Raw genomic sequence first — 72,089 nt, 5'->3', positions numbered from 1 at the left:
AGGCTCACGACCCGGCACTTGGGGGCTACATTATTCAAATTGAGATTACATGCAAGTCTCATGTCGCTGCAAGCATGCACCATGACACTTGGGGGCTAATGCAAAGTAATTTTCTGCTCATATTATTGAAGACCCGACTCATCACATTATAATGAGTCGGCCCTTGGGGGCTACCAATTGCTCCTGTCAACAATTGAAGGTACAAAGCTTTTTATTCATTATATTGAAGAGTCCACTGCTCAGTTGGTAGAGCACAAGGCTCTTAACCTTGTGGACGTAGATTCAAGTCCCATGATGAGGGTTACATCATATGGTGTTATTTTTATTGAAGTATATATCAAGTCCCAGCTCAATATTATCTTACTGAGCCGGCCCTTGGGGGCTACACATCATTGCTCAAATCTACATGATTATACCTACAAAGTCCCTGTTCATTATTGCATAATGACCCGGCACTTGGGGGCTACACTGGTTGAAGTTTTTATGAGTATAAGACAATTGCAAAGTCCTAGGTTGCTGCAAGCATGACAACCCGGCACTTGGGGGCTACATAATATGGAGTATTCAGTTTTTACTAAGTGACTGGGATGAACAACATGGATTTCTTCTTAAGTGGCAGTATTATATTATTATCGAAGAACTATTTTCAAATTCTCTGTTTTCAGCAAACTGGATTAACCCGGCGTCACCAATCATTATGACCCGACATCATCAATAATCATGAACCGGTGTTGGCAACAATCATGACCCGGAATTATCAGTTTTTATAACCAGACAATAGTGGTAATCATAAACCGGCAAGTTTTACATCTTCAAGCCGGTTGGATATCAGTTGAATATTTTAGAGACTAATATTTTTGTCAAGTCAAAGCATTGAAGGCCGATTCAAATGGATTCTTTATTTACGAATATCTTCTGCAAGCAAATTGATTATGAAGATGGTTATTAACTTGGAAGGAAGAAATGACAAGGATTTAAGGATGATCAAGTGCCGGTCTACAAGAATATTTAAACCGGAGCACAACCCAACAAATTTTTCTTGTTGCAGATCAGTTTAACATGGATGAATCCAAATTAAACTGGGGGCTAATGTCGGGGATATACCCCGCGGTATAAACCGCTGGATGTATGACCCGGCTAGAGTTTGGCGATTCACTGGCAACCCACTTGGACATGGCGGTTTATGGTTCATTGGTAATCCGGCAGGCGGGTCAGAGGAGCGACAAAACCCGGTGGCCCAACGGGCGGTTTATGGAAGGCCGGATCATGCTATGGTGGGCCGGTTTAAGAGAAAAGGCGTGAGGAATATTTACTTTACAAGGAAGACCCGGACTTGTACCCGGTTTGTATTAGAGGTAGATTAGTCCCTATCCTAATAGGACTCCACATGTAACCCGCCCCTTCAACATATATAAGGAGGGGCAGGGCTCCCCAAAGAGGGACAAGTTAGATAGAACAAGCTACAAACAAGAAACAGTTTCTAGGGCTAGACACAAAGAGCCGGTTTACAGCGTCTCGCTCGTGATGATAATGAGACCTAGCCTCAAACAGCATGTAGGGTTTTTACCGGATGATGTTTCCCGGGGCCCGAAGCTGTCTAAATCCTCCTCTTATGTGTGGATCCGCCCTGCGTCTCTCGTCCCACTCAACCCCTCTCAAGCTACCACATAGATGCGTTGGCCTCGCGACTAAGTCCTGACACTAAGGACATCTGCCGTGACAAATCCACGACACCTACCTTTGATCCGCCATCATTTGCGGCTACCATGAAGCCTAGCGAAGTATCTGGGCATTGGTGCTTGATTGTTCTGAATTTGAGGTTCCGTCGTTTCGAGTGTCTTGATTCACTCCGTGATGAAACCTGGGATGATGCAGTTAGATTCTTAAGGAATATGACAGATAATATAAATAAGCTTTGGAGGGAGTCGAGTGTTGATAGGGCCAAACCGTTCTTTCCAGTGCATATTTATGGTTTCTCTTGCGAGTTTGTGCGGGTGCCGCAGCAGGAAAGCATGTGAGTATCCGTTTTAATGATTTTTGTTGGTTTTTTTTGTTGGTGGGAGGATGTTGTTGCTGTATTTTCGTATTTGTGCTATACAATTTTGTTTTTTCCTTTGTTTACAGGCATGATTGTGGATTCTTTATGCTACAAAACTGCAAGACCTATCATTGCCGGGAGGATGGTGTAATTGAAATGGTCGATTACAGCCATGAAGACATTCTTGACATTAGGAAGACTTTGCTGTATACCTGCGCAACTAGCGATGTGTTTGATGTTGACTTCCGGGGTTTGTTTGGCATCGAACCATGTATGTGTGCATGGCCTTTTGTAATTTTTTGCAGCTTGTACTTCTCTATTAGTACTGTCATGAATTATGTATTTGAACTCACCCTTTGTGCGGTCTTCTTCTTTTTTTGTTTTTGTTTTTGCAGGCAAGTGGCTGGATCTTAGTGAGCACGACTACAGGTTCTTTGGCAGCCAGTTCTCAGAGCTCCAGCGCGTAGCTATTGATCTTAGCCAGGGGCGTTCTCCCGAAAAGACAAGATCTGGTGTTATGAAGGGGCGGTTGGGAGCTCTGAGAGGTTCTACGGCTGCTTGTGTAGAGAGCCCTACTACACCACGGAATCCCATTATGGAATTGATACACAGCGATGATGATGTGTTTGACAAGATTGCTGGCGTGGGAAGAGTCACGAGGAGCGCTGCTACCAAAGGTTTATCTCCCCTTGCTGGAATAGTGGCTCGTAGAGCTGGTGGTGCTAGGAAAGATCCTGCTTTGGATTCTGGCAATGTTGTAAGCGCGAAGCGTGCACCCAGAGCTCCTATAAAGTTTTGCTCCCCTGTGCAGCAGCTTCACCCTCATAAATTCCCTCATCTGGACAAGGCTCGCAGGTTGTATAATTTGTTTCTTAGTGATGAATGGCGTGAGAAGTATGCCGAGTGAGTATCTCTCATTATTTTTCCTTTTCTTTTTCTTTTGTTGTTTGTAGCTGCTAGATAAATATGACCTGAACTGTTCCTTTTTATACAACTTGAACGGCTGTGAATGCCTTATCTTGCTTCTCCTTCTTTTTGTTCTTGTGTGTGCTGCAGGAATACATTCTCAATGATACCTCAACCTGATGAAAGCGTAACTAGCTTCACTGGGAATCGCATCTGGGAAAACTTTTCACCTGGGCAAATGATGGAGGGTGATGTAATGGACTTCCTCATTGATGATTGGAAGCAAGATCCCGAGAGAAATGCTGATTTCGCATCTGGGAAAAGGGTAGTGCTGAGTCCATATTTCATCAAGGTAATCAATCAGATCGGTTTCTTTCTGTTAAACAAGACTGCCTATTGTTTTTACGAGTTTTAATAATACTTTGCTTGCTGATCCTTTTCCGCTGTTTATTTTTGTTTTCGCTTTTTTGTAGGTTGTGCTTGACTGTACGTTTTACGGTGATGAAAATAAAGTGTTTCATGTGGAGAGTGCAGCGAGAGATTTCAAGAGCTATGTTAAAGATAAGGAAGACTTGCTCAGTGCCGACCTTGTGAGATCTACTAGTTGATTTTTGGTTTTATTTGTTTGTTATGATGCTGGATTTTATTTTGAATATTTAACATGTCTTTTTAGGTCATTTGTTTTTAGATCATGAGGCCTCTATTCAAGCCTATGATTTTAGGAAAGGATAAGAAAGTGAACCACTATTCCTTATATGTCATGAATCGGTACCGAAATAGCGTTGACATCCTTGACTCTTTACCTTATCCGAAGAACCACCGTCCTTCAAAGAACACCTATCATAAAGATTGCGAGAAGATTGTGAGTGACATTTATGATCTGTACTGGATTAATTTTTCTGCATCTTTGTTTCTGCTTTTTATGAGACCTAAAACTATGTGGTTTCTTTTGTTTTTTACAGATTTCTAGATTGGTCAAAGTAATAAAGGTTGTGTATGGTGATGCTCAGTACAATGCGAGCAAGCAGCCCAATTGGGAGCTATTTGCAAAGAAACCAACGTTTGTCAAGGTTCCACTTCAAGGGGAAAATGAATGTGGCCATTATACTCTGAAGTATGCGGGATGCTATGATGGTGAAAAGATCGTTGAGAACATTCGAGATAATGACGTGGGTTCTAGTTGAGCTTTTTCACTTTCTGTTTTTGGTTTATTGTGTATCCTTTTTTATGTGTCATGATTTTTGATAATTTGTTTAATTGTTTTGCGGCCACGCATTTTTGATTGGAACGCTGAGGATCTGTATAGAGTTGTGTTCAACCGGAATAGCCAGCTTGTGGTGATGGAGCTTCCCAAGGAGGTTTAGGCTTTGGCTCCTGATGCATAAGACAAATGGTGATCATTTGCGTAGTGAATGGGATAGTTGTGTGATATATCTCTTGAAAACATTGTAGGCTCTCTTTGTAGTGTTTTGATGTCTTGTCGAGTACTATGTAATAACTAGTATATTTTGTGTTGTGTTTAAGTATGGCACAATGTTTAACAAACTTTTTTTCCGTGATGATTGTGTGGTTGAATAGCTGTTTTCACTTGTGTATGTTTCATCGGGAATTCGTTTTGGTTAAGTTTTATTTTTTGTACTGAAGACTTATATACTAGTAGAACTGAAAACACCTTTTTTTCAAGTGTATTTACGAGTTGTTGCTAAGAAAGTGAGATTTATTTTAATTTTACCTGATTCCAACCTAAGTTGGACCTTTATAGTTTCTGTACTCTCATTTTCTTGTACTTATGATATAGTTCTGTTAGTACTTATTTGTAATCTCATTTAGCGTAAGGCTTTTAAAATTTGGTGCCAATTTTTTGTTTGAACTTCTTGAACTTTAGTAGTTGAACTTCATAGTAAAAGTTGAAGCACTGGTTTAAATTAGCTACATTTAAGAGATAGCCCTATTAAGTTCAAAACTACTTCTTTCTCAAGGCATTAATTGGTATTATCATAGCACTTACCGAATAAACTAAGTTGTACCGAGATTTCAATTGTGCTAGTACTTTGATTAATTATTTATTTTTTGTGTTGTTTGAGGCTAGTACGTCTTCTGTTGTGTTTCTTGTGATTTTTCTCCTTTGTCGAACTGATATATTTTTGATTTAGTTTTGGCCTTCTTTTTTCTAGGTTGTTGTTCTTCTCCAGGCAATGTTTGGTATAATCATAGCACTTGCTGTATAGACTAAGTTGTACTAAGATTTCAGTTGTATTATTACTGTTATTCTTAGTGTGTCACTGTTTTAGGGAATGCGAACTAAAGCTTCCCGTTCCTTTTTATATTTTGTAGAATGAATGTACCGTGTGTTCAAGTGTACCAGAACTTTCAGTCCTAGCATGCTAGTGACTAGGAAATACGTACTGATGGTTCTTCTGTTGTTCCTGTTACCGTACTTAGTGAATTTCTAACTACTATTAGCACGATGCTTTTAGTACTAAATGTTGTCCTCGGCTGAAACTAAGTATTTTTAGTGTTCTTCTGAAACTAAAAACTGATTTTTTTTAGTGTGATAGTACTACCGTTCATGTCTAAGCTGTACTGAGCGTCCAAGGCTACTATTTGCTTTTGTCCTTAGATAGTCTGCCACTATTTTTTTGTGAAAATATTTATGTGTTATTTTTATTTCTCCATGACTAGTGCTGCGTGGCAGCCATCAAGTTTCAACTTCAACCTACTTCAACTTCAAATGATGGATCAACAAAATAGGAAGCTAGCAAACTTGTTGGATGACATAAGCAAACGATGTACTTGATAGACATAGGCAAACTTGTTCAAACCCTGACACACATAACTAAGGTAGATGGTTCAACATAACGAAAGCAAACTACAAATCTGAAACAACAAGACTAAGGACAGGCAGAAGCGCGAGCAACACGAATGCAGACTTTCCTGCATCTTCATCCGCGAAGTTGCAGTGGTAGTAGGGGTCAGCCTCCTGCTCTTTTGAAATATACCAACCTGTCACGATATTGTCGATTCTCTTCCATGACTTGTATGTTGCGTACGCATCTATTTCTGTGTACGTGATGAGGTTGTCTGGCAGTGGGCTGGTCCCCCACAGTTTGTGGTCTGCCCTGTCCATCTTCTTCTTCATGCCTTCATAGAATGGGTGGATGATGCCGCATGCCACATCAGCCAAGGAGGCATAGTATTTGGTGGTCTTTGGATCTTTCCACTTGTGTTGCATGTCGATGAAGTTGTTGGGGTTGATTTCCAAACCAGACTTCTCCAGCATCTGCTTGTCACCTCCAATGCTGAAACCGGAAAATGTGTACAATTTCTCCTCCTGCAGGAAGTCTTTGAGGCGCTTGGGCCTGCAAGGGGGGAGACACACATTTAAAGATTAGTCTTCTTTTTTGAAGATTTAATTCTTCTGCTTTTTTTTTGTTTTACAAGTGATAATACATGAGGTAGATGCTTATATATTATGAGTCATGCATGAATGTAGTTCAAAAACTAGTACACAAAGTCCTGAAATTAAATTCAACTACACCGTGTTATTTTTTATTTTTTGCTATCTTCATTGCTTCACCAAATGCTTCACCAAATTCAAGAATCATTTTACCAGAATCAATGATATATGTGCTGCTTGATTCAAGTTTAGTTTTCTTTTTTGTTGAATAGAAGACCTATACCAGTGCTTGATACATCTTTGTGCATTAATTCTATATCAAGTTCAGAAATTAATTTGAGAAACATGTGCATCAAGATATGGACCTATACCACTTCACCAAAGATCTTTTAATACATCAATTCTACAAACTATACTCGTGCATCAAGATCAGAATCTATGCTAGTACATCAAGTTCAGAAATTAATTTGGTGCATCAAGTTCAGAATGCTATAAACATTTTTTCAGATGCTAATCTAGTGAAACAATCCACTTCACAGTTTCAGAAATGCATGTAACTTGAGAAACATGTACTCATGCATCCACTTCATAATCTATAGTAGTTCATCTAGTTGGGAAACAAGTTTAATTAAGTTTTTAGTGAGTAGTACTAGTACAACAGATGAATGAACAGTAGTATGGGTTACCATTTTGTGGCTGCTGCGATGTGGTATACCAAGCAGAGTTCCTCGACGCACAACTGCAGGACTGCCACCATCTGTGGAGGTTCTTCTTGGTTGGTGTACTCCACATCAACTCCGATGAAGCTCGGATACAAGCCGCCACCCTTCATCCTGAGCCTGCTCATCACCTCGTCGGCCTTGTCTGGTATGCTGGTGCAGACGATCTCCAGCGTCTCCTTGCCGTGGAGCTCAACCCCTTTCAGCGTTTTGGTGTACTCGCGCTTCTCGCCGGGGACGTGAATGTCGACGAGGTTGCTGCTCTTGTTCGACGTCTCGCCATGGTGACGCTTGGCGGATGGTTCCTCCGCCATCTCCTTCCTCCGGTGACTGTGGGCTTGGGAGAGAGAAGTTTTTAGTTTGTGTGCAGTGGAGATGGAAGCAGCAATGGTGGTTCTGTGAATGAGGCAGAGATGGAAGACAATGGGGTATTTTGAAGTGCGTCGACGGTGGTGTGTGGGAGGCGGTTCATCAGGGGCGTGGGTGTAGTGGTCATGGGGGTCGCCGTTTGCAGTGCCTCGTGGCAACCGCCCAGTGGGTGGAGCGGGTGGTGGCCTGGAAGAACTAACCATCCAAGACAAATGTTTTTTACTGCTGCACTGATTAGTCTTGTCAAGCTATACTTACGATCTGCTAAATCCCACTTGCACGTCTCTGTGATGGTGATGATGGCATTTTGCACTATTTAGGTGACGTATGCTCTGTGATGTTTTTCCGTGTGGATGTTTAAGTATTGTTTTTCCATTGAAGTCTTATACACTAGTTTATCTCAAAACATTTTTTTAGTGCCCTGGGAGTTGTAGCTCAAAACTTGTACTTATTTTATTTTCATCTGTACCAACCTAAGTTAGGCCTTTATAGTTTTTGTATTCTCATTTTAGTGCACTTATGGTTTAGTACTGTGTGAACTGAATTGTAATTTCGTACAGCGCACGGGTTTGAAATTTGATGTCACAGTGGTGCGAGTGGCCTGACTGATCCTGCTGTTTTAGTACTGATGTCATATGTATGTTTGAACTGAGTTTTTTTTTGTTTTTTGGATGGGGTGGGAGTTTGAGATTATTTTACGACCAGATCGTTCGTTGTGGTGTGGACAGATTTTATATAAACAAGAAATTTAGCAGAATTGACAAATAAATTATATTTGAACTTTTTGCATTTTAGTAGTTGAACTTGTCAGATTTTATATAAATAAGAAATTTAGCATAATTGACAAACATTATATGTTTGAACTTTTTGAGTTTTAGTAGTTGAACTTCAAAGTAATATTTAATTCGGTTTTTTAAATAATGTTTGAACTTTCTGAGTTTTAGTAGTTGAACTTGTCAGATTTTATATAAATAATAAATTTAGCATAATTGACAAACATTATATGTTTGAACTTTTTGAGTTTTAGTAGTTGAACTTCAAAGTAATATTTAATTTGGTTTTTTAAATAATGTTTGAACTTTTTGAGTTTTAGTAGTTGAACTTGTCAGATTTTATATAAATAAGAAATTTAGCATAATTGACAAACATTATATGTTTGAACTTTTAGAGTTTTAGTAGTTGAACTTGTCAGTTTTTCTATAAATAAGAAATTTAGCATAATTGGCAAACATTATATGTTTGAACTTTATGAGTTTTAGTAGTTGAACTTGAAAGTAATATTTAATTCGGTTTTTAAAATAATGTTTGAACTTTTTGAGTTTTAGTAGTTGAACTTGTTAGATTTTATATAAATAAGAAATTTAGCATAATTGACAAACCTTATATGTTTGAACTTTTAGAGTTTTAGTAGTTGAACTTGTCAGTTTTTCTATAAATAAGAAATTTAGCATAATTGACAAACATTATATGTTTGAACTTTATGAGTTTTAGTAGTTGAACTTGAAAGTAATATTTAATTCGGTTTTTTAAATTATGTACATTTAACAGATAGGCTATTAAATTCTGTTCTTTTTAGAGGTTCATTGTTTTTGTATCATATTTTTTCCTTTTTTCTTGTAGAGGTTAATTGACAAACATTTTTCTTGTAGTTTATATTTCTTTTGTCCTGCCCTCTGGTTTGTATACCTGGGCTTATTGGTGGGGTGTTTTGTTGACGATGCACGTTATTGGGCCATTTTCCGGCCCAGATAGCTCGTCCGCGCGGCTGTGCAGTGCGTCGTGCACGTGCGCTCTGGGTTTAGTCCCACCTCGCTAGTCGAGGGGGCTCCGGACCTGTTTATAAGCGTAGTCGAGGCTCACCAGTCGAACTCCTCTGAACACTTACCTGAGCGCTTATACACGGCGCTCGCTCCCTCTCTTGACCTGTGGGCCCTGGTCAACAGGTCCTGCATTGTGCGGATTACTAGGGATTCGCCCACGGGCTCGAGTTCAAGTATCTAGCATTGTCAGGGCCTGCGCCTGACCTTGGACGGTCAATTTTTTTGGCTTTTTTGTTTGTTTGAATCTAGTACTTGACTCCACCAGTAACTTGGACTGATACTTTTTGTTCTAGTTCTTGTCAGTTTTGTGTGAGTGTAATCTTTTTCATTTGAGTTTTTTGCCTTCTTTTTTGTGTTTGTTTTTGTGATTATTCTCAAGTGTCTTCTGGTGTCATTTTCAGAACTATGGTACTTGCGTGTAGACTGAGTTTTACTGATAGTGCATTCATAGTAGCGCTTACGGACTGATGCTTCTTTGTATTTTTTTATTATAGTAAGTATGTACTGTCCGATCAAGTGTACTGAGTTGTACTGACATGGATCTACGTTGTGTGATTAGTTGCATCATAACTAGTACTTTAGAGCAGCGATAATGTTCCATTCAGAAGCTACTTTTCAATTTTGAAATGATGGCTTAACAACATACGAAGCTACCAAACCAAACTTATATAATGAGATAAGCAAAACATTGTAATTGATGACATAACTAAACTTGTTCAAACATGACAAGCACGACATAATCATACTGGTTCAACCCAATAAGAGCAAACTACTAATTTGAAACAACAAGATAAAAGGCAAGCACAAGCGGAAGTAAAACGAAGGTAGGCTCTGATGTATCTTTATCCCGTAAAGGGGCAGTAGGGGCGGCCGTAGTAGTTTTCAGCCTCCCGCTCTTTTGCATATTCCGAACCATCTGTGATGTAGTCGATTATGAACCATGACTTGTACGTGGCATACGCATCTACTCCTGCGTACTCGATGAGATTGTCTGGCATCGGGCTGGTCCCCCACAGTTTATAGTCTTCCCGCGTGTTGATCTTCTTCTTCATGCCTTTGTAGAATGGGTGGATGACGCTGGCTGCAACATCAGTCAAGGAGTCGTACTCTTTCCCGGTGTATGGAACTCTCCACTTGCGCTGAATGTCGATGAACTTGTTGGGGTTGATCTCCATACCGGACAACTTCAGCTTCTCTTTGTCGCTTTCAATGCTGAAACCGGCAAATGTGAACAACTTCTCATGCTGCAGCATCTCGGGCAGGTGCTTGGGCCTGCAAGGGGAGAGACATTTTGAATATTAGCATTACTTTGATGTTTGAATTATTCATTTTTGTTTTGTTTTACAAGTGATGAATCCATGAAGTAGTTGTTTATGTAGGATAAACAATGGATGAATGTACTTCAAAAACTAGTAAAGAAAGTTCTGAAATTAAATTAAGTACATCATGTTATTCTTCTTTTTGGATTATACATAGTTTCAGTCAATGTTGTATTTTCTGCATTGGTACTAGTTTAGTCTACTTTTGTTGAATAGATAACACATAACTAGTGCTTCACCAAGTCCTTAGTTTATTTTCTTATGAAAATAACATTAGATCAAATTCAGAAAATACTTCACTACATCAAGTTCAGAAACATCTTTTTAATACATCGAGTACATAGACTACTCTATTGGATCAACTTCAGAAACTACACTAGTCGATCAACTTCAGAATTTAATCTTCCGCAAGATTTTCCAAATAGTAATTCAGTGCATCAGGTTCAAAAATACATTTATAGTATATCTTGCAGTAGTGCATCCACTTTTCACAAACCACACTAGTACATCTAGTTGGGAAACAAGTCTGATTAAATTTTTAGGATACAGTACTAATAAAACAGATAAACCATATACAGGGCAAATGAGTAGGACTGCTCACCATTTTGTGGCCGCTGCGATGTGGTACACCAATCAGAGGTCGTCGACGCACAACTGCAGGACTGCTACCATCTGGGGAGGTTCATCTTCGTTGGTGTAGTGCACACCAACGCCGAAGATCCTACGATTCGAACTCCTGCCGCCAAGCTTCCTCCAGAGCCTGGAGATCACCTCGTCGACCTTTTCTGGTACGCTGGTGCAGACGATCTCCAGCGTCTCGTTGCCGTGGAGCTCAACCTCTTTGAGGGTTGTTGTGTACTCGCGCTTCTCGCCGGGGACGTGAATGTTGACGAGGTTGCTGCTCTTGTCCGACGTCTCGGCATGATGACGCTTGGCGGACGGTTCCTCCTCCATCGCCTTCCTCCGGCGACTGTGGGCTTGGGAGAGAGAAGTTTTTGGTTTGTGTGCAGTGGAGATGGAAGCTGCAATGGTGGTTTGTGGGAACGAGGGAGAGATGGAAGAGAATGGGTTTTTTTGCAGTGCGTGGACGGGGATTTGTGGGAGGCGGTTCGTCGGCGGCGTAGGTGTAGCGGGTGTTGTGGCGTGGGGCACCGTTTGCAGTCCCTTGTGGCAACCGCTCAGTGGGTGGCACGGGTGGAGGCGTGGAAGAACTAACCGTCCAAGTTAAATGGTTTGTACTGTTGTACTGACTAGTCTTGTCAAGCTGTACTTATGACCTGCTAAATCCCACTTGCACGTCTCTGCGGTGGTGCTGATGGCATTTTACTGTTGCACCGTTTCGTATAGTCAAGCTGTACTTATCAGCTGCTTATCCCACTTGCATGTGTCAGGGTCGGTTGATGGAGGTCTGAACCCCTCTACTGTCGTACTTGGACTGGTGATTGAAGTGTAATTGAACGTACCAAATACCAGTGAGACTATGTGTGGTGCTAATGTTTTTTTAAAACAATTTTCATATTTTTTTAAAGGATTGTTTATATCAAGATAATCTGTGAGTATTTTTTACAGATTAATTAGATTTTCATCAGTACAGGATGTATTATATTCGCATTTTGCTTGAGGTAATTATTTTTATGTACTGATGGTCTTTCTGAATTGGGACTGGCAGAAGTAGGCATAGCTTTTTTTTCAAAATGATGTTTTTTGAGTCGTTCACGGGTGTGTTTGTTTTACTATGTCTATGTACTGACGACTGAGAATTATAAGTACTGATGTACTACAAGAGTTTAAATTTTTCCTTGACATATTTTTGTTGAGTTACTAGTCGACAGTAGCGTTTGCGTCATATATATCGAGATAAGCTTTTTCAAATTTATTTGTGACTGTATTCAAAAGGATTATCAAATGGTTTACATAATAATGTCACTGCTCCAGCAGGCACAAATCAGATATTATATCAGTACTAATGTGTACTCTGTCTTGTACTGACGACTGAGAGTTATCAGTACTGATGTACTACAAGAGTTTAAATTTTTCCTTGACATATTTTTTTGCTGAGTTGCTGGTTGACAGTAGCGTTTTGCATCAGATATATCTAGATAAGTTTTTTCAAACGTATTTGTGACTGCATTCAAAATGATTATCAAGTGGTTTACATAATAATGTCACTGCTCCAGCGGGCACAAATCAGAAATTATATCTTAACTATAGTACTGATCAAGAAATTGACGATAAAGCTAAATAAGTTTTGGTAACGACAGTGTTTCTGAAATGTTTCCTCATTGTGTGCCGACGCAACTGAGACTACAAGGTTATTTTTTAGTTGACGCAGCAGGATAACCACTATGTATTGTTCAGTCTTGAGCTTCTCCTAACTGTACCCGAATGTTGTGCCTTGCCGGTGCCCTTTCCAGGTTAAGCCTTGGCAGCTTCATCGTCAATTTCAGTTTCCTCGCCCTCGACACTGTCATCTTCATTGTCTTCGTCTGATTGGTCATCATTCTCGTCAAACTCTTCTTCTTCATCGTCTTCATTTGATTGCTTGGAACTCACCTTGCCCTGTTTCTGTTTAGCTCCACTGACCTCCTTGCCCACTTTGCACGTGCGGGCATTATGTCTGTCAGTTCCCCCACACTTGCGGCAAGTGTAGCTGTTACGTGTGTTGTCTCCATTCGTAGAAAGCTGGGTTGCTCCAATCTGCTTGTTCTTGTTGACAGTGTCATCTGTGCGGAGTGGGCATGTGCGGTAGTTATGGTTGCTCACGACGTTGCAGAATCCGCATGCCCTTATCCCGAGAGGTTTGGCGTCCGGGCCAAATTCCACGCGCTTGATGGGGCGTGGTGGCTTTTTGGCTGCTGCTTTCGCAGCTTTAGCTGCTGGCGTCTTGCTCTTCCTCCTCTTTGTGTTTGAGAATATGGGTGGTTAATCACCCTTTCCTGCTGCTGCTGGTAGGATGTGCTATTGTCATGTCGTTCGCCTACAGCAGCATCAAGCTCATGATCTCGCATGTGAGCTTGTTGGTGCTCTTGAGTGTGCACATGGACAAGCTCCGATTGCTGCTGCTCCTCTTCCTCGTTGTCAAACGGGTCAATAGCTCCCTGATGGTTCATCTCGGATAACATTGTAGCAATATCGTGCTCAATGGCTTCATTGTCCGCGACACCTCTATTTTCAGCAGAATGCATGGCGTCGAGTTCTTGTTCAAGTTTGTCCATGACGACCCACAACCTTGCCATTTGCTCTTGGCTTCTCAAGCTTTTTCTGTGCACCCTCATGTTCAGCGTCAGTAGTGAGCTTTCAATGCAGTATTGGGATGCCTTGTTTGACGCTACTGTCCTCAAGTCATTTCTATCAAATGTTGGCTGGATGTTCGGGCGTTTGGTGTATCTCCTGAGGATGTATTTTTCAGGAACGCTGGCAGCCCTTAATTGTCTGCATCATGCACAGGACATGCACGCAGAAAAGACCTGTATTGCTTTTGGAAGAGGTGCATGTTTTTTGTCATTTCATTCGAACAAAAACTTTGCAAAAAAAGTAGTACAGTATGTAACATCTTTTTTGTAGTCCTCACCTGTGTGGTCCCATAGCCTGCACTCGCACTCATGTGTTTCTCCCACGGGGTCTGCAACCACCTGGAACGTGTGCTGAGCCAACACAGACAGTTTTTGCGGGTGGTTATAGCGCACGAGGTACTTTGTGGGCTCTTCCGTCTCTGTCGCCATGAAGAGTGTGCTCAGTTTTAGCCTATTTCTGATTTCGCTGTACACAGCTCGTGTGTACAGCTTTGCCATCTGGGTGTCAAACCCATAGAAGGTCAGCGTGTTTTGTTCCTTCTGCACATGCAAGAGTGATGACCAAATTGTTAGTTTTCTCACAGCAAAAACTTCTAATAAAGTTTTACTTTAGTAAGCATGTAATTTTTTGTCTTACGACAAGTGATAGAGCTATACCCGGTTACCCATTGTCTCCTGGTTCTCTGTCTGCCTCCTGGTTTTGACGCATGAGTTTACCTGGCTGACAAACCGGTGTAGGTTATGTCTCTCACTTACGTAGTTCTTCTTGAGCACATAGTTCATGCTCTCACTTTGTTGTGTGGATGTCATTTTGGCGTAGAAAATTTCTTTGAAGTAGGCTGATATCCATCTCTCACGCTCGTTCCACATGCCCACCATTGTGGCATCATCGTGGAGGTTGTACTTATCCATGAGTCTTTTCCAGGCATCCTCAAACTCAGTTGGCATGAGGGGCCAGTTGAGCATTGATGTGAATTCATCCTTAAAGTCATTGTGCGGGTAATACAGGTATGCGAGGTGTTCCCTGTACTTCTTCATAATGTGCCAGCGGCATAGCTTATGTAATGTGTTCCTGAAAACATCTGCGATCGCCAAAGCCATTGCCGGGCACTGATCTGGTAATGAGAAAATAGACTCGGAGTGGTCAGCAGATGGTTGTGCATATATACCAATAGAACTGACACAACATTTTTACTGTGTTATTTTCCTTTTCTTTTTTGGATGGGAGGTGGTGGTTGGGGGTGGTTTTTAGCGGTTGTACCTGTGAGGATGCATGTAGGAGCCTTCCTTCTCATGCACCTTAAAAATGTCTTGAACAGCCACTTGAATGAATCTGCATCCTCATCTCTTATCAGGGCAAAACCAAAGAATGTAGTCTGTAAGTGGTTCTTAGTTCCGACAAACACCCCAAGTGGCATATGGTACTTGTTGGTCTTATATGTTGTGTCAAACGTTACGCAGTCCCCGATGTCCTGATACGCCCCTCGGCAGCTTGCATTTGTCCAAAATATGTTCTTAACTCTGTCGGACTCATCGAGTTGCATGTCACATAAGAATTCCCTGTTTATAGCTTTCATCTCCCTAAAGAAGTTGACAGTCTTTTTTGACATCGTACACATCATCAATCCTTGAATTCTTTGCTTTCCTGCATATTAAAAGTTCATTGAAAAATGCATGTTGAACTGGCGTCAGGTCATGCGTTGCGTAATATGTTTGTACTGACAGAGGAAAAAAGTCGGAGGCGGTTTATGGGAGGATAACAAGTTTGTACTTACAGGTTAATTAGGTCTTTGGCATTCATTTTGAGGAAGTAGCTACCAGGGTCATCACCGCCCAATATGCTCATGATTTGCGCGTGTTCAACACCTTTGAACTACAGGTACTTGACGTACTCCAAGATTGTTTTGTCAAAGTTTTTGTGGGAGTGCAAGAAGACAAGCATTTCTGCGGTGAGCTGTAGCCTGTGGTTGTGTTCCCAGACTATCTCTTTTATGACAAATGTTCCATCCTTTGCCTTCTTCAGCCTCATTTTAGCCCCGTAGTTAGTTCTGGTTGTCGTCTTGTTACGCTGTCTATTTGCTTCAGACACCTTTGATTCATAAACTCCATGGCACGTGCAATGAAGGTAGGCTCTTGTCTTAAACTTGGGGCATTCCCTGATAGCAAAACCCGCGTGCTTCGCATATACGTTGTAGAAGTTCTTTGTTTCTTCGAAAGTTTCAAACCTCATCTCTAGCCTTGGCAGAACGTAAGATTCAATGTCAGGTGGCTGCACGCAACAGTGACCAAACAAAAACGTAGTTATGAAAATGTTAGATGGGGTGGTCACAGCACCATGGTACGGACTGTGCTTGTATGTTTTTTTCTATATGGATACTTACATGTGTATAGCTCTGCGCTGCCTCCGGTGTTTGTTGTTCTCCCTGGTTTATGGGCATGGGTGGTGTCACCCTTGGCACATGAAGCAATGCATCGCTTGGAGGGAGCAACGTTGACGAAGATCTCCGTCTCTCGTTGTACGGTCGTCTCCCCTCAGATTCATTGTGAGGTTGTTCCTGTCTATATGGCTCATATCTTGTACTTTTGAACCTGCTAGAGTGGCCAAAAATTTCTGTCTCTTTGCCCTGGTCTTCCCGTCGCAACCGCTTTTGCAGCACGGATGATTGATGTTGACAGAGCGATTGGTGGAAGCCTTGTTGCAAGCCATCCACGGCTTCCTGTCCTTGGCTTTTTGCATGCGCCGGGGAAGGAAAACATTTGTTGTTGGTGATATTGTTGGCCTTGTTGCAACCCAGCAGCGGCAAAGCTTGCATTCCCAGATATTGGTGTTTGCTGTATAGAAGACCATGTCCGTGCTTCTGATGATTGCGGTGTATCTTCAAATCTGCCAGTATTGTTGAAATATTCAGGCGGTATTTCTGGTGTTACCCAACCAGGTGGTGCCCCATATCTGTTTGGCTCATCAAATGCTCGCTGTGTGCGCCACGTTGCATGCTTCTGCAAATGACATTCAACAGTTTTGGGATTAATCTGGTTTCATTTTCAGTCGAACTGATGAAAGTTCATGTTCAACACTGATGTACTGATGTACTGTTTTTAGCACTGCTTGTAAACTGGACATTGAACTCATGCATGACTTCTCTTTTGTTCGTCTATAACTTATGCAACTACACTAGAAGTACTCGTAGTTTATGTATCATTGAACTTACTATGTAACTGTGGCACTCTTATCACTATCTACTTGGACTGATGCATATGTTTAAGGTTTTTTTACTTGAACTGAAGCTAGCATATTAGATGTACTGACAGTAACCTCGACATCCTAATTGTGCATCAATGCAACTACATTACAAGTACTGCTAGTTTATGTATCATTGAACTTACTGTATAACTGTGGCACTCTCTTATCACTATCTACTTGGACTGATGCATATGTTTAAGTTTTTTTACTTGAATTGAAGCTAGCATATTAGATGTACTGACAGTAACCTCAACATCCTAATCGTGCATCAATGCATCTACATTACAAGTATTGCTAGTTTATGCATCATTGAACTTGCTGTGTAGCAAAAAAAATCAGTAACAGTTTTGTTACTCGTTCGAACTGACGCAACTACATGACTTGTACTCTTAGAAATAACAACATACAACTTTCAGTGGTAGCTAAACCTTATCACTATCTACTTGGACTAATGCATATGTTTAAGTTATTTTTACTTGAACTGAAGCTAGCATATTAGATGTACTGACGGTAACCTCAACATCCTAATCGTGCATCAAGTGGAAGGGGTGTCAATGAACTGATGCAAGCATTTGCAATGTACCATCGGGTTCTTCTTCATAGCAGGACTGATGAACTAATGGACTGACACAAACGTGGGATGCAGACATTACCTCCAGTGTACTGACTTCTTCTAACTCTCATGGGCGTCTTACTGGCACGTTCTTGGCAGGCGGTGCCATTGACACAGCTCCTGCCTGTGGTGAGCGTCTGGCGAAGAGGTTCGTTGAGGTAGCACCTTGCGGGGATCATTGCCCCGGAGAAGGAGCCTCGGCGACGGAGGGAGGCAGGAGGCGGGGATGACGGCTCCGTCAATGGATCCAGCAACGGAGGGAGGCAGGAGGCAAGGATCACGGCCCTGTCGATGGATCCTGCGGCGGAGGGAGACAGGAGGCGGGGATCACGACCCCGATGATGGATCCGACGATGGAAGGATGCAGGAGGCGGGGATCACAGACCTGTCGATGAATCCGGCGACGCAGGGAGGCAGGAGATGGGGATCACGACCCCGTCGCTGGATCCGGCGACAGAAGGATGGAGGAGGCGGCGGCGGATCCGCCGCCGGCCAGTCACGGCGCCGCGGCCTCCCTCGCTCCGGCTGCCGCCATCGCTCGCTCGCCCACGACGCTAGCCTCCGGTGGAAGAAGGCGCGTTTGGGTCGGGGGGATCCTACGGTGTTGTGCGCGTCGCGCCTATAGGGGGGTAACAGAATAATATTCTGTTATGGGTAACAGAATAGTCCAGCCCTGCATGTAATAATCATTACACGTAATACCTGCATGTAATAATCCGCAAATTGTATGAGAAATTATATATATATATATATATATATATATATATATATATATATATATATATATATATATTACATGTAATGATATTCTTCTTCGGGACCTATGACCTGATCAAGCAAAAATCGCGCCATTTCCTCTTGAAGTGCTCGTATGCGATCCGTTGGTAGGAGCTTATCCCGCATCTCCGTCATCTTTAAATATGGAGATCAATTTGAATATAATAGTTGTGTATATATATATTAGATCATGATAAAAAATAATTGTGAATTGTGTTTACGTACCAAAACATCTGGTGCACCTTTCCTCCTTTCTGTAATAAAGCAAATGTTCTCGCAAAAATAGTATGCACATAAATTAGTCCCTGCCGTCTGCCTCATGCACTTTACGAGAATAGAATTCAATTAGATAACAATTAATCAAGCATGGTAATGGTATTGGAACTAAAATTAAAGAGATGCGCAGACGTAGCTAGTACTACTTAATTACCTTGGGTCACATCCATTGCAGCTCTGGTTTGCATGGTCCGACAACCTCTTTGATGAACTTTTGCCAAGCTCTGCCTAGCAAAGAAAATGAATAAAGGAGTTATTAATTAGTTGATATCGGGAAATGAACTAAAGAGGCTCACGTAGTGCGATAATGATTGAAATTACCTGTCAGGAAGTAGTATTTCTGGTTGGGTATTTAGTTGCTTCAAAAGCTCTAGCAAGATTCTCTCTGTGTCCTTTTTCCTAATTTCCCAGACACCTTCATTAATGGTATTTGGGTCAATGAACCCAATGCCATAGACTCTATCTCTTTTCATTTCATAAATCTTCATTCTGCCTAATACCACAGAAAAGAATATAGTGAGGATAATTATAGGCAATGAACAAGGACAACTAGAGACTTAAATTACAGAAAGAAATCATTTACAGACAATAGCAACTGACGAGAGATTTGTCGAGTGCATCTTGATTGAATAACTGAAACATTTCTTGAAACTCAACCCATAAATCTTCTTCATGGAAGTAATGCTCTGCCTTGACTTTCACCATGAGGCGACTCCATGAAAATATCTAGTACTCGAATCACCTTTCAGGATAAATTGAGAATTAGAATGTTCGTACCATTTGAGTTCCTCTTCACGCAACATGTTAGCTATCTGTGCATTCGAATGATTTTTTATCTCGATTTCATGCTCAGATAGAGGCCTAACCTCTGCCAAAGCTTCTAATTCATCAATGATAGATGAAAGACGAAGCTTCTTCTTTTTGAGGTATACCCACCGTATGCCTAGCCTAACCACCAAGGAATTTAAGTAATGCACGCATTTTTGTTATTCCACATAGGAGTTTACATAGACTTTGGGCGAGGTTCATGGGTTATTCCTTTTACGAAGTAAGGTGTATATTTTTCCTCTGTAACTTTACATCCAAGGATATATGTACATACACGAATGGTTCCATGCCATGAACAAACTAAACAGTACACAAGTATTTCTCAAAAATAAAGTAATCACAAGTTAACTATATATACCATGATTACGTTGTAATCTAATTGTCCAAAAAAAGGTGATATGATCATCTAAACATCAAGTGAGCTTCTCATGAGGAGTTGTGTCAGTGTAGCCGATGCCCTTCCTCTTTGTGGGGAAGACCATGAACACAAAACTCAACAGAAATGCGATGCCCAACGGCAGGTTCTTCAGCAGCTCCGCGGTGTTCCTGCCGGCATTGGGGAAGAAGCAGTTTTGTAGCCCCATGTCGCTGAATGCCATGGTGAGAAAGACCAGCGCTGTGAAGATGGCGTGCAAAAAGTCCAGCGGCTGGATGCGGAGCCTCCGGAACTCAGCTGGAGTCCACTTCAGCTTCTCCTCTTTGTCAGAAAAATTGAACATGTTGAAGCCGCGTGGTGTGGCGACTCCGTAGTAGAGCTTCTGGTCGCGGCCGAGGACGCTGTCGGTGAAGGAGAAGAGGATGCATTGAGCGACGAGGATGATGACCAGCGCGGCGGTGAGCCACTGGTTGGAGGCCTTGCACTTGTCGTGGTTGGTAAAGGGTGGGGATAGAGCCTGGTACGCGAGCATTGTGCCCGTCGGCAGGAGCTGCGCGAGGTTTGCGGCGCTCGACATGACCTTATCCGTTGCCTTTGATGCTGGTCCGGCAGCTGCTGCAGGTGCTATGGTCACATCACCGGCATCATTAGGCATGGCCGGGACTGTCCCGGCCGTTGGCTGGCCGTTGGTTTGTGGACTTGGAGGCATCCGGATCACGATGGACGATGGAGTAGGAGACGCTATTGTGTGGTCGATTAGGAATGTCCTAAGCTGTTCCATTCGTGTGGCAACGCAACGTTGGTGTGTATATATAGGTGAACTCTCTATGAATGGTTCTACCGTTGGCCATGTTGATTTGTCTACGTGGTGTGGCAAGCTAGTTGAAGCCCAGCACATGTTGATTTCAACTATTCTAGGCGTGATAAGTCGTTTCTACATGTATTGAATTGTCTTATAAGTTTGCGTCCCACGTACTTGGAACTCTCTCTAGATTTTCTTTGGAACTCTCTCCTGACGGTGCGACGATGCATTCTTCCCCGAAAGTGAGGAAATGAATTAGTTCAAGATCACTTGTTTCCAGTAGAAATCTGCAAACTTACCTTTCACTCAACTAGCACAGTGCCATCTGGCAAATGCGAGGGCCTGCCTTTATTGTTCTAATTTTTTGTAAAAAATGAATTTTAGATATTCATATTGTGTGACTAGAATTCAGAAATCAATAGTGTGACTCTATAGCCACTGCTAAATTGGATATTATATGAACACATACATATTACATGCCTCACTGGTATGCATGATCTTAAAACATTAGAATTTTGATGGGAGTGCAAGATAGAAGACTTGGAAGCACACGAATTTTGTAAACTGTGTTTTTTGTTCAATAAATGTCCAACCACAAGAAAAACAAATACTCCATTTGTTCCAAGATTATTGAAAGGCAACTATGTAAACTTTGTGCAAGACTATAGAAAAAAATTCAACATCTGCATTGCCAAATCATTACCATTAGATCACGAAATATATTCTCAAATGACAGAAAATTGGTATTTTATAAATTGGTCAAAGTTTATGAAACTTGGCTTTTGAGAAAACCAAGATACCGCATCTATATGGTGATATTTTATATATTGGTCGATATAGTGTGGTATAGTAAACATATACCGCATCTATATGCTGATTTTAGAATATGCCACAACTTTTTGTGAGGGTATTCTGTGGTAGTCTCGATGCAACCCAAATTAGGAGACTCCTCAATCACTCGCACACACGCACACATGTGATTTTTTAGAGTCAAATCAGACAAAACTACTTCACATATTATACATTTAAGAATGAATCATAGAACACACATGATATCATACAGACCGAAGAATATTCAGTGACCAGCCTTTGGGTCTTCTAAACACATATATGTTTGGCATGTTCCATTCTTTCTCAAAAAGTTCCACAGAAAGTGGGAGGCGAAGTTAGATGTAAAAAACTGAAAATATTTGTGTTGGAAGTTTAAGTGGCGCATAGAAGTACCATTCATATCGCTCGAGCTAGCGGTACAACATTACGTGCCTGCACCCTGTTCTTGAATCATGTATCATTGTGGCAAAGAAAACTCATGTAAAAAATATCCGCACACAACAAAAGAAGACATGATTTCAATTACAAAAAGAGGAAATCGTGATCTCACTTCCATGGTTCCTCACTTTGAAGCATGAAACAGCCATCACACCCAAAAGTGGAGGCATGGTCAACTGCGAGACAAAGACCACAACATACAGCTTAGCTAGTGCACATTAAATCGAGCTATTCATACCTAGAAATATGGACATACATCAAGCCAAGGCTTAGGCAATGACTTGTATGAGATGGAAATTCATATTCGATCGGCATGCTGAGTATTGACTAACGAATGTAAATCATAACATGTCATAGTAAAATCAAACTTTTTAAAGAATAGGAAATTGATACTTTTGAGCTCTAGTAGATTAATTATCCGGTGTTTGTATACTAACTCAACAATTTTCTTATAGGATATGTTATATTATATTATATTGTATTATATTATTGAAAAGATCGAGAAGAGGTGTCTAGAGGGGGTTGAATAGACTCTAAGTAAGAAAAGTTGCAGTTTTAATTTCTTTAAGTTGAAGTGGAGTTTGGCACAAGTTTTAACATTCACAATACATATCAAGCAAGCATGACAAGAGTATGTGAGCAGCGGAAAGTAAAGCATGCAAATTGCAAGAATGTTAAGGGATGGGATTGGAGTGTGCAAACGCAATTTGGAGACACAGAGATTTTTTATCCATGGTTCCGATAGGTGGTGCTATCGTACATCCACGTTGATAGAGACTTCAATCCATGAAGGGTAACGGTTGCGCGAGTCCACGGAGGGCTCCACCCATGAAGGGTCCACGAAGAAGCAACCTTGTCTATCCCACCATGGTCGTCGCCCATGAAGGACTTGCCTCACTAGGGTAGATCTTCACGAAGTAGGCGATCTCCTTGCCCTTACAAACTCCTTGGTTCAACTCCACAATCTTGACGGAGGCTCCCAAGTGACACCTAGCCAATCTAGGAGACACCACTCTCCAAGAAGTAACAAATGGTGTGTTGATGATGAAATCCTTTCTCTTGTGCTTCAAATGATAGTCTCCCCAACACCCAACTCTCTCTCACAGGATTTGGATTGGGTGGAAAGAAGATTTGAGTGGAAAGCAACTTGGGGAAGGCTAGAGATCAAGATTTATGTGGTAGGAATGGAATATCTTGACCTCAACACAAGTGTAGGTGGTTCTCTCTCAGAAAATGTATGTTGGAAGTGTAGGCATGTTCTGATGGCTCTCTCCATGAATGAAGAGTGGGTGGAGGGGTATATATAGCCTCCACACAAAATCAAACCGTTACACACAACTTACCAAACTCGGTGGGACCGAATCGTGAAACTCCGTCAGACCGATTTTGTTCATAATGTGACCATTAGGCATTTTGGTGGGACCGATATGATCAACTCGGTAGGACCGATGTGCTAGGGTTAGGGTAAAGCCTCAACTCGGTTTGACCGATTACACAAACTCGGCGGGACCGATTTGGGTAACAAGCAAAACAGAGAGTTGGCCAGGCAAACTCGGTGGGACCGATTGCATATCTCGGTGGGACCGGAATTATTGCAATAGGCAACAGAGAATTTGCAAGCCCATCTCGGTGAGACTGAGATCCCATCGGTGAGACCGACTTGATTAGGGTTTCTCGCAGTGGCTATGTCAAGAGAACTCGGTGGCGCGGGATAGAAAGATTCGGTAGGGCCGAGTTTGACTTTTGGTTTGGGACATATGTGGATGTGAGAAAGTGGTTGAGGGCTTTGGAGCATATCACTAAGCACTTTGAGCAAGCAAGCCATTAAGCAACACCTCATCCCCTCTTAATAGTATTGGATTTCCTATGGACTCAGTGTGATCTTGGATCACTAAAAGTAAAGTGTAGACTCTTGTGCTTTGAGCTTGAGCCAATCCTTTGTCCTTAGCATCTTGAAGGGGTTCCACATCCTCTAGTCCATGACACTCCATTGTTGAACTTATCTGAAACATACTAGGTAAGAGTATTAGTCCAACAAGAGATATGTTGACATTAATTACCAAAATCACCCAGGGAGCACTTGTGCTTTCAATCTCCCCCCTTTTTGGTAATTGACGACAACATACATCAAAGCTTTAGAGAAAGATATAGAGAATAACAAGTAAAGCTTTGGAAAGACATGTAACATGCATAGGCTCCTCCTACATGTATGCAATCATGTAAATATGGAATATAGGAGCATGTGAATGCATAAGCATGACAGAGTAAGCAATGTGTTACATGTATCTTGGCTATATGCATCAGAGCAAATGATGTGAATATAGGAAATGTACCTTCATGCTCATCAGTCCTTCTTGCAAACAGTATGTACATCAGCAAGAAATCCTCATACACATGACTGTGATGCATATACTTACCTTGTGGTCTTGAGTTGGCTTAGGAAGGAATGAACCTGCGTAAACAAGGTTAGATAATACATATACACCTACTAGCCAGAGCAAACAAAAGAAACCACAAGAGTACCAAGACTAGGATGACATGTAGAGAGTGAGTACAGAGTACCCCATTGGATATAGACATGTCCCCAAAGGTAAAGATGTGCAATGAATTCAAGGATTTCCTTCCCTTAGATGTCTTGCTCCCCCTGAATCTAGCATGGGATACTGGGAGAAGATAGGGAACAGAAAATCAGAGCAAAGAACAGAAACAAAGCTAATGCAAACAATCAAATATGAACATGTCTTTCCCCTCTTAAAGACATGTGACTTCTCTCCTCTTGAACACCAAGCATCCGGGGTCTCTCTCTCTCTCTGAGTATTCTCTCCACCTATAGAAATGATTAAGCTTTGATATGATCTCTCTCTCCCCCTTTGACATCAATTTCCAAGAAGGGTTCTTCTGGATTTTTGCTACAAATGGGTTTGGTCCTTGAGTCATAGAGCAAAGCAGCAAGTCGAATGTGATGCTGGCAGAGGACAAGAATCATTGAGTGGAGCTGGATCAAAAAGAATGCAGGAACAAGTGGCAAGCTGTCTTTCCTGCAGTGAAATCGGTGGCACCGAGTTTTGCACTTCAGTTGTACCAAAAGAATTCGGTTGGACCGAAAACAACAGACCGATGTGACCGAGTTCATCATAGAGAAAACATTTGTCACCTCAGCTCACTAGACAAGTAAGATCTCACAAGGATTTGCAAGGAATTAACTGAAAGATTTGCAAGGAATTTGATGCAGGGAATGCAGAACAAAAAGAAACAGAAAAGTAATCTAGATGAAGTTTTTTTTGAAAGGGGAAACAAATATGCGTGAGACAAATGCAAGAGCACAGAAAGGAACATAAGAGAACTTCATCTAGAATTGGTCGGCCACAATGTCACCTATGTTAGAGTACATTGACTTAGGAGTCAAGTGAGATCACTTGATCATAGGTCATACTCATCGTTTAAGCTCAAAATGCGGTTACCATTTTTCGTTTAAGCATTTTTATGTATTCACATCTTGTTGAGTTGCTTTGACTCATGACTTGGAGTAAAGCTTCTCTACGATGGAATAACATACCTTGGGTGGTGGTGTTAATCGTGATCATGTAGTTGAACTTGTGTGGGTTGCTCAAGGTTGATGTAGCTCATCAAGAGTTGGGAGCTCCACTTAGAATTTGAGTTCATATTCCTACATGGGTTAGTCTTGCAAGGAAGAGCACTTGTGTATCCAAAATGACAATCATGAAACTCAATATAGAATTTGTCAAAGGATATGTTTGAAGGGTTTTGTGCTTCCTTGTCTTCAACCACCATTGTGTAGAGACTTGGTGATGTAGAGATTTGCTCAAGATGCGAGTGGGTTGCAATCTCATAGATTTAGATTCATCCAAGTACCTACAAGGGTTAGATGACATGCAAGGGTGCAAATATATCCAAGACATATGAATAGCAACATGAAAGAAATATCAAGGATTAGTCAAAGGCTCATGCCTTGCATGTATCCAAAAGGAGCTCCTACTCCAAGTTTGAAGCATCAATGATGTTCAATTCACCTCTCAAACGGCAAAAGACTTTCTCATCAAGTGGTTTGGTGAATATATTTGCTAATTGCTTATCGGTGCGAACATGCTTAAGATTAATGTCCCCTTTGGCAACGTGATCTCAAATGAAATAATGACGAACTTCAATATGCTTAGTTCGAGAGTGTTGCACGGGATTGTGAGCAATCTTGATAGCACTTTCATTGTCACAAAGCAATGGAACATGTTTCACATATATCCCATAATCTTTAAGGGTTTGGGTCATCCAAAGTAATTGAGCACAACATGAACTAGCGGCAATGTATTCCGCTTCGGCGGTGGATAAGGATACCGAGTTCTGTTTCTTGGAGGACCAAGACACAAGAGATCTACCAAGAAATTTACAAGTACCCGAAGTGGACTTTCTATCAACCTTGTCTCCGGCATAGTCTGAATCGGAGTAACCAGCAAGATCGAAAGAAGACCTCTTAGGATACCAAATGCCAAATTTTGGTGTGTGTATTAAGTATCTCACTATCCTTTTCACAGCCTTAAGATGACGTTCTTTAGGGGCCACTTGATATCGTGCACACATGCACACACTTGGCATAATATCGGGACGAGAGGCACATAGATATAACAATGAACCAATCATGGAGTTGTAAACCTTTTGATCAACCGGTTCACCATCTTTGGTCAAATCAAGATGTCCACTAGTAGGCATGGGTGTAGTCATACCTTTGCATTCTTGCATATTGAACTTCTTGAATAAGTCCTTGGTGTACTTTGTTTGAGAGACAAAGGTACCTTCCTTAGTTTGCTTGATTTGCAAACCGAGAAAGAATTTGAGTTCACTCATCATAGCCATCTCAAACTTCTCCCACATTAGCTTTCCAAAATTTTCACTAAAGTGAGGGTTAGTCGAACCAAATATAATATCATCAACATAGATTTGGCACACAAATAGTTCTCCATTAACCCTTTTAGTAAAAATAGTAGAATCGATTTTTCCAATTTCAAAGCCTTTTTCAATAAGGAACTTGGTCAAGCATTTATACCACGCTCTAGAGTGAATTGCAAAAAACCACCACATTTGGGGCATTGATTGCAGAAAACCATGAGGTCGCTAATCATTTGCAAAAAACACCGCACATTCAGTAAACTTATTGCAGTGTGCACTGATCGGCCGATTTGCTTCGTTTGAGTGCGTTTTCGACAGATGGGGCCCGGTTTCCCCCCACGTGGCATAACTAACAGCTAACGGCGCCGTCTGGTCGAGACGACTTGGTCGGCTCGCGTCGGACGGGCCGACCGCGCTGCCCCACTCCACTTCTCACTCACTCGCTCCTCTGCTCTCCCTCGCGCTCTCAACCTTGCTCTGCCTCCTCTCGTCTCCTCTCGTCGCCGGCCACCGGCCGCCATGGTTTCTTGAAGCGACAGCTCGAGTAGTGAGGACTCCGACGTGCAGATCATTTCTTCCTACGACTCCCCTATTAAGGTTAGCTGGTTCCACCAGGGACTGCATTTAGGGTTTTGATTTGGGCATTTTGGATTTAGGGTTTCAGCTCGATTTGAACCAGTATATTTGTTTTGCCCAGATCCCACCAACAATGGATGACCCGTTGTTCACTAGTGCTGCTGACGATTTGAGGGTGATGTGCGAGCATGGCAAGCCAGGGAAGAAATGTGTTGCATTCCAGGGGATAAGCACTGGGAGGAGGTTCATTGCTTGTGCCATAGAAGTAAGTTAGCAAATTAGTTGCAAAGTGAAACCTCTCCTGTGTAGTATAGTTCATCTGTTCTAGGGTTAACTGTTCATCTGTTCTAGGGTTAACTGTTCATGTTATGTTCATGTTCTAGGGTGTACTGTTCATTGCTCATAGTTCCTGTTCATGGTTCAATTATACTGATTTATGTTCATAGTAACTGTTCATGTTAGGAAACATGTTTAGTTTTTTGAGTTGAATTGATCTAACTGAATCTACACCTTAACTGTAACCTTAACTTAACTTAACTGAATTGCAAAAGGTTTACTGACAACATGTTTGAACTACTTTATTTTGTATTGCAGGGAGTTAATAACTGTGGATTAGTGCAGTGGGTAGATGAGGAGTGGCCAGATCATCTGCAGAATGCCCTCCACAAACTGTGGCTTATGTATGAGGATAGCATCCAGGCCAATAAGATGGCATGCCTTGAGCATTCATTTACTGTGCATGATCTAGCACAACAGAAAAAAGAGTTGCAGGAGACTTATGAGAAGCTTGTTGAAGATGTGAACAACCTCTTGGATTCTCAGGATGATCTGCCACATGAAACTGATATGAATGTTGCTGACAGCAGCATGGAAAAGGATACTGAGATCAAAAAATTGAAGGCAGTTGTTGATCAGTTGAAGTACATTCATGCTGCTCAAGACAATGTCATTAGGAATTTGAAGTTCAATCATCTGAAAGAGAAGGAAAAGATGAGCTCTGATAAGAGGACTTTGGAGTTTAGCTTTGCTGACCTGAAGAAAGAGAAGGAGAAGCTGGATTGTTACATTGCTGAGTTGACTAAAGAGAAGGAGAAGTTGAGCATTGAGAAGAGTACTTTGCAGTGTGTTGTTGCTGACCTGAAGAAAGCTGGTGAAAGTAACAAGAGGAAGCTGAAGGAAATCAAGGGTATTTGTGGTGAAGAATAAATTGTGTTGTCATATGACCATGTGGGTCATTGTCTTTAGTTACTAGCTTTGAACTATGGCCTGTAATGTGTTAAGTTTGAATCTGTTGAACTAATTTACTTTTGAAGCATTGAACTATGGCTTGTAATGTGTGCTAAATTTGAATCTGTTGAACTAAGTTGTGAAGTGTTGCATGGCATGTAATGGGTTTAGCTTGGATCATTTAATGAAGATGTTTGTAGTGTTATTTTTATGTATGTTGGTTTGTGATGAAAGGTCTGTTTGTCGACGCCGAGCCATCCTAAGTGACAAAAATGGTTCATTTAAGGTTGGTTGACGCCGAGCCACCCTAAGTGGCAGGTTTGCTTCACTTGGGGGTTGGTCGACGCCGAGCCACCCTAAGTGACAAAATGGTTCATTTAGGGGTTGGTCGACGCCGAGCCACCCTAAGTGACAAAAATGCTTCACTTAGGGGTTGGTCGATGCCTAGCCACCCTAAGTGACAAAAATGGTTCATTTAGGGGTTGGTCAACGCCGAGCCACCCTAACTAACAAAAATGCTTCACTTAGGGGTTGGTCGACGCCGAGCCACGCTAAGTGACAAAAATGGTTCATTTAGGGGTTGGTTGACGCCGAGCCATCCTAAGTGACAAAAATGCTTCACTTAGGGGTTGGTCGATGCCGAGCCACCATAAGTGACAAAAATGGTTCATTTAAGGTTGGTCGACGCCGAGCCACTCTAAGTGACAACAACATCATCATAATAACTATAAAATCCTAATTATCATCATCAACAACAAAGTCTAAATGGCAGCATCATAGACAACACAATCATTATCATAGTCTACTTGACATCCTCATGCATAAAAGTCTTGATCACAACCACAATTAGGTAACTTACATAGTGCCATCACAAAGTAGCCAAAATAGGCTGAATTAAACTAGTTTGAACATGACAAACTCACAGCTGTTTTCAGCATCACAAACTTGAAACTGTTTTCAACAACACAAACTTGAAATTGTTTTCAACATCACCATCATGAAATTACTTCTTCTTGCTGCCCTGAGAACAATTGAACCACTCAGACATCTTGTAAGAAGGTTTTCTCAGCCTTCCAGAACCTGAAGCTCTAGGTGGTATGAAGGTTTTCTTTGCAGCAGTAGAAGAACTAGGCCTAGAAGCACCAGTAGTAGATGAACCTGGCCTAGAAGCACCAGCAGTAGATGAACTTGGCCTTGTAGCTACAGCACTAGATGAACCTGGCCTAGAAGCAGCAACAGTAGATGCAGTTGCTCTCCTAGTTGCAGGAGGAGCTGATGGAGCTGGCCTAGGTGCTGGTGGAGCTGTAGTTCTTGCCCTGGGTACTGATGGAGCTGAAGGAGCTGCCCTTGGGGTTGTTGAAGCTGCATCAACTCTTCTGCTTTCCTGCAGTGTAAACATACAAAGATTAGAACATAGTACAGGAAATATAATCATAAACTGAATTTTTTGAAGTTTGGACAATTAACCTGATGTTGGTTCCTTCTCATTGCAAGGGCTGGCTTAAGTTTTTTGTGGCAGCTAGTGTACCTATGCCCACTCAAATTGCAATTACTACAAGTGATTAATGCCATCCTAGAAGTATCCTTGGGAGCTGGCTTCTCAAACTGATTCTTTCTCCTCTTTGTCTGCTTCTTTCCTGGCTTGTCTCTGAAAACAGGTGGCTCTATGTCAGGGGTCCCAGTCTTTGGCCATAGGTCAGGCCCAGGCACAGGGTAGACAATTGGACTGTAGGCTTGTTGATACATTGGTTTCTTGAAGAAAGCATTAACAAAATCTTCTGGATGTAGTTTTGCCTTGTTAATTGCTGAAACACCATGATTGCAAGGAACCCCAGTCATGTCCCATTTTCTACACCCACATGTGTAATCTTTCAAATTTACTACATATGTGCTTTCTCCACTTGCAACCTGGTATAGATCAGGTCCAGCCTTGATTGACTGACAGAATCTGGAATGATGTTTAGCTTCTTCCATCTTTTCAGCATATGTTGGGCATATCTGCCACTTAGCTATCTCTGTCTTGGTCCTATTGGCATTGAACTTAACTAACACTTTTGTTCTGATCCCATCCACCATGGTTTTAATTGGTTTTTCCTCTCACATCAAGTATCATTTTGTTGAATACTTCACTTATGTTGTTCACAACCAAGTCAGTTTTACAATTTGTGTCCATGGCATGTCTAGCCCATGTATGCTTTGGTATCTTACTAAGCCATTTCCAAGCTGCTTGACACTCTTTTTTCATACCATCCATTACTTGATCATATCCATGCTCAGTATATGAATAACTAGCCTGATCCATGTATTTCTTTAACTCTTCACCTCTAAAGCCAGCTGTTTGGAAGTTCTGATAAATATGTCTAAGGCAGAATCTTTGAGGGCAATTTGGGAATACATTGGTTATTGCTTTAAGCAGGCCCTGTGAAAGTAAACTAATGTTTGAATATGATGCCAGAAGACACTATTTGTAAGTACTAAGCATGTTCTAATTTGCACTATTTGTAAGTACTAAGCATGTTCTAATTTGCACTAATTGTAAGTACTATGGTGTATGAGTTACCTTTTGTCTATCAGATATGATAGTGTAGTAGCCATGCTTCCCTGACTCACCACCAAGAGCATACTCTAGTTGTGTTAGAAACCATGACCAGCTGGCAGTGTCTTCCTTGTCAACAATTGCAAATGCAATGGGAAAGATGTTGTTATTACCATCTCTACCAGTTGCAGCCAGTATTTGCTGCCCTGTGGTCAACTTAATGAAGCAGCCATCAACACCTACAGCAGAATAAGCCATGATTAGTACTAGGACAACATAAATGATTGTGTTCACACAAATTAATATAGGTACCTATGAATGGTCTGCAACCATTTAGGAAACCCTCTTTGCAAGCATTCAGGCACATGAATAAGCCATGGAATCTAGGATTAATGCTAGGATGGGCCTTCAATTGCTTTGTTGTAACAATGCATCTACTTCCTGGATTTGTATCCAACATAGCTTGGAGGTAATCCCTTATCCTTGTGTATTGTGCCCTCTGATCTCCTTGGACAACACTCTTAGCTGCTTTCCTTGCTCTGTAGGCCATGTGAATGGACACTTCTATTCCATGTTTATTCTTCAAATTGGCTATTATGGTCTGGACTGGTGTGTTTATGTCTGCCCTCAACTGTTCCTCACACTCATGTGCCAACCATCTTGCAGTCACTTTGGTGCTCTCTCCTACAGCAGCACTTGTGGTACAAGTTCATCTTCTTTATACAAAAAGTTTTCTCATGTGCTAGTTGAGAAGCAGCAATGAAAAAAGGACAGTCTTCTGTACTGCAAACTGCAATAACTCTATCTGAGCAGTTTCTATGAAAAGAGTAGTTCCTGTTTTGTGAGATGTGAAATGTAAGAAGTGCTCTCTTGAATTGCTGGACATTTAGGAAACAAAGTTTCTTCACAAATTGTTCTTGTGGATTCTCCCTCTTCTCATCATACCAAAGCCTAGGCTTCTGCTTTCTGGCCCTGCTCTTCCTACCATTTGGTTGCCTAAATGTTGGAAGCTGAGCACCATCATTATCATCCTGACTTAAGTCACCTGGGTTGCTCTCCTCATCATATGAAGGTATCCAATCTTGCTCTATGATTTGGTCAAGGCTTCCATGTGATCTGGTTGTTGGCCCCTTCCTCTGGCTTCATCCTGTGTTGCTGCTTCCTCCTGCACTACTTCCTCCTATAGTGCTTCCTCCTCTCCTACCCTCCTCACCTTGCTCATCCTGTCCTACCTCCTCCTCTCCTGCTTCATCCTCCAACTCCTCCTCATCTGGTTCATAAAGCTCTTCTACATCAGTGTCTCCTTCAAAGTGATTGAGAGGATCAGCTCTATGCCTCTTCATTGCCTCCATCCTAGCTATTATGTCTTCATCTTCTAAAATCTCATTGTCACTATCACTGTCAGTCAACTCTTCAGCAAGCAGCTCTGGAAGTTTTCTCTTTGCTGCCTTGTACTTCTCTTTTTGTTTCTTATTGGTCCTAAACTTTTCAGTCTCTTCATTCCTCTTTTGCTCCATCATCTGCTCAATCTTCTCTTGATCTTGGTCTGTCTCCATGAAGTACTCATGCCTCTCATTACCATAGTCCAATGCAAACTCTGGTTCACTTGGACCCTTAAGATTCAAACATGAACTCTCCTGGGTGTTCATGACCTGGACAGGCTGTGGTTGGGGCTTAACTGGACTGGGGAAAAGAACTCCTGAAGTATCTACCTCATAGACAAGTGGTACACCTAATTCAGACAAAGGGACCTGCTCTTCATAAACATGACCAATGTTCAGGTTAGCTGGTGTGGGTGCATCACTTCTCATAACTGTAATGTTAACCACCTTATTTCCTTTACTACATATGTCATCCAACATTTCTTCAACATTGTCATCATCAGTTAATTCTTCCATTCCTGACACCCCAACTCCTGGATCTCTGACATAATACATATAATCTCTTGAACTAAAGCCTTCCAACTCTATTAGTGCAATAAGATTCCAATATGTTATGTCTGATAAGCAAATGGTTCTTTCCAAATTATCTCTATCAAAGAAATGGAACCTCACTTCCCATTCTTCTTCATCCAACCTAGTTCATTTAACATAGTTGTTAACATTCAGATAAAACTTGTGTTGAACAATACAGATAAAATTCAGTAAACCTTAGTGTTAAACAATTCACTTAAAATTCAGCTAAATCTCATTTACAACTGACTACTAAGCCATTATGTTCAAAAGTAGTGTGCAATTTCAGTTGAAACTACTGAGCAATTATGTTAAACTAGTGTTAAAGTTAAGTTAAAAACAACTTAGTTAGAAAGACTGAGCAGTGCAAATTCAGTTATGTTAAACTAGTGTTACAGTTAAATTAAAAACAACTTAGTTAGCATGACTGATCTATGCAATTATGTTAAACTACTAACCAGTTCAAATTCAGTTAGCAGCATGACTGGATAAATTACTGTGTAAGTTAAAAACTAGTGTTAAAGCTAATTTGCACTACAATCCGTTACTATAACCCAATAATCCTAACCAAATACCTATTGTGTAACAGTTACACCATAACCCTAGAACCGAAACATTATAGTTAAAATTCAGTTAGCATGACTGAATAATTAAAGGCAAGCTAATTTGCAGTTCACCACCATTACTGTAACACAATAATCCTGACCAAATACCTACAACATAATCCCCAACTCTGTACTTGTCCTAGAACCCTAACCCTAGAATCCAGATCGGGGAAACAGGGAAACAATGAGGAGGGGAGAGCATGGATGGCTTACACCACACCGCCGAAGGAGGATGCAAAGTGTTGGCTGCCCGTCGGATTTGCCTTCACCGCCTTGGCAAATTCCCTAGCCGCCGCGTACTCCGGGTCGGGGGATTGGGGAGGAGGCACCGCCTGAGAAGGATTCGAGCTCCCGCAGAGCTCCAGTGGGTATCCATCACCACTAGCATCGCCAGCGGAAGCGCCGCCGCCGCCACCACCGCCGCCACCGAGGCCGTCGCCGCCGCCAGGTTTCGCCTTCCCCATTGAAGCCCAAGGGAGAGCAGAGGAGCGAGTGAGTGAGAAGTGGAGTGGGGGCGGCGTGGTCGGCCCGTCCGACGCGAGCCGACCAAGTCGTCTCGACCAGACGGCGCCGTTAGCCATCCGTTATGCCACGTGGGGGGAAAGCGGGCCCCATCTGTCGGAAACGCACTCAAACGAAGCAAATCGGCCGATCAGTGCACACTACAATAAGTTTACTGAATGTGCGGTGTTTTTTGCAAATGATTAGCGACCTCGTGGTTTTCTGCAATCGATGCCCCAAATGTGGTGGTTTTTTGCAATTCACTCCACACTCTAGGAGCTTGTTAAAGACCATAAAGAGCTTTGTGAAGTTTGTAAACATGATTAGGTTTCTTAGGATTGACAAAGCTGGGAGGTTGCTTAACATAAATTTCCTCCTCTATTTCACCATTTATAAAAGCACTTTTAATGTCCATTTGGTACAAGGTGATATCATGGTGATTAGCATAGGCAAGTAAGATGCGAATGGACTCAAGTCTAGCAACGGGGGCATATGTCTCACCATAGTCCATACCTTCGACTTGAGTGTAGCCTTGGGCGACGAGACGTGCTTTGTTGTGAACTACTTGTCCATCTTCATCTTGCTTGTTACGAAACACCCATTTGGTACCAATGATGTTGTGGTTGTTGTCGGTCTTCTCAACCAATGTCCAAACTTGATTTCTCTCAAAGTTGTGTAGCTCTTCATGCATGGCGTTTATCCAATCCGGATCTTCCAATGCTTCTTCAAACTTCATAGGTTCAATGCTAGAGATGAATGAATAATGTTCACAAAAGTTAGCCAAACGAGTTTTAGAGCGAGTGATTCTCCCAGTTTGGATATCATTGTAGATTTGCTCGACGGGATGGTCTTTGGTGACTCTTGCTCGAACTCGTGAAAGCTTTTGCTTGGATCTGGGTGGAACATCTTCTTCATCTTGTTCTTCTTCAAGGCCTTCTTCATTATTGACGTTGTCGTTCTCTTGTCGTGGTGGAGAAGGAGGTTGTTCACGTTCATCTTGGTGTACTTCCTCGTTTTCTTCGTCTTGGTGTGTCCCACTTGTGGATGCTTCCATATCAATTCTTGGTTCACCTTGTCGTGAGGTGGAAGCTTCCACTTGGACGTATGAGGTACTGTCCTTCACCTCCGTTGGACGAATCTTGCCAATAGACAAGTCTTGGATTGCTTCCGAAGGGTCTTTGTCTCCTACATCAATTGGCAATTGCTCTACTTGCGAGCTGTTAGATTCATCAAACTTCACATCTATCGTCTCATCAACCTTTTGGGTGAAATTATTGTAGACACGGTAAGTGTGAGAGTTTGAGCCATAACCAAGTAGGAAACCTTCATGAGATTTAGGAGCAAATTTAGAACGACGATGTTTATCAATAATGTAGCACTTTGTGCCGAATACTCGAAAGTATCCAACTTGGGGTTTGTTACCGGTGAGGATCTCGTATGCGTCTTGCCGAGTAGCTTGTGAAGATACAAGCGATTTGTTGCATGACAAGCTGTCTCAACCGCTTCCACCCAAAAGTGCTTCGGCGTCTTGTACTCATCAAGCATCGTTCTCGCCATTTCGATGAGTGTTCGGTTCTTCCTCTCAACAACTCCATTTTGTTGAGGTGTGTACGTAGCCGAGAACTCATGTGAAATCCCTTCTTCATCAAGAAAGGTGTCCACATTTGCATTCTTGAACTCCGTTCTGTTGTCGCTGCGAACCTTCTTAATCTTCACTTCAAATTGATTTTGGGCCTTCCTGGCGAAGTATTTGAAGATCTTTTGGACCTGCGATTTATCATCGAGAAAGAACACCCACGTAAATCTTGAAAAATCATCGACTATGACTAGACCAAAAGAATTTCCACCAAGACTTTTGTAGGCGTTGGGACCGAAAAGGTCCATATGAAGTAGCTCGAGCAGCCTCCTTGTGGTCATGATGTTCTTCACAGGATGCCTTCCTCCAACCTGTTTACCTGCTTGACAAGCGCTGCAAAGTCCATCCTTATCAAATATGACATCGTTAACGCCAAGGATATGATTTCCTTTAATAAGCTTGTCAAGGTTTTGCATGCCCACATGACCTAACCGTCTATGCCATAACCAGCCTTTAGAGGATTTAGCAATTAAGCAAGTTCTAGGTTGAGCCTTTTTAGTGAAATCAACAATGTAAAGATCACCTCTACGTATACCGGTAAAGACCATTTTATGATTGTCTCTTTGAAACACTTGGCAATCTACTTCAGTAAATAGGATATTGAAACCGAAATCAGCAAGTCTAGATACTGAAAGTAAATTGTACCCAAGAGATTCAACGAGCATGACATTTTGTATGGAGCTATCATGTGAGATGACCACCTTACCGAGGCCAACCACCTTACCCTTTGAGTTGTCACCAAAAGTGACATACTTTCGAGGGTCGTCGTTTTCAGCAAGCTCACAAAACATATCTTTATCTCTGGTCATGTGATCGGTACACCCACTATCAAGAACCCATTCCTTTCCTCCTGCCATGTATCCCTGAAGATTTTCCATAAGACCAAAGTGTCTCATTGCATCATCAAGATCAAACTCACTATCATCATCCTCATCATAGTATCCATGTTCAACATCATCATGTGATGGATCAATTCCTAGAGAGGGTGATTCATTAGAATGAGTTTGACAATGATCTTCTTTATGAATTCTAATAGCTTCGAAAATAATATTGCTAATAATTCCAACATCTCCTTTGGCACGCATAAGATTTGTAAGCTCAAATAGACAATCACCAAACTTAGGATCATTGGAATTCATCTTACTCAAGGCAATAGACTTATGGAGAATTTCATCTAGATTTTGCAAGGAATAATTTGGAAATCGTTCCTCCAGAAATTTCCATATGGTGTAGGCACACTTAAGAGTAGGCAAGCAACCTATCAAGTTTCTTAGCAAACCTCTACTGATAAGATCAACAGTTCTAAGATTGCAAATCATGTCAATTGACTCATCAAGGGTAGGATGCATAGGATCAACATGAGGTGCACAAGGGCTAGTAATGTACTTGTTCAAATGATATTCATTTAAAATCACAAGCATCTCATTTTTCCACTCATGAAAATACTCTCCATCAAGTATAGGCACTCTATGTCTAAGACTCCCCAAAGTAGACTCGTCCATCTTCCTCCAATGGTGTTTAAACCAAAGCAATGGAGACCAAAGCTCTGATACCAATTGAAAATATCGAGAAGAGGTGTCTAGAGGGGGGTGAATAGACTCTAAGTAAGAAAAGTTGCAGTTTTTAATTTCTTTAAGTTGAAGTGGAGTTTGGCACAAGTTTTAACATTCACAATACATATCAAGCAAGCATGACAAGAGTATGTGAGCAGCGGAAAGTAAAGCATGCAAATTGCAAGAATGTAAAGGGATGGGATTGGAGTGTGCAAACGCAATTTGGAGACACAGAGATTTTTTATCCATGGTTCCGATAGGTGGTGCTATCGTACATCCACGTTGATGGAGACTTCAATCCATGAAGGGTAACGGTTGCGCGAGTCCACGGAGGGCTCCACCCATGAAGGGTCCACGAAGAAGCAACCTTGTCTATCCCACCATGGTCGTCGCCCATGAAGGACTTGCCTCACTAGGGTAGATCTTCACGAAGTAGGCGATCTCCTTGCCCTTACAAACTCCTTGGTTCAACTCCACAATCTTGACGGAGGCTCCCAAGTGACACCTAGCCAATCTAGGAGACACCACTCTCCAAGAAGTAACAAATGGTGTGTTGATGATGAAATCCTTTCTCTTGTGCTTCAAATGATAGTCTCCCCAACACCCAACTCTCTCTCACAGGATTTGGATTGGGTGGAAAGAAGATTTGAGTGGAAAGCAACTTGGGGAAGGCTAGAGATCAAGATTTATGTGGTAGGAATGGAATATCTTGACCTCAACACAAGTGTAGGTGGTTCTCTCTCAGAAAATGTATGTTGGAAGTGTAGGCATGTTCTGATGGCTCTCTCCATGAATGAAGAGTGGGTGGAGGGGTATATATAGCCTCCACACAAAATCAAACCGTTACACACAACTTACCAAACTCGGTGGGACCGAATCGTGAAACTCCGTCAGACCGATTTTGTTCATAATGTGACCATTAGGCATTTTGGTGGGACCGATATGATCAACTCGGTAGGACCGATGTGCTAGGGTTAGGGTAAAGCCTCAACTCGGTTTGACCGATTACACAAACTCGGCGGGACCGATTTGGGTAACAAGCAAAACAGAGAGTTGGCCAGGCAAACTCGGTGGGACCGATTGCATATCTCGGTGGGACCGGAATTATTGCAATAGGCAACAGAGAATTTGCAAGCCCATCTCGGTGAGACTGAGATCCCATCGGTGAGACCGACTTGATTAGGGTTTCTCGCAGTGGCTATGTCAAGAGAACTCGGTGGCGCGGGATAGAAAGATTCGGTAGGGCCGAGTTTGACTTTTGGTTTGGGACATATGTGGATGTGAGAAAGTGGTTGAGGGCTTTGGAGCATATCACTAAGCAGTTTGAGCAAGCAAGCCATTAAGAAACACCTCATCCCCTCTTAATAGTATTGGATTTCCTATGGACTCAATGTGATCTTGGATCACTAAAAGTAAAGTGTAGAGTCTTGTGCTTTGAGCTTGAGCCAATCCTTTGTCCTTAGCATCTTGAAGGGGTTCCACATCCTCTAGTCCATGCCACTCCATTGTTGAACTTATCTGAAACATACTAGGTAAGAGTATTAGTCCAACAAGAGATATGTTGACACTAATTACCAAAATCACCCAGGGAGCACTTGTGCTTTCAGTTATATTATATTACATTGGGTCCTTGAGTTCAAGTTTTAATACCATTCTTAATTGGAATAAAATATATGATTTTTTTGGTCTGTTGAATAAATTTGTTGTTTGTACCTTAAGTCATCAATTACTTGTGTATGAAATATCATAAACCTCATGCAAAGTTAATTATTCCATTGCCACATTAATGATATGTTTCAAATTTTAAACGAAGATCGTCTAAATCTCCACTTTCATGTTACCATTACTCATTGTTCATAAGAAGCTACTCCTCAGGAGAAAGGTGCTTCAAGGTGCATGGAAAGTTTCTCATAAATCTTCCTGGATGCCTCCAAAACCTAGTTCCTTCGATTTTGTATTCCAATCAATTTCCAGCAATCCTACATTCAGATGAACTTGTCGATATGATAGCCTTATCACCGATAAACAAAATTCAACTAGATAGATCAGGAATCATGACCACAACAAACAAGGCATTAATGCTTGACAAAATCTAGGAAACCCACCGAAGAGGCGATCAAATCAATCCTAAACTATGAGTTGCTTGAAATGCTTAGGAAACTCACACCACAATACCATCGTATCAAATCAAATTGGCTATGGATTTATCCAAATATTGCAATATCGAGACCTTTAAATTTTCATATGGGGGTGGTGGGAGATGGAGGGTCAGTTGGTTGTTGTATTCATCCAAGAGGGCGGGTATGTGTGTGTTACAAATGAAGAAGGGAATCTACATCTTTTAAAGGCCGGAAGCAATGGGAACTTAACTCCACATGGAGGTGTTCATAGGTTGGTATTTGTTTTTTTGGTACCATCCAGGGTTTTCAACCCATGTTTTATCTATTACGTGAATACTTAGATAGAGGAAAAAATTCCGTGCGTACCGGTTGCAAACTTCATCCTTTGCAACCCGGACGTCATCTGCTGCCACGTGTACTGTTGGACATCGTACGGCCTCCTCATGTTTGCCCCACGCGATACGCAGCTCGGCTCCAATCGCTGCAGGCACGGCACCCTCGGCTCTTTTTCATGTGATGTATGACTCATAGGCTATGCGCGGCTCGGCTTCACATAGAACAGAGCAGTTGATGACTCCAGATCCTGCGCCGCCAGGATTCAGCCCCGCCGCCGATGCCGGGAATCGCCTCGCCGCCGCCACCGAGATCGCCTCCCGCCGCCGGGATTCGCTTCAGCGCCGCCGTCGGGAGTGTCCTCCGCGCCGCTGCTAGGAGTCGCCCAAACTTGCGTTAGCAAGAGGTAATTTCCCCGGCCAGCTCATGCAGTGCTTTGCTAATTCTTCTCTTAAAGTGCTCGGTAGTTAGGCGAGAGACGAGATGGCCGAATGAATATACGTATCACAGCTCATAAGCGATGGTTGTATGCGGGAGGTAAAAGAGCTGAATGCTTCTATCACTGTTGATTGCATCGGGAAAGAAGCAAATGGAGTTGGATGAACTTTGTTCCAAAAAAAGTATTTGATGCTTTGTAGTTTCATTCTAATCCTGATTAATGATTAACAAATCTCTCAAGTCTGGAAAAAAGAGATATGTATCAGTCCCTTATTGAGTACCTAGTTATCAATTGATAGTGTAAGCATGTGCCTCCTTGTATGAATAATTGCTAATGCATGGTCTTGGACTTCTGATTAATCCAGGTAGCATTATCTATTTGCTACAATCTGAAGAAGTGGAGGGCCAGGAAACCAAAGCTTCTTAATTGTTTGTACAAGACTAGAGTCAACTGGATTGCTGCTGGCAGAGTGTTATAGTAGAACATTAAAAAGGCATAAGCTTATCCCCCTGCATGCTTGAAGAGCTTCAGTCAAGATGGCACTGCATAGCATTGGTGCTTCGAACAAGGATGATGCCTTGTACAGGTGCAAGATGCCTAGAATCCTAACCGAAGTAAAAGGATGTGGTAGGCATCAACATGAGGGAGCGAAGAGCAAACTGGAGGCCACCTACTCGCGCAATAGCTACAACACTCCCCCGTCGTTCTATCCAAAGGCTCTCAAGTATAATGTTGGAATAACACATCTGCTGAAAAAACCGTTGAAGAGAACGCAATGGTTGCTGATGGAGCAGACTTAGACTAGGAATGTCAAATCTTGAAAATGTGATGTTGAATTCATGACAACTTTGTACCAGCCTATAGCTGATTGTTCTCCCTGACAATACATTTTGGATAATATAAAATCTTCATTTTGATGGATGTGTTAAAAAATGTCAGTGTTTCTCTAGTTTCTCTGATTTGCTATGCACCGTAGCGAAGCTGCTATATTTTACTGTCATTAAGTAGGCCTAAACTCTAGTGTGAGGCTCAATTTTTTACTATGAAATCTGACAACTATTTAGACTGCAATTTGGAAAATGATTCTATTCTAATACATCAGTTCATAAATTCTATAACTTCTTTAGCAGCTTGGCGTACATACTCATCAAGAACTCAAACATTGCAAATGAAGAAAAAATCCAGTGTGCTACAGTACATCAATTACAATTCATGGGTAAACCAAATTACATCCAAAGGATCATACTCCTTATAGGTTGTGCCAAATACTATTCATCAAAATGTAATTTTTTAGCAGACGAGGACAATGTGGCATCCTGATGAACTCCAAGCAACAGACTTGTATATTCGCCTTGGATGAAAGGAGCATACATGCCTGTAGGTTGCCCATACGCATCATTTGCAAAGGTTGGAATTGCGGCATTAGTAAATCCGCCTTCGATCAACGGAGTAGCCATACTAGAAATGTCAATGGTACCAGTAGTAACATCCTGTGTGATATAATGTGAAATTGTTCATACAAATTGTTCATCCTTTTACTTCGGTTAGGATTGGGATAATTAATTTTATGCCCCTAGTTGTGTCCCACTCGTCTGTTTTACCCCTAGTTTCAGAAACTCACCTGTTCTGTCCAAGCCACTTTGGGATTCTTTCGTTTTTGCCCTTCCATCACGGTTCCGCTTGGTCAGCGCCGTTTGACCGTATACGGCGCTCCGTTTTGGACAATTTTGCCCCTGTGGCCATTGCCCCCTTACCGCTTCGTCCTCCTCGAGCTCACTTGGGGAATCAAACACTGGCGCTGGTGAAGAACAGATCCAGAGGCGCGGGAGAGGACTGAAGGGAGGAGAAGATGCGGAAGACGAGCTTCGGGTCCTCAAGCTCATCTACCGTGGTTGGTTTGGAAGTAGAGGTAAGTGAAGCACTCCATTAGGATTCGACCCCAATATCATTCTAGGGTTTCTCTGATTTGGTTTTTTTGCTCTTTTTCGATTTAGATCGATGGGATTGGGATTGTGGAGTTTGTCTTAGAGTACCATCACCCAGACGAATCATTCTGCGGCTTGGAATCGAGGTCGAAGCATCGATGCCCTGGTCATGGGCTAGTTCCTGCTTGCCGGGTGGCTTGGGGAGGGGCAAGCACTGGCCGGTGTTTTTTAGGATGCCCACTTGATGTAATCAACTAATATTGTCAATTTGTTTCTGATTTGGTTGCTGCTAATGTGAAATTTCTAAATCTGTTGTTCTTTTCTGATGTAACTAGTTACCAGATGAGTGCAAGTGGGTGGTTTTGGTTGACCCTCCTCCTCCACTATGTGTGGCACTTGCATTTGAAGATCTACATGCAGAGGTTGAACACAGCTGGATCAAGTCTCACAAATTGCAGAGGGAAAATATGGAACTGACAAAGAAGAATCGTGCTTTGAAGAAGAAACTGAAGGAGAGAGATGAGATGCTCAATGTTTGGGTAGCGTTGTTTGCTGGAATTATTGTATGTGTTGTACTTGTTGCATTTTCAAGGCAGTGAGTGAATCAAGTATGTTTGTTGTAAGGGATCCCTTGTATTAATGTTCCCCTTAATGTAATGTAGTTTGTTGTTGGATGAGGAAAGCAATTTGGTTCATTTTGTTAGATGACTTAGGTACATGACCAAATTGTCGTCGACGACGACAATTTGGGTCATATTGTTAGATGACTTAGGTACATGACCAAATTGTCGTCGACGACGACAATTTGGTTCATTTTGTTACATTACTTATGTACATGACCTAATTGTCGTCGACAACGACAATTTCGTTCATATTGTTACATGACTTATCATTAAGGGGACAAGCATCAAATTAAAGCAAGCAGTACAACAGAACCTGAAACAACTTCATCAGCTTCAAACACACAGTAGTTCAACAACTTAAAGCACACAGTACTTCATCAACTTCAAACACACAGTAGTTCATCAACTTCAAACACACAGTAGTTCAACAACTTCAAACAAGGTCATCAACTAGTAGTTCAACAGGACACACAATACTTCATCACCTAGCAGTACAATAGGACACACAGAATATCATTGGGTCACAACAAGAACTAGAACTTCAGTTTCTTGCTCCTGGTGTTCTCAGCTGGATTTGGAGCTAGCCTACTTCTGCTTCTTGTGTTCTTTGCTGGGTTGGGGGCTAGTACAGCAGGAACTTGAGGTGTTGTTGTCTGCTTCTTAACTGGAGAAGCTCCTCTAGCTGCTGCCCTCTTGTAATTCTTCCTGGGGCTGTCACAAGTGCAAACATATTACATTTCATCTTTTCTGCATGATAATAAAACATAAACAAACATACACACAAACACAAATGTACCTGACTACACTAGCATTTGTAGATGATGGTCTTGGCTCTCTAGCTGGCTCTTGTAGTGGATCTGCTGGTGGATGTACTTCCTCTCCATCTGTTCCATCAACTACTTCTAGTGGATCTGCTGGTGGATATCCTTCCTCTCCATCTATTCCATCAACTACTTCCAGTGGATCTGCTAGCTCTTTCACTACTGGCTCTTCTGCATTCTCTGCTCCCCAATGTTCATCTTCACCAAATGCTGCATCAAATGAATTTTTGCACTTGTTTGCATGGTGGCCTAGTCTTCCACATCTGCCACACTTGTACTTCCTGGGACCAAGTCCCTTTCCTTCACTGCTAGACCTTATCCTAGTTTTCCTAGGCCTGCCTGGTGCTCTGTTTTGAACTGGAGCACAGAGTTTAAATCCTGGATTCACAATTTCCCACTGTTGTTTTCCTTCCAAAGCTGGAAGGTTATCAGCATATGTAGCTCTGAATTTCTCAACAGAGTAAAAGTTGTGCACATACTGATCTATTGCACTAGCTTCACCTCTTAGAGCAGTGATAAAGAAGAGAGCATGGATGCATGGCTTACCAGTTATTTGCCACTGTCTGCAACTACAAGTCCAGTTCTCCAAGTCAACTAGGTACCTCCATTCTCTTTTTTCTTTGTCAGTAGCAGTAACTTCAGCCTCTTTTGGGCTTCTCCTAATCAAAGTCATCTCTAAACCTTTAGTTTTTGCATTAATGCCTTCATTACAGATGGAACAATTAAGTGGCCTTCAAAATGGTCAATGGCAATCATGTTCCTGATATCAAATTTCTGCATAATATACTGCCTGATCTTGTCACACAAATCTACTATGTGAAGCCCCTTGTATTTCTTGATCCTTGAGTTGAAAGCTTCAGCTAGGTTGTTGTTCACATAGTCCACTTTGCAAGTATCATTGAAGAGTGCCCTAGCCCATATTTTTGTGTGGTGCTCCTCTAAATATTCTTTAACTTTGGGCCTGCTGTGCTTGTCGATTTCAACTACACTGCCTGGTGATGTTCTCTCAACTTCAGCTTTGAATGAATAAATAAGACTGAAACTCTCACTGTACTTCCCAAACATCTTGTCTAGTGCCAGCTCTTTACCAAAATAACACCTACTGTATGGCACCTCCACTCCATATTTCTCAGTCAGCCTCTGCTGAATTTCCTTTGGGCCCATGCATGGATTATTTCTAAGCCACTGCATACAAGCATCTGCTATCCATCTTCTCTTTACAGCCCTCAATCTCTGAGATCTATTAACACTTGGACAATTGTGAGGGTAAGGGTTGACCTTAATCTAAAAAGAAGAAGAACAAGAAGTTAGTAAATGCAACAGATTTGTTTCACAATTACTATAGAAACTACATAAAGAAGAAAATGCATAAGTACCTGAAATAATGTGCTTCTCCTTATTGAAGAGGCATGTAGCCTCCACTTACATCTCTCAGAGGCACATTTGACAGTGAACCTTGTTGGGTCACTTTTCAAAATAATGAACTCTGTTTCACTCTTAATTGAGAAAGTTGCAACTGCATTTCTACACTCAACTGCAGAAGGAAAAACTACCCCCTCCTCAATAGAGGGATTTTCTTTGTCATACATCATTACAGGTATGTCCTCATCTTTAGTTCCAAATTCTGCATTGTCCTTTTCCTCTAGCTTCTCATCTTCATCTGTATCTGAAAATTCAGCAGGAATGTAGGACTCATTTGCTTTATCTTCCTCCATGTTGTGCTCAGTATATCCTGGGTAAAGTTTCTCATCCTCTTCATCAGACAAAGGTACTGCATCAGGCTCTGCTTCCTCCACAACAGGATCAACAGCTATGCTAGGTTTAGCTTGGGTTTTACTGCAAGAATGCTCTGACTGAACATTTGCACTAGGAGTTGTAGGTGGCTTGCAGCTGCTGCTTGTTGCCCTTATTTTAGTCAGTTTTCCAGATGCTTTAGTATTAGAGGGCCTTGAACCAGTGGGATTGGAATTTTTCTGTGATCTAGGCCTCTGAATAACATTGATTTCCATATTGCATGACATGGTTTGTGCATTGGTAGCAAACATGACACCTAACTCACTATCAGACTGAATAGGAACCCAAGCAACTTTGGATGCATCCCAATACCTTATCTCCACAGCATCATATAATCCCCAAGGATATTTGGCACCAATTGTTGCCCTTAACTGATCAAATGTGCTACTGTTGTCCACAACTAATGGAAATGTGAAGCCTTGTTCTTTTCCTTTTGTACCAGCACCAGATAAAATGCATGTCTCCATTCTAACACTGAGATTAAATGCTCTAGCAGGATCCATCCTATGCAAACATGTCACAATATTAAAATACAGCAAGAGACTAGCCTAAATAAGATGCAAACATGTATATCCTAACCTAAATCCACCAAGAAACAGAAGATCTAGGGGACAGAGGCAAGAGACAGCAGATCTGGAGGGGATGGGGCAACTTACTGTGATGTTCTCTGAGATGACCGTGTTCTTCGCTCGCAGGCGCCGCGTGTGGCAGCGCAGCCGTCCAGGTTGTCCCCCATTGCCAGCACGAGTGGATCTGCTGGACGCTGATTCGGTCGCCGTCGCCGCCGCCTAGGTCGCCAGCAGGAGTGGATCTGGTGGGCGTTGATTCGGTCGCCGTTGCCGCCGCCTAGGTTGCCAGCAGGAGTGGATCTGGTGGGTGCTGATTCGGTCGCCGTCGCCGCCGCCTAGGGTTTGTCAGAGTGAGTGGGGAACGGGAGAGTGGGGATGAGAGTGAGCTGGCCCCGAGTGGGTTATGTCCAAGCCAGGGGCATCTGGTGTCCAAAACGGAGCGCCGTATACGGTCAAACTGCGCTGACCAAGCGGAACCGTGACGGAAGGGCAAAAACGAAAGAATCCCAAAGTGGCTTGGACAGAACAGGTGAGTTTCTGAAACTAGGGGTAAAACAGACGAGTGGGACACAACTAGGGGCACAAAACTAATTATCCCTAAAAGGATGTGGTAGGCATCAACATGAGGGAGCGAAGAGCAAACTGGAGGCCACCTACTCGTGCAATAGCTACAACACTCCCCCGTCGTTCTATCCAAAGGCTCTCAAGTATAATGTTGGAATAACACATCTGCTGAAAAAACCGTTGAAGAGAACGCAATGGTTGCTGATGGAGCAGACTTAGACTAGGAATGTCAAATCTTGCAAATGTGATGTTGAATTCATGACAACTTTGTACCAGCCTATAGCTGATTGTTCTCCCTGACAATACATTTTGGATAATATAAAATCTTCATTTTGATGGATGTGTTAAAAAAATGTCAGTGTTTCTCTAGTTTCTCTGATTTTCTATGCACCTTAGCGAAGCTGCTATATTTTACTGTCATTAAGTAGGCCTAAACTCTAGTGTGAGGCTCAATTTTTTACTATGAAATCTGACAACTATTTAGACTGCAATTTGGAAAACGATTCTATTCTAATACATCAGTTCATAAATTCTATAACTTCTTTAGCAGCTTGGCGTACATACTCATCAAGAACTCAAACATTGCAAATGAAGAAAAAATCCAGTGTGCTACAGTACATCAATTACAACTCATGGGTAAACCAAATTACATCCAAAGGATCATACTCCTTATAGGTTGTGCCAAATACTATTCATCAAAATGTAACTTTTTAGCAGACGAGGACAATGTGGCATCCTGATGAACTCCAAGCAACAGACTTGTATATTCGCCTTGGATGAAAGGAGCATACATGCCTGTAGGTTGCCCATACGCATCATTTGCAAAGGTTGGAATTGCGGCATTAGTAAATCCGCCTTCGATCAACGGAGCAGCCATACTAGAAATGTCAATGGTACCAGTAGTAACATCCTGTGTGATATAATGTGAAATTGTTCATACAAATATGTAAGAAAAATATGAAAATGTAATGCCGAGTCCAAGTCATATGTTTTACCATCAATTCCTGTGGATGAATGTCATCTTCCCTATTTCCTACTGCATCTCTTGGGTCTCCTATTTTCAGACAAAAATTGAAAAATAAATTGAACACTAACTATAGAAGTATATAATAGAAAAGGCTTGCTAGAATGTGTAGGACCAGTACCTTTCTTTTTAGAACTATTCTTTTTCTTTCCTTTCTTCTTCCTAAATGAGTTTTTTGACTGTTTACTCTTTGCACCTTTTACCATCTGGGGAACTCTAATTGATATTGTACCTTTTAGTGTGTCGGTAGTTGAAACTAGCGGAACCTCATTTGATTTTTCCTCAATCTTGCTGAGAGAGTTATCTGCTTGTACGTCAAACTTATCTATAACTTTCTCAAAATCAATAAGAAGTTCCTTTGATCGTGTACACTTCAATGCAACGGACGTGGCCTTCCGTGAGACACGTGCAGCATGCGTTTTCAAACTTTCCTCCTCGGTACCTAGTTTTTCAACATAATATCCTCTCTTTGCATATTTTGTCCACCTTTTTAGTATATATTGTGATGGCAAAATGAAAACATCATTCACATTGAAAACTTTGAAAGCATGCTTGCACAATATACCTGTAAAATACGGATGCCATATTTCATCAATTTGTATTAGAAACTAGTAAACTGCAAATTAAATAGAGCATACATACCTGCGGATTCGTACTTTCTGCAACAACATGTAATGGTAGTATCCTCTGTATTGAATATAACTTGTGTTCCATACTCGCTCTTCATATGTGTAACCATGTATGTCATGACTGGCCCCTCAGTTTGTAACAATTTACAAGACATTGAAAATTGTCCTGTAAATTCTTCCTCGAACTCTGAATACATCCTCCTTGTATATGATTCAGATGTGGTCTTCAACAAAGGCAACTTAGATGAGTAAGTAATCAGATTCTTTCGGCGTGAACTAAAATCTGCATCCAACTCATTTTCCCGAAGACTATGAGAAACCTTCTCACATTCTACAAGGAGTTCCGAGAGACCGAGTCTCCTATGAAATCTTTGCTTGAAAACATTATTCATACCTTCACTCCTTTGAGTCGAGTTCATATCAGCTGTAAATGAGTCACGATAGACAGCAGCCCACTTTTCCCTCAACTCATATAGGTTTGCCATCCATTCGTTGTCCTGGAGGTTGTACTGATCCAACAATTCAAACCACTTCTTGTTGACCTTATACTCTGATCTATCTTCATAGACACATCTCTTGAAATCAGGTAGAAACTTCTCAGGATGCTTATGAATTACATGTCCGAGATGTTTAGCAGCATTAAGATAAATGTGCCATAGACAAAGTCGATGACTAGTATTTCGAAACACATATGCAACTGCTCCTTCCATGGCCGCATCCTGATCAGTAAAAATTGTGCTTGGATGCTTACCCGACATTGCGGTTGGAAAGGTTTCAAACAGCCAAACAGATGACTCAATGGTCTCATTAAATAACAGCAATGTCCCAAAAATTATAGTCTGCTTGTGATGGTTGGTTCCAAGGATTGGAGCAAAAGGCATTTCAAACTTGTTAGTTTGAAACATAGTGTCAAATGATACAGCATCTCCAAAACATGCGTAATCCATGATAGACTGGCCATCTGCCCAAAAGAAATTAGCAATCCGACCATCTTTCTCATCTACTTGAATGGCATAAAAAAATGTTGGATCCTCTCTCTGCTTATTTTTCAAGTATTCCAAAAGTGTTTGCGAATCATTTGATTGTAAGTACTTTTTGCGCTCACGACCAATCTCGTTATTGCAATCCGTCTTTGAGAATGACACTTTGTCTGGTCCTTCTTAAAACGCTACCATGAAGTCATACACCTGGGATGGCTTCATCCCGGCTTCCCGTATTTGACCAATTAGATGTCTGTCTGCCTCTATAACACGTCGTTGGGACCTTAGTTTGTGCACCTTATTGGGACTAGCAAGATAATGATTATGATCGGTTACAACCTTTTGCACTGTCCAAACCCCCTCTCTGCTAACACTAAACTGAATACGGGCATGGCAACCAGTCCTTGTAGTGTCCTTGGACGACGCAGTTTCTCGATGACCTTCGTTACTGCAAACAATATATTTTTGGTATATGCTACCATCATGTCGACGCTTTGTCTGGTTCTTTCTAATACTAAATCCAACTTTGCCGGCATATGTGTTGTACATGTCATAAGCAGCTTCCTCTGAATCATAAGTCTTTCCAACTTCAGGAACAATCAACGTTTGTCCATCTTTATTAACCTGCGATGCACAAAGTTGACAGTAAAATTTTATATTAGCACAATGCAATGCGAAAGATAATTTTTCTTCAAATTTGAGCCAGGAGACTGCTGCACCTGTAGTGTTTGCTCTCTGCTCGCTCCACGATCATCGGCGACCGTGTCATCCTGCTGGCTTTCTGTTGACATGACTTGCGGCGGCGGCAAGTCCATGATGCATGTCGTGGCGTCTGGTATGGCCACTCCTGACCTCCTCGACTGTAGTTCTGCTTCAGACCGCGACAACACGATCCGGTCATGCAAGGGAGAGGACGCACTTGGACGGCCGGAGGACATGGCTATCGTTCCGCCTGCTGCAGTAAGCTTCGGGCCAGGGAACTGGCGGCTAGTCGCATCGCGTGGAGGACATTGTTCCGGTTGCTCGGCCATGAGCAATTCTGGATCTGATTGATGTTGTATTGTCGGCGGACAAGCCTGCAGCTGCGTATCTGATCAGAATAGGAAACAAGCAATCTCAGCCGCGTAGTTACGGGAGCCGGGATCGTACGTACATGTTCAGTTTTCCAGCCAAGCCGTACGCGTGCCTGCAGCGATTGGAGCCGAGTTGCGTCTCGCGTGGGGCAAACGTGAGGAGGCCATACGATGTCGAGCAGTACACGTGGCAGCAGATGACGTCCGGGTTGCAAAGAATGAAGTTTGCAACCGGTACGCACGGAATTTTTTTCCTAGATAGAGGGCTGATTTTGGCATATGGGACCCTCATGGACATCACTTTTTTCCAGGTTGTATATTCATATGATAGTTGAGTATTGAATAGTATATAGGTGGTACATAAGAGCTTCTCTTTCTTATTTGGTCCCTCGAGACTTAAAGTGGTTCGATGGATACCATGATGATAGTTTCACACACGTGGCAGTCATTTCAATACAAAAAATCATAGTTTAGGAATTTTTACAACACCAAAAAATAAAAAATAAATTAACTAATTAGTAAAACATATTGGTAATTGATTCTAGACCTTTTCCTTTCCTGAGCTGGTCCTTGATTTTATTGAAGTGAGAGGAATAAATACTAATATATTAATTTGCTATTATATTTTACATTTTCTTCGGTCGTGACTTTGTGACAGGTTTTACATCATTCAAAATATCTTGCTGGGCTAAAACAAAAGATCTTGCCACATTTTCCCCCACAGTGGTGACACTTGAAAAATTGTACCTAATGTTTTTTACTGAGAACATCCTACTTGCACATATTTCGTGTCAGCTGATGAGTATACAAAAGTATGTCAAATCCCCTCAAATTTCAATAAGTTATCAAATTATCCCAAATAGGTGCGGCTAGATGCACCATACTTCTTCCATCAAGGGAGGAGCCAAGATAGACGTGGGGGGCGAAGGAGATAATGTCACTACTGACGTATATCGGTAAATTAAGTCTCCCATAACATTGTGTAGCAATTCCAACAAACATTTGTTTTATCCTGACTTTTCATCTTTTAACTCAAAAACTATGGCTAAGTGAAACGAAAGGTAAGAGATACTCTAGCAGAGTTGTCATATTTGTCTGATAGTATATGGAACACCCTTCTCACAGTCGCCAGTAGCAGTAGTTACCTATAATTCCATGTTGCGCGAAGGAAACTTCAGCCCCCCGCCCCCCAAAAAACCACCAACCACCACCAGCAGCATTGACGAGTGGGTTTCATAATTATGGAGGCTGCGAATATAGGATATGGAGGTTGTCAATACGATGACTCTGCTAGAGTTGCTCTAAATTAGATCTGTAACCCTCAGATCAGATGGAACCGCACTGCGAATCCATGATGACAAGTGGTCTCCCCGGCTCTACATCAATCCATGCACAGTCATGGCATTTTAAGTACAACACAAATCATAGTGTATGAGTCTATGTATCAGTACGCACACTGTTACGATTTACGAGTGATAATTAGTCTGTTGGTGGTTGGAATTTTCTTAGGGTTTGGTGACTGGCGATTCATGTGATTCTTGATTCAATTGAAGGTGGGAGGAACATACGGACACATTAAGCATCTGAGTTAATTGATTAATCTGCCAGTGCAAGTTGCTTGAACTCTGAACTAAAGTGACCTTCTCAGTGTTACCACTAATATGTCTGTGTGTGTTTGTGAGTGCTTGCCTACACGTTTTTCGGACAAACATTTCAGTTCGAGTCTACCTACAACAGCAACGTAAGCAAAAAAATATTTCACCTTTGTGAGGTGCTTTGGAAGGGAGGATGCAGCCATTCGGTCCCTGATCTGGAACACGCGTTGCTACACTGCAAAATGGTTATTGTTGTCAGTTTGGCCCATTTTATACCCACGGCTTGGAAATTTATCTAATGGGCAAGCGTATCAGCATACCTACATAAATCCAGAGATGGCTGCCGTGATCCTGCCTTGGAGGTGGATGGAGACTTCATATGATTTTGAATCAATTGATGGGAGGGAGAAACACATATGAGGGCATTAGTCGGCGAGTATAATTCACTTCTTACCCCGGTCATGATTCTATGACAGCTTTTATATCTTTGACACATGGCAGCTTTTATATCTCTTTATTATATATTTCTCAAACTGAGAAACTATACCTACCTGTTAGGATTTTGTGTCACCTGATGATGGGCAGACAACTCAGACGTGTGTTTGAGCATACAAAAAATATGCTGAATTCCCTCGAATTTCATCTCACTCTATTAAATTGGCAGTTGTACCAAATAGGGCCGGCTAGTTGTCCTGTATTTCTCTCGCGCCATGCTGGATACTCCCCCAGTTCGTCGATCTTGAAATAGAGCCCGGGATTGTTAGTTTGGGAACAATGATATAAATAGGGAAAAAATCATAGCATTGTCACAACTAATAGGTAATTGTGCAATTTCAAAAAATAATGAGGTAAAAACTAGCACAAAATCACAACTAGGAAGTTGTTTATAGTTGTCTGACGGAACATGTAGCTTTCACTACCTTTCGGTGCTATGTCTCTAACTGGCAAATCCTTCCACGTTCGTGATCTCCATGCATGCCAGTGCCACGCTACCTCATTTTTATTTTCGTTCCACCCCGCACACTTTTCTCTTTCCTTGATGCTCCCGAGCATGGGTGCGTTTTCTGGTATTGTTGGAAACACATGCAAAATACACCTTGTGGTGTTAGTAACCTTAAGTTTTCTAATGACTTGATCAAAATTGATTGAAGACATTTTTTGTATTTTCATAATATTTAAGTAATTCTCAAATGATGATATTGCATAATGAAATAGGTGCTAGTTACACTAAGTGAAATATCATAAACCTTTTGCGATGTTAATTTGAATATAGTAATGCTATTAACATCATTATAAACCTATTTTTAGACTAAGATCCTCCGACCCTTGACTTGGCTCTTGTTGAAGTACATATGGGTTGCCCAATCTTTTTCATTAGCTCGGACTTTGGCTCTACTGGTTCTGCATGAAACTTAATTGGTTACCAACTACTTGTTTTTAGGATCATGCAAGATGATCACTGATATTCCGCTCATAAATATTTCCGGATGCCTCCAACACCTAGTTCTACTTGAGTATTGATTCCAATAACTCTGGAGCAATCTTGCATCTCAGTTGAACTTGCTGCTATGAGATAGCCTTGCCACCAACAAAACAAGACTCAACCAAATGGTTCAAGATTCGATGCCACCATCAAACAAGACACCGATGATTAAGGAAAACTGGAAATTAAGTGAACAAGCGATCAAATAGATCCTCAAATATTGAGACCAACTAGAACGCTTAGGTAATCGGCGCCACAATAGAAACATATCAAATCAAATTGGTTGGGAACTGGTCTAAGTCTTGAACTCCCGGGAGACAGAGAGCTTTCGATTGATAGATGGTGGTGCCGGGAGAGGGAGTGTCGTTTGGTTGTTGTGTTTGTGCATGATCAGTATTATACGCGTGATGAAAGAGGGTAACGTGTGCCTTTTGAAGTCCATGGGCAATGGAAACTGAAATCCTCATGGGGTCATTGGATGGTTAGGTTTTCATGTCGCGATTTTCCTTTATTGTGTGCTTCTTCAATTTGAGGGCTAGTTTTGGCATGTGGAACCCCATGGTCATCTCTTATTTTCTAGGTGGTACATTTGTACAATAGCCAATGCAGTATTGAAGAGTAGATGTGGTCCCCCTTTCAAAATGTGTTGCTTCATGTTAAAGCACCCACACTGATAACAAGGTGTTCGATGCATCATTGAAGAGTAGAGGTGGTCCATAGGACAACATTCAAAATGTGCTTCTTCGTGTTAAAGAGGTTTGATGGATAACATGAAGATGTGATCATGTCTACAATTATGAAATTATATATCTACCCTTAGGAATAAATAAAATAAAATAAATGCGGCTACTGGTCCCATGTTTTTTTGGTATTGGCCTCACCTATTTGGTACTTTTCGGTGCTTCTACTTTGGTACCTCCTATTTTTCATCGTTTGATTCCTGTCAATTGATGGCTCTTGATTTTTCCAATCACCATAAAACTTGTATAAGTAGAAAAACGACGACGCCATATAAATATGGACAGAGGGAGGATGTGACTATTCTCTGACGATGTATTTCCTAGTTTGTGTGTAAACAATTTCAGTGATCGGCGCATGCTGAACTTTCCCATTTTGCTGGTGAGCTACTCACTGCAGAGTATGCACGGAATACGAAATGAACCACGGAGCACCCGAGAACAGTCCATGTGAGCTTCACCGTGAAGTGCCTTGTTGGAGAGCTCATTTTAAAGTCGTAAAGTTCAAGCTTAACAAAAGAAAAACAGTAGATGCATTCTTGATTGCAGATATCAACCGACATGGTCTCTGAGACGTTTTGGAGCTTTGGGAAGGGAGGATGCAGCCCCCCAGTCCAGATCTGGATAATGATTGTTGTCAGTTTGGTCTCTCTTGCCGGGACCTGTACCATGATTTCTCTGATGGGGCAGGCGCGTCAGCGTAAAATTGAGAGACGACAACATCGGTGCAGCTCACTGCATCCAGCTTAACGGAAATGCAATTAGGATACTTGCTGACCTTCTTCTCACTACTACTCCTACAAGCCAACGGTTGTCACGGAGGTCGTACGATTGCCGGCGGTGTCTGCGTGGGAAGCTGCTAGCAAGAGGGGCAGCAGCGCGACGAGAACCGCAGCCACAAGGGATGAACGAGGACTATATGTACCTTCATCTTGTTTTTTGTTTTTTGCCTTCATCTTGTTCAGTAGCACTACGAAGCCGGCAGAGCAATTAGGCTCACTTAATAAGGTGCCAGCGGAGCTCTCGATTTTCCAAATCTTGGTTACTTTACGTTCCCACGCTCTTCCCGTACTGCGTCCACGAGACGCGTCTCCTCTAGGTCGAGTTTCCTGTGGATATTGTTTTTTTTTCTTTGACATCTCTTGTTCTCCTCATGAACGATAGCTAATCTATACTCCTGCAGTCTCACAACATAAGATCATTTTTCAAGCTAACATAGCATAAAAACAATCTTATATTGTAGGACGGAGGGCGAAGGTACGTATATAAATGTACAGATCTCAAAAAAGGTAATTACAACTGTCTACTTGTAGATTGATAGTAAGTACTCCCTCTGTAAACTAATAAACGAGCGTTTAGATCACTAATTTTAGTGATCTAAACGCTCGTTTATTAGTTTACAGAGGGAGTACTAATATAGGATTATCACATAAAGACAGTTTGGAGAAAAGCTACATGGATACACACGGTACTTTTTTTTTCAAGGATACACCATGGAAAGGTGCATCAATAGCATAGAAGAAGAGCCAAGCGGCTGATACAACGCCTTTCGGCATACAGGACACACACCACGACTACAACGACACAACTCACCTAGTCGAACCTCAAGCCACAATGGCAACGAGGCAAGACACGCAGTACTCTAGTAGTACAAGATAGAGGTTTCACCATCCGATCATTTGGGTTAATAATATGTATCCACAAAAAAGTAGACGACAGGTGTCAGTACCAACACATGAAGTGAGGCTGTACTCTTGGACATTCACCACATGAATAACATAAATACTCCACCAACATTTATTCGAGCGAACAATATTTTCTAGCTATATATACTACTCAATTTTCAGCAATCTCGGACGTTAACTGTCGCATCTTCTAGTTGGCAATGCTAGCACATCAAACAGGTGATAACGTAAGAGTGTACGGGGAATACAAGGGAATTGGAGACACCGGGAGAAAAACGACCATTCCTCGGCTAATCCTGCAGCCTAGGACTTGTTCTTCAACTCTACATAGTCCACTAGGCATGCCTCCTAGTCGTAGAGTTTTCTTTTAAGGGGATAGGGTTATGAACTTCGGTCACAAGGTCCCTCGGTTCATGATGGGGCACATCGGTCTTGAGTGCATTAAGATCCATTTCTTAGTTGCTCTCAATGGATCTCGCCCTCTTCTAGTGCTTTGTCTTCGGTCAGGTGAGGCCATATGTGTTTCCTCCGAGGGAATATGCTTGTGATCTTCACAACAACAATGTGCTTCAACGCCATCTGGAACGATTGTACTTGTAAAAGCAAGTAAAAGCACTTCTCATTTTGCCCATTGCTTTACTCCAAGTAACTACGAACAAAATAAACAATATGGTCTCGTGATGCCTTACATAAATCAGGAAAATGGTATGGAGGATTCTGAAATTTGCACTTACTAATTTTAAATTTTTAAAGAAAAATACTGGACATATCTAGAAGACAAATGTTGACTCAAAAGTCAAACAAACCAATACCCACCGTCGCATCATGAAACGGAAAGATTCTCCGTTCACAGCCGATGTGCCTTTGCTATGCCCTCTCGCCAAGCACCTATATCATGTCCTCCTCGTGAACATTAGTCATGCCGGCGAATGGGTATACAAAATTACAAAGTGCATCACAGACTATTACAAGCGGAGTGATCATCATAGAAATATACTCCATGCGTGGCTCTGTGACATGATCATCACAAACAATTACAACCCTAAAGGAGTAGTTTTGAAAGAAAAGAAAAACTACAAGGATATGAGGTGTTGTAGTAGTACATGGCATCAGTTCACCATCAGTCCTTGTCCTTTAGGGTTAGTATAATCACTTTGTGTTGGTCTTCTTCTCGAAGCCTATGGTGTGCGCACGAGCTAATTGCCCAAAAGAGCAATAACAACAAGAGGAGAATAGCGGTCACAAGGGCGAGTGCACGTGAGGCCATTATACACGTATAAGTCTCTCACTATGTTTGGGTAACGATGATTTTAGGGATCAAAGTGGCGAAGTTCTTCTCTCGGCATGGGATACCATGAACAACTACGTACAAGCTTCACTCAGAGGTCATTTCTACAATCACACAATTATTAGAGAGCAGGTCACACCTCCACGATATTGCCACTGATTTTCATCACCAACTAAAGGCATGTGCTCCAGAGGTCTGTATTCAAAAGATTCATCGTCAAGATACTCAGGTGGCCCATGAGACTGATTAAATACTGTGCACGGTTCACCCGTTGATTGTTGCACCATGATTCATGGAAGAAATGACCTCAAAACTACTCTACAACCCTAGTACAATGTAACTCACCAAACTTTTTTCATATGATTCAAATATTGTATCAATTTTATGTTTTGAATATGAGTCAGATTTTTTATCTGTTTGCACATTAGAATTTCTGGTAATGAAGTCTTCCAAACAAAGCCAATCTTGAATATATTAGGAAAAGATTTAAAATTTGAATTCAAAAACATGATGGAACTTTATGAAACTTAGTGATACATGATGGAACTGAAGGAAATATGCCCTAGAGGCAATAATAAAGTTATTATTTATTTCCTTATATCATGATAAATGTTTATTATTCATGCTAGAATTGTATTAACCGGAAACATGATACATGTGTGAATACATAGACAAACTGAGTGTCACTAGTATGCCTCTACTTGACTAGCTTGTTAATCAAAGATGGTTATGTTTCCTAGCCATGGACAAAGAGTTGTCATTTGATTAACAGGATCACATCATTAGGAGAATGATGTGATTGACTTGACCCATTCCGTTAGCTTAGCACTTGATCGTTTAGTAAGTTGCTATTGCTTTCTTCATGACTTATACATGTTCCTATGACTATGAGATTATGCAACTCCCGTTTACCGGAGGAACACTTTGTGTGCTACCAAACGTCACAACGTAACTGGGTGATTATAAAGGTGCTCTACAGGTGTCTTCGAAGGTACTTGTTGGGTTGGCGTATTTCGAGATTAGGATTTGTCACTCCGATTGTCGGAGAGGTATCTCTGGGCCCACTCGGTAATGCACATCACTATAAGCCTTGCAAGCATTGCAACTAATGAGTTAGTTGCGGGATGATGTATTACGGAACAAGTAAAGAGACTTGCCGATAACGAGATTGAACTAGGTATTGAGATACCGACGATCGAATCTCGGGCAAGTAACATACCGATGACAAAGGGAACAACGTATGTTGTTATGCGGTTTGACCGATAAAGATCTTCGCAGAGTATGTGGGAGCCAATATGAGAATCTAGGTTCCGCTATTGGTTATTGACCGGAGACGTGTCTCGGCCATGTCTACATAGTTCTCGAACCCGTAGGGTCCGCACGCTTAAAGTTCGATGACGGTTATATTATGAGTTTATGTGTTTTGATGTACCAAAGGTTGTTCGGAGTCCCAGATGTGATCACGTACATGACGAGGAGTCTCGAAATGGTCGAGACATAAAGATTGATATATTGTAAGCCTATATTTGGATATCGGAAGTGTTCCGGGTGAAATCGGGATTTTACCGGAGTATTGGGGGTTATCGGACCCCCCCCCCCAGGGGGGGGGTTTAATGGGCCAAGATGGGCCTTAGTGGAGAAGAGGAAGGGCGGCCAGGGCAGGCCGCGCCCCCCTCCCCCTCTAGTCCGAATTGGACAAGGAGGGCCCCCCCCTTTCCTTCCCCTCTCTCTTCTTCTTCCCCCTTCCCCTACTCCAACTAGGAAAGGATGGAGTCCTACTCTCGGTGGGAGTAGGACTCCTCCCTGGCACGCCTCCTCCTGGCCGGCCGCCTCTTCCCCCTTGCCCCTTTATATACGGGGGCAGGGGCACCTCTAGACACAACAATTGATCCCTTGGGTCTCTTAGCCGTGTGCGGCGCCCCCCTCCACCATAATCCACCTCGATAATATCGTAGCAGTGCTTAGGCGAAGCCCTGTGTTGGTAGAACATCATCATCGTCACCACGCCGTCGTGCTGACGGAACTCTCCCTCAAAGCTCGGCTGGATCGGAGTTCGAGGGACATCATCGAGCTAAATGTGTGCTGAACTCGGAGGTGACAAACGTTCGATACTTGATCGGTCAGATCATGAAGACGTACGACTACATCAACCGTGTTGTGCTAACGCTTCCGCTTTCGGTCTATGAGGGTACGTGGACACACTCTCCCCTCTCGTTGCTATGCATCACCATGATCCTGTGTGTGCGTAGGAATTTTTTTGAAATTACTACGTTACCCAACAGGAACTTTATGAAACTTAGTGATACATGATGCAACACAAAATAACCTAATAAAACTTGATAATATTGTTCAATGGCATTTTAGTTTGTTATATCATATTTCGTCTTAGTATCATAGTGTATCATGTCGCCGAATTTTGTGTCAAAATGATGGATAGGTAACTTAGAGAAACTTGGTGCATCATAATGTCCGTCAGTATCGAACTTGATGAAAACTCAATATACGCTTCATGCAGAACAATATTATTTCACTATGTTTCATAGAGTTTCATCGTGTTCCATATTTCAAATTTTTAAACTTGTCAAAATGTATTCAAGAGTGGTCTTATTTCAAATACTCACCGCAAAGAACACAAAGACGCTGACGGAACATAAATTAGGCGTTTAACTTCGGAGAGAGGAAACTTCACCATCGGCTCTGTCAACCCCGTCTCCCTCATCGCCCCCATGCTCTGTCCAACCATGTGATGAGAACTTTTTCCTCATGCTCTTTCAGCATGTTACACAAAAGTAGTAAATACCCAAAGAACTCTATACATATGCCTGCATTTTTCACCATTGCTTGCTTTCTTTCAGTTACTTGATATTTGGCAAATATCGGATATTTACTACTTTGTGTAACTCTACTACTACGTACACCACTCCATTCGGTAGATTGTCATTGGTACTAATATTTTCTTCGAGCAAGTACTTGTCTTCATATGTGGTTGAATTGACAACTCAATTGATAGAGCTTATAAGTATTCCCTCACTCCCATCGCCGAATATAAATTAGGGTCGTAATATTTTGCAACGAAGACCATTGTGATTCTATACACTTGTGGAGCAGCTGACATATTGACGAGCTTGTTGTCGGTTACTCATTCATTTTCGTAACTCTTCTAACTGAACAGAGTTGTGTTTTTCTTTCAAGTTTTGTCAAAAAATTATAGAAATAGGAAGAAAGTAAATTCTTTCTCCCGAGATACAACAGAAAAAGAACTTTGTGGAATTTGAAAAATAAGAAAGGGAAAGAAGAAGCTAAAACATTTTTCTGCTGCATTTGGATAGAACTGAACAGTTTCTGTTGTCTAGAAAGGCACAAGGAGAAAATAGACGCCACATATTTAATTCTCTTTGTTGGCTCCGAAATATGGATAGTGTCAGTTTTTTTTGTTTCAACCATTGTCGTGTTCTGGTATCCAACAAACCACATATGAAACACACTGAAAACAAAGATGGGCCTAAAACAACTGAAAGCAACAATAATACTCCTACACATGAAAGAGAGATGAGAGAAAGTCAAACTTTGATGAGATGAAAAAAAAGTCAAAACATCTCGACGTGTTTTGATGTATCTCGTCAAAGAACGGGTATGCTAGCATTGGTGTCTGTGAAAAGCTCATATAGAAAATTGGTCGCTAGTATGTGATGTTTGACGACCATAGGTGACTGACATGTGAGCCAGCTTGTTGTTGGCCACCCCTTTCTTTACGCAACTCTTAGAACGACATTGCAAGTTTTGTCAAAAAGTATGAAAAGGAAGAAATGAAACCTTGTCTTGTGAGACGTAACAGGAAAAAAGAGCTTTGTTGAGTTGGAAAAATAAGAAAAGAAAACAGAAAAGCTAATACCGCATCATGGATAGAACTGAAGTGAACAGAATCCGTTGGCCCCAAAAAGCACAAAGGAAAAAAAAACAAGTCTTTCTCTTCTTCTTCCTTCCTTCCTTTCCTTGGATACAAATGCCAATGCCGATGCGAACGATGCTGCTCCGCCACCTCAGTCCCGCCTCCGCCCTACCCAATCCCCGGCCCTCCTCCGCCTCCTCGCCGCAGCGGATACCGGCGAGGGCCCGGCCACCGCCGCTGCATTCCGCCCGCGCCACCGCGCTCCGGGCCCGGAGGACGCCCATGGCGGCCGGGGAGACCGGCGCCTCCGTCTCCGTCTCCGCCGCCGAGGCCACCCAGGTGCCCATCCTCCTCCCCCTCCCCGCCTCTCTCTTCCCATTCCGAACCGCCCGTCGCTTTCGCCCCCATCCATTCCCGCCGAATCGCATGGCCGCCCCCGCATGGCAGCCACACCACACGGCTGGCCTTGCCTCCGCCGCCGCTCTAAAAAAATGATGATGTTCTGATGTTGGGCTGTACTGCGCAGGAGTTCATGCCGGACGCCAGGGCGTACTGGGTGACGAGCGACCTCATCGCCTGGAACGTCGGCGAGCAGGAGGCGGCGTCCGTCTGCCTGTACGCCAGCAGAGCCGCCGCAATAGGCCTCTCTCCGTCGAATGGCGGCATCCAAGGTACGTACGTACGCACGCAGGCCGATTAAGTTCGTCCTGGATGCCGGCTCTCAGCCTGAACCTGAGAACCTGATGGCTCTGACTGAAACCCGTCGCTGGTGTGATGATGTCGCAGGCTACGACTCCAAAGTTGAGCTGCAACCGGAGAGCGCCGGGCTCCCAGAAACCGTAAGACGTGCCATGGGTTCCCTGTGCTGTGATCGTCTCTTGATTGTGCTTCATGCAGTGTCCAGTGATAAAGTTCAGTTTGTTGAACCTAGAGTGCCATCCGCAACATGTTTCAGGTGACCCAGAAGTTCCCTTTCATCAGCAGTTACAGAGCGTTCAGAGTCCCGAGCTCTGTTGACGTCGCCAGCCTCGTGAAATACCAACTGGTCGTCGCTTCTTTCGGTGGTAATTCTTGACTCTTTGCACCCTTACTTGCAGATTCAGAGATGAGTGTCAAATTATCCAGAGAAGTTAAGAAACAGAGCAAGATCCTGACATACTTCTTGTGTGCAGCTGACGGGAAACACGTAGATGTTACTGGACTGCAATTACCCGGCGTGCTGGATGACATATTCGCATACACAGGACCGCTCGGTGCGGTTTTCAGTGAGGAATCCGTGAGTCTGCACCTTTGGGCTCCTACAGCACAGGTTTGGCTGCTAAAGACGACGCATTTTACCATCTCAAGTGTCGGCTCCAGTTCTGTACTGTTCCCGCTTATATGTAAAATGTCCCCGATATATCTTGCAGGATGTGAGTGTGTGCTTCTTTGATGGTCCAGCGGGCCCTGCGCTGGAGACGGTTCAGCTTGAGGAGTCAAATGGTGTTTGGAGTGTTACTGGGCCAAGAGAGTGGGAAAACCGGTATTATTTGTATGAAGTCGACGTGTATCATCCAACTAAGGCGCAGGTTCTGAAATGTTTAGCTGCTGACCCGTATGCTAGAGGGTATGTGGCTATGCGCAGTTCAGTTATGTGTTCAAGGGGAAACCTTTTTTTTATGAAAAAAAAGTTCAGGGAGAGGAAGAAATTAACGTGTTGCTTATTTGATCAGCCTTTCCGCAAATGGCGCGCGGACCTGGTTGGTTGACATTAACAATGAAACACTGAAGCCAGCTTCCTGGGATGAATTGGCCGATGAGAAGCCAAAACTTGATTCCTTCTCTGACATAACCATCTACGAATTGCACATTCGTGATTTTAGGTAAATTGTGCTGCTTGATTTACACAACTACAAATCTGGTGGGGTTTAAGCATATTCATCTTTAGAACTTACCTGTCTGTTTCCTGTGCTTTTCAATTACAGCGCCCACGATGGCACAGTGGACAGTGACTCTCGTGGAGGATTTCGTGCATTTGCATATCAGGTCTTCAGAGTTGATTTACTAGATGTATTGCATTGCCTTTTTTCATCAGTATCCCATGCTGATTGCATTTTGGAACCTGTGGTACAGGCCTCGGCAGGAATGCAGCACCTACGGAAATTGGCTGATGCTGGTTTGACTCATGTGCATTTGTTGCCAAGCTTTCATTTTGCTGGCGTTGACGACATTAAGAGCAACTGGAAATTTGTCGGTAAGGAAATATTTTCTCTTTCACCAGACAACAAGGCACTTTTGAGTTTTTGCTAGATGCCTTATCATTTTTTTGTTGGATAGCAATAAGTGATGACTATTTATAAGTAGTACTTAATGGTTGACTTATTTGGTTATGCGGAACTTCATTTACTCTGGCAGATGAGTGTGAACTGGCAACATTCCCTCCAGGATCAGATAGGCAACAAGCAGCAGTAGTAGCTATTCAGGAAGAGGACCCTTATAATTGGGGGTATTCATTTGACACTTCTTTTCCTCTCAAACATTCCAGATACTAATGTATCGTTATGGTGTTAATATAGGAAAGTTAGTTATGTTCTTGGTGGTAAAATATTCTTACATATGGTCATATGCATGCTAAAGGTATAATCCTGTACTCTGGGGGGTTCCAAAAGGAAGCTATGCAAGTGACCCTGATGGCCCGAGTCGCATTATTGAATACCGTCAGATGGTCCAGGTGTGTTTTCCTTTTTAACCCTGTGAATATGTGATCCTGCTTGTAAGATAGGATTCCAGAAGGAACTACGGTGCATTTGGACTACTTCCCAGAAAATTCATGTATTCTATATAAGACCACCAACTCGAACACGTGCTAACTTGGAGCGCTCAGCCTTTTGTAGTAATTGAAGGTGGTAAATGTGGTTAGCTCTATGCAGGATACATGTTACTTCTCTGATAAATTTTGCACTGCAGGCCCTCAATCGCATAGGCCTTCGTGTTGTCATGGATGTTGTATACAATCATCTAGACTCAAGTGGCCCGTGCGGTATCAGCTCAGTGCTTGACAAGGTTGTTACCTTTGAAAATAATATTTTTATTCATAATTATTGCAGCTTAAATTACATCCATTGGTTTTCTTCCAATAAAGTTTACAACATTTCTTGGTCATGTTAGAAGTCAACTTAAACTATTATTCCATTCGAACTGGTCCACCCAAGAGCATTTTTGTCACATATTTAAGTACCACCAGTCATGCTACATTGTGTACACAGTGATAGAAATATGTAAAATTCTTGTTTCAAAGAAATGGCAAGTAATAAAATGCTTACCATCCTGTGTTCATTGTTCCAGAAATGCGCTTGTAGATCTCACAAAATACATGTCAATTGATCTGCTTTGACATGTTTTGGACCTTTCTTATGTCTATTCTTTCTTTTTCTTTGTATGGGATATTTACAGATCGTTCCTGGGTACTATGTTAGAAGGGATACCAATGGCCAGATTGAGAACAGTGCAGCTATGAACAATACAGCAAGTGAGCATTTCATGGTTGATAGGTTAATCGTGGATGACCTTTTGAACTGGGCAGTAAACTACAAAGTGAGTTGGCTGTGGTAACAGTATCCTAATTATGTTACGATAATACCATGCATTTCAGACTTACTGGTTCTCAATGAGATCATCGGACTTGGTGGCTTACTGCCATCAGCCACATTATGCACAGGAAAATGCATGCATTCATGACAGAATTTTACTTCTTCCCTTTCATTATTGTCTGGACAGTTTCATGTTGTTTACATGATGTTCTTTCTCATAATGCTTGCTAATCACCATATAATTGTTGCCTTAGATTGATGGGTTCAGATTTGATCTTATGGGCCATATCATGAAACACACCATGGTAAGTAAGCTCATATCCTTGATGAATTAAATATCGTCTTGATTTTCTGCTTAAATACAATTTCCTTGACCCCCATGGTTTAGTAAAGTATTGCTCATCATCACTTCCACTAGAAAGAACATAGCAATTTCCTTGTTGTGACTACGTGGCCCATATGATCAGAATGATTGCACGCATCTGGATCCCTATTTCTTTTTCATTTTTGTTAACAGCATCGCACTGCGTGCTGGATGACCTTTTTGTTTAATAAACACAGATGAGAGCAAAATCTGCTCTTCAAAGCCTTACAAGGGATGCACATGGAGTTGATGGTTCAAAAATATACTTGTAAGGAATGAGATTGCTCAGTTTCATAGCAACCAGTTTCTATGGTAGCAGCACACATTCTCCTTGTATCAGGCTAATAAGGGCAATGACATTGCCACAGGTATGGTGAAGGATGGGACTTCGCTGAAGTTGCACGCAATCAACGTGGAATAAATGGATCCCAGCTTAATATGAGTGGAACGGGGATTGGTAGGTAAGTCTTAATTTATTACCAACTTACTATCTCCCATCAGAAGTGAGCACCTTTCGGTGCTCATCAGCAACTTGTTCCTTATCGTATTTACATTTAAATTAACCAATTGGTCAATTTTGGAACATACCTCCAAACTATAACTAGATTTTACATTCAACAATAAAATAAAAGTCAAATTTATGTCTCAGCAATATCCTGTATTGTCAGAATTTTGAAGCTATGGCACAAAATACCAGAGTACAGTTTTATTCTAGTAAATAGCCAGTATGGATAATTTATTTTGGTGTTTGTTCTACATCAACTATTTTTTCTATGCAACATAGTAAAATCCATACTGTCATATTTTGCAGCTTCAATGATAGAATCCGGGATGCTGTTAATGGGGGTAATCCATTTGGTAACCCACTACAGCAAGGCTTTAATACTGGTCTGTTCTTAGAGGTAATATTTGTATCCTTTATGCTGGTGCCCTTCCTGGAAATGGAAGTTATGATATGACATTTCAGTAACCAGTTTCTTGCTTTCATAATTCATAAGAATGCAGCAGTTACCTATTTTCCTCTCTTAATACAGTTTTCCTGAATTTGGGTAATTCTCTTGGGTTAAGGCATTTTCTCAAACTCATAGAGGTTCCTTTTTCTGTAATCAAGTCCCTGACTGTAGCTACCTTCAGGTTCCTAACTTTCTATTAATTGGTGTTGTGCACCATTAGACCTCAGTACCTGTACCTCAGAGGCCATGTGCTCAAGTGTCGTCTATTTTTTTGCGAAAAAATGCAAAAGCCTTGCTTCTAGATGCCCGATAGAAGAAAAAGTTGTGTACGAGCCCAAGAGGGCAGACACTCCATAAGTCAACACAACACCCTAAGTACTAGGCACTGCGGGAGGAGCACCGCCAGCCCAACCACCCCTGCTAATGCCCACTGTCTGGCCTCAACCTGGATAGTGGCGAGCAAGCTGGCAACTCTGGGCCTCTCATTTTTCAGCCACATGTTTTGTTATGATCTCTGCTAGGGCTGGGCACGGATCCTCAGTTATGGAGTATTTTGGAGGTTTATTGAACTAGTTAGCTACTATTTTGTGTGCCCTAGCTAGCACTTCGAGGTCTCAAATCTGAACTGGAGCTGTGATGCAGAGATGCACTTTACTACATTGTGTTTAAAATATTTCTAGATAAGCTGCCAGAATTCCATCGCGTTAATTATTTGGTATTTGCCCTTTCGTGCAGCCGAATGGGTTTTATCAGGGCAATGAAGCAGATACCAGGCGCTCGCTCGCTACTTACGCTGACCAAATACAGGTAGGCTATCAGTATTCATGTTCCTATAAGTTTGCCCACTGGTTGAATATTAATTTGCTTTTTACCTATCAATTTAATGCAAAATTGAATGTTATTAGTGTTCTGCTTAATAAGTTTGCCAGGCAAGATGGAATAATTTTCTTTTCCTTTTCTTTCAGATTGGACTAGCTGGTAATCTGAGGGATTATGTACTAATAACTCATACTGGAGAAGCTAAGAAGGGATCAGAAATTCACACTTTCGATGGATTACCAGTTGGCTATACTTCGTCCCCAATAGAAATAGTATGGTTATTGGTTTTTGAACTTCCAAAAATTAATTGTACTTGTAACACTATCATTTGCTCACAGGAATAGCATAATGTGTTTTCTTATGGTTCTGTATGCGTTTGAATTTTTTTGTCCCTTCCTCTTTAAACACTGCTACCAGTCATTATTTACTCAAATACCTTCTGTTTTGTCCATTTCAGATAAATTATGTTTCTGCTCATGACAATGAGACTCTGTTTGATGTTATCAGTGTAAAGGTATGACTTGTATATATAAATACTCCCTTATTATGGAACAGAGGGAGTAACTAACTTGTATTATACTTCTTCCATTACCGTCTAGTAATCATAATTTTCCTTTTTATGTTTTGCAAACCAAGAAACAAGACAGGTTAGCATGAATATCTTTATATCTATCTATCTATATATAAATATATATATATATATATATATATATATATACCTATAAACACAGTTTTACCTATATATATATATATATATATATATAAACACAGTTTTACCTATATATATATATATAATGCAATGATATTTTTATCGCTAATATTGGTTGCTAAACTTAGTTAATTATTTCGAAATTAAACTTTACATATATAAAGCAACAATTTAGTAAGATGAACTCAAATTTCATGCGATGATATACTTCCAGAAGAAAGGAAATTGCTCATTGATTCTTCTTTCGCAACATGAACTCAAAATTTCATTTTCAAAACCTCTCTCTCACAATCTTAAATTCTCAAATTGTTTCCTTTGTTTGTTTCTGCAGACCCCAATGAACCTTTCAGTTGATGAGAGATGCAGGATAAATCATTTGGCCTCCAGCATGATGGCATTATCCCAGGTTTGTATGTAAATGGAATATGGATCATAGAACTTATAAATTTTCTGCAGTTCATAGTACTCTAATAGTGTAGGAATTGGTGACCAGTGATCAGTTTCCCCAGAAATAAGTTGCTAAATTAAAGTAAAATGAGTAATATGACAATACCGATCTAGTAGCTCGGTAAGCTCAGTCTTGAACTTGTCTCATGTATGAACTTACTAAATGATCAGGTTGTCTAATCTTAGTTCCATTTGTTTTCTTAGCATAATTAATAAATTCAGCACTCGGACTCTTTTGCTAGGATGTTTACAAGTAATCTGCATTGTGATAATCCAACCGACAAATGACACCATGATTTCATGTGATTTTGTATTTTTCTGCTTTTGTCATCTTCTCCTTTCTTCTGATCAAGTATTTTTTTTCCCATATGGTGAAGAATATAGTAGTGTCTATTTTAAAGAAAAAAAATACTGTATTTTCATACATGTTCTATAACTTGAACTTTTGAAGTAGAGTCCTCAATTTTTTTCAACTTGTCCTTTTCAGGGAATACCCTTTTTCCATGCTGGTGACGAGATACTAAGATCTAAGTCTATTGATCGAGATTCGTATAACTCTGGTGATTGGTTTAACAAGTAATAAGCTGCCCTTTCTACCTTAGTGAAAACAGCAGTTCTTCCCATGAACTAAAATGAGTGAATGTTTATAGAGATAAAACTAATTAAAATGTTCTTGAAAAATAATTATTCTTGCCGCCTTCTTTACCATATATGAAGTAGAGGACAATAGTAGTTCTGTAGCATCTTTAACTGCGCGGTAATGTTCTGTTTTCTTTTTGCTAAGGCTTGATTTTACCTATGAAACAAACAATTGGGGTGTTGGGCTTCCTCCAAGTGAAAAGAACGAAGATAATTGGCCCCTGTAAGTTTTTGAACTTTTACATCTTTTGTTACCATCATGGTTTTATTATGTATTTGGCCATGTCCTTTTGATAAACTGAAGAACTTAAATGAGCATTTCCTTTCAAGTTCTAAACATGCATTGATAGTTCAAAATTTAAAATGGAAACTATTTTGCAGGATGAAACCAAGATTGGAAAATCCATCTTTCAAACCTGCAAAAGGACACATTCTTGCTGCCCTAGACAGTTTTGTTGACATCTTGAAGATCAGATACTCATCTCCGCTTTTTCGTCTTAGTACAGCAAGTGACATTAAGGTATATGTATTCTTCATTTCTTTGCCAGCAAATTAGTTTGAACTTCCTTTCAGACTGCCGAAGTGCTACTGTAGACAAAGCTTATTTTTTCTTTTTATTGATCTCATGGTGAAATTATATGACATGAATGTAATTTACTGTGGGAGCTATATAACTGAGAGTGTGAAACAAATGTATGTTTACATTGATCCCACAGTTGAAAATGAATGATCACCTGGAAACTAGAGACAAAGATAATCCTGCTGGAACATCTGGACACAGCTCCACCCTGTACTACAATAAATGATGTAGTAGATGCAAGCAACTCACGCAAGAAAGCTTTGACTTTTTATTCAGTATTACCTCAGTTTCACAATATCTATCGTGCACACACACATTGGGGGAGGGGTGAAAATGCTCACACGGTAGATTTTGTGGAAGAGGAGCGAGTAATATCTATCAACTTGATCTGTTGCGTAGGTCTGACTGTATTCCTGTCGTATTTCAGCAAAGGGTTCACTTTCACAACACAGGGCCCTCCTCAGTCCCAGGTGTTATTGTCATGGGCATTGAAGATGCACGAGATGAGAGGCCCGAGATGGCTCAGTTAGATGCGAAGTAAGTCACACCTGATGTAGTTATGTTTTGCAAAGATATGTTTGCAAGATGAACACAGAGTGTAGTCTTGAGAAACATGACACTCTGTATTATTACTCGGTAAAAGAGCAGTAGCGTCCGTCCGTAGCTCAGTGTGTGGCAAGAGAAGCTCTCGATGGTATGTGCTGTAGCTAACTAAGTAACTAACTAACTGTCACTCCCTGCAGTTTCTCTTATGTTGTAACCGTCTTCAATGTGTGTCCGCACGAAGTATCCATGGATATTCCAGCCCTCGCTTCAATGCGTCTTGAATTGCATCCTGTGCAGGTAACTGTTCTGAGCTGTTTTCGACTTTAGGTTTGTTGGTTCTGTAGCCTGACATCATTGCTAAACCTTCCACACTTTTCTCGTTTTGCAAGTGTTTAACTTTAACATTGGGGAAACTGACAACTGACAAACTTTTTAGAAGCAAGTTGACACACTTTCCTTGTTGTGGTTTTGCTTCCTAGCGTTTCATGCTAAGAGTGAAACATTGCACACCCTATAACAGCTGACCAGTGTCCGAGCCTGATAGTCCAGAGTTTCAGTATCCTAAAACCCAATGAATCAGCAACCCAAAAAGTTGTGGAAATGGGAGAGCAATTTTCTGAATATGTAACGGCTATTCTGGACTGTTTCAGGTGAATTCATCAGATGCTTTGGTGGGGAAATCTGTGTACGAGGCAGCGACGGGCAGGTTCACCGTGCCCAGAAGAACCGTGTCAGTCTTTGTCGAACCTCGGTGTTGATGCCTCCTTGGTTTCAACGCAAGTATCTGTTCTACAAATTGTCGAAGCGACCGAAGATCTTTCTGTTTTCGTGTTGAAGTAAATAATAACTGAAGAATAAGAGAGGAGAGGCGCTGCTGCCTGCCTGCCGGATTACACTGCTGAAGGAACAAACCCAAGAATAAGAAGCTTGGCTTATGTGTATGTATGTATAGTGTCCAAGTTGCCAAGTCATGGCTTTGTTTTCTGATCCATTTTTTATTTTATATATCAAAAAGAAAACATGTATATCGTGTTATAAGTATTGTATAACATGCATCTACTATTAAATAAGGAAGCATAATGATTTGTACTGTACTGCCTTTTTACTCTGTATATTGTTATTATTCATCAAAGAAATAAAGCACAATTTCTCTGATACTAGCATAGTACCGGTGCGTTGCTACATAGGTATAACGGATAAAACGAGGATAGGCATTTGTCAAATGAGGACACCGATTAACTTTGGCTTGACGACCAGTATATGCAACAATCAGGCAGTGGTTTGATGCATGAATGTAGAGTAAAAATAATAGTTCAATGCATGAATTTAGAGATGGAATGGCCAAATGAGTACACAGACATGCAACAGTTGTGGCCACACGTGCTACTAAGTGTAAAGTAGGGGAAGTGAACTCACTACCATCTCAAAATTTTATAAGTTGGAAAGATATATTTTCAGTGAAGAAAAATAATTGAGTGTCAATTTCTTGAGAGGAGGTGATCAGGAGGGAACTTCCACATCCTCTCCAGCCACTGACGCCGCAATGGTTTCCCATGGCCTCCGCCGGAGGCAATGAGCGAACCCCAGATTTGAGTGTCCCAGTCCATGTCTCGTAGGGTATTCAAGTTCTTTGTCGTCAGTGAAGTCAAGGCATTGATGACAATGGGAGTAGTTCTTCCTTGGTTGTTGCCATGTTTGTGTCCTTCCTCGGAGTGACGTCAATGAGGCAGAGGATGAACGAGGTTTTTAAGGGTGCTTGTTTTTCAAGAACTTGACTATAATTTATTATTCTTGTAAGGGTTAATTTTATTCAATATATGGCCTTTGGCCTTTTTTGTGAAAAATACCTCTATTTGATTTCAACATTTTCGTGTTACGTTGCATTAAAAATCGTTATCTCTTGATCGGCTACTACCATGGTCAATTGGTTACACCGAGTTCCGAGTCAACCAACGTGCCCTAACTCTAGCCGCCACCAAGTCTCATCCACACTGACGATGCGGTCCACTTCCTCTGTATCTGGCAGTTCATCGGCGGTCAGAGAACTGGGGACTTGTCCCTTTCATTTTTTTCTTAGTTCTTGTTTCCCTTAGTTGTTTTCCTGGAGACGAGGTGGTGATGGTGATGGTCGCGTTGGAACAAGGTCTCTGCATGCTCTCCCTGCCTCGACGACGTCCAATCCAACGCCGGCGAAGGGCATTGAGGGTAGGTGTTGCTAGATTTGTTGGATTTCTTTATATCTTGATTTGTTGGATTTCTTTATATCTTGATAGCTAGTGTGCCTATCAAGGAAAACATTTGGCTGGGTATTAATGTCATGACATTGACCTCCTCTTTTGAGTTGTTCTACAGCATGTCTCGGTT

General features: G+C 41.7%; 3 protein-coding genes and 1 long non-coding RNA gene across 5 annotated transcripts; 2 read left to right on the top strand and 2 right to left on the bottom strand.

Moving 5' to 3' along the window:
* Positions 1-20,009: 20,009 nt before the first annotated feature.
* LOC123157603 (protein DMP3-like) lies at positions 20,010-20,753 on the bottom strand. Its single transcript, XM_044575870.1, has one exon. The coding sequence runs from the start codon at positions 20,751-20,753 to the stop codon at positions 20,010-20,012; it is 744 nt and encodes a 247-aa protein (XP_044431805.1).
* Positions 20,754-40,167: 19,414 nt separating this feature from the next.
* On the top strand, positions 40,168-41,337 carry LOC123163077 (uncharacterized). The gene is made up of 2 exons (XR_006481696.1): positions 40,168-40,387; positions 40,785-41,337. It is a non-coding gene; the product is annotated as an uncharacterized lncRNA (long non-coding RNA).
* A 7,051-nt stretch (positions 41,338-48,388) lies between these two features.
* On the bottom strand, positions 48,389-50,403 carry LOC123162900 (protein FAR1-RELATED SEQUENCE 5-like). Its single transcript, XM_044580655.1, has 2 exons — positions 50,069-50,403; positions 48,389-49,973 (listed from the first exon to the last, which is right to left on the bottom strand). Exons 1-2 carry the CDS (start codon positions 50,378-50,380, stop codon positions 49,530-49,532), a joined length of 756 nt encoding a protein of 251 aa, XP_044436590.1. The 5' UTR covers positions 50,381-50,403; the 3' UTR covers positions 48,389-49,529.
* Positions 50,404-61,138: 10,735 nt separating this feature from the next.
* On the top strand, positions 61,139-70,882 carry LOC123159322 (pullulanase 1, chloroplastic). 2 transcript variants are annotated; one of them, XM_044577152.1, is made up of 27 exons: positions 61,140-61,438; positions 61,626-61,770; positions 61,886-61,938; positions 62,055-62,163; positions 62,272-62,408; positions 62,509-62,705; positions 62,812-62,961; positions 63,064-63,124; positions 63,212-63,332; positions 63,494-63,584; positions 63,716-63,809; positions 64,046-64,141; positions 64,532-64,672; positions 64,923-64,973; positions 65,230-65,300; positions 65,401-65,493; positions 65,844-65,934; positions 66,721-66,792; positions 66,951-67,076; positions 67,262-67,318; positions 67,845-67,919; positions 68,448-68,536; positions 68,745-68,822; positions 68,981-69,119; positions 69,607-69,716; positions 69,923-70,022; positions 70,376-70,882. In XM_044577152.1, exons 1-27 carry the CDS (start codon positions 61,214-61,216, stop codon positions 70,481-70,483), a joined length of 2,880 nt encoding a protein of 959 aa, XP_044433087.1. In that variant the 5' UTR covers positions 61,140-61,213; the 3' UTR covers positions 70,484-70,882. The 2 variants fall into 2 exon arrangements, with proteins under 2 accessions (XP_044433086.1, XP_044433087.1); XM_044577151.1 differs by having other exon boundaries at positions 61,139-61,438; positions 63,064-63,332.
* Positions 70,883-72,089: the final 1,207 nt, after the last annotated feature.

This window comes from Triticum aestivum, chromosome 7B (genome assembly GCF_018294505.1).
Source record: "Triticum aestivum cultivar Chinese Spring chromosome 7B, IWGSC CS RefSeq v2.1, whole genome shotgun sequence".
Taxonomy (NCBI): Eukaryota; Viridiplantae; Streptophyta; class Magnoliopsida; order Poales; family Poaceae; genus Triticum; species Triticum aestivum.
Note: the sequence above shows the minus strand (reverse complement) of the source record. Positions and strands in the feature narration are given on the sequence as shown.

Coding starts and splice junctions, on each gene's coding strand:
- LOC123162900 (XM_044580655.1), bottom strand. CDS start 50,380: ATGGCCGAGCAACCGGAACAATGTCCTCCACGCGATGCGACTAGCCGC. Junction 49,974..50,068: donor GCAGAGAGCAAACACTACAG/GTGCAGCAGTCT, acceptor TGTGCATCGCAG/GTTAATAAAGATGGACAAAC.
- LOC123159322 (XM_044577151.1), top strand. CDS start 61,214: ATGCCAATGCCGATGCGAACGATGCTGCTCCGCCACCTCAGTCCCGCC. Junction 63,810..64,045: donor AATACCGTCAGATGGTCCAG/GTGTGTTTTCCT, acceptor TTTGCACTGCAG/GCCCTCAATCGCATAGGCCT. Junction 70,023..70,375: donor TTGAATTGCATCCTGTGCAG/GTAACTGTTCTG, acceptor GGACTGTTTCAG/GTGAATTCATCAGATGCTTT.
- LOC123157603 (XM_044575870.1), bottom strand. CDS start 20,753: ATGGAACAGCTTAGGACATTCCTAATCGACCACACAATAGCGTCTCCT.